We start from the raw sequence: 56,245 nt of genomic DNA, 5'->3' as shown, positions 1-56,245 counted from the left end.
TTAAAATTGGGCTTATGATGACCTATATTAAGACCTAAACTTAGTATGTGCTATTAAAATAAATTTAAAAAATTCAAGCAGTACATGTTTGCTGCTGAAGTTTTAAAGGAAGTCAGATCATTGAACTGGTGGAATTCACTGACAAAGCACCAGGAATCAGTTTGTTGAAGTGCTAAACCAGCTTTTGAAAGCAATAGCCTCTTCTGCAGATGCAGAAAATATTTTCTTCATTTCAGTTTATTCAACTAGTTCAGTTCAATGACTAGTGCATTAAATGTTAAGATGATTAGGAGTTGAAAAACAAAACAGAAGCTTGTTTTCTCTTCCAATCTGACAAGTATGAATGGGTGGTGTCCGTATTTGTACAGCACTTGGCCCGAGGGGGCCCTGATTGTGGTTGGTGCCAAGGACCCATAATGTGGTGATTACTAGCAGGCCAGCCTGCATAGCAGGGCCATGGCTATGGTGGGGCTAGGGTGACCAAATGTCCAGTTTTGGACCAGAACACCTGGTCAAAAAGGAATCCTGATGGCTCTGGTCAGCACCACTGAATGTTCGGTTTGCATCACCGCGGTGGGGCTGGCAAGCTCCCTCCTAGCACTGTGGCCTGCTGGGCTCCCAGGTCTGGAAGCAGCTGGCATGTCCAGCTCCTAGCTTTAAGGCCTGTCAGGTGAGTCTGCGTGTTGCCCCGCCCACAGGCGCAGCTCCCATTGGCTGGGTCAGGGCAGGGGAGGAACTAGCGCCACTTGCAAGCGCTCAGCAGGTGGCTGTTGAGGGGTCACGTGGTGCGTGATTCTCCTGCTGCTGCATGGCCCTCTTCTCATGTGGCTCAGCTTGAGCTGTGGTGCGTGCCCTGCTGCGAACCACGGTCTGTCGCCCCATCACCAGCACCCAGGAGTTCAAGGTATGTGTATCAGTATCTCCCAGTGCTGGGAATGGGGCTGCGTCCCTATCATGCATTCCTCCCCATCCCAACCCCCACCCCCCATCATTGCATCCCTCCCCTGTCCTATCCTATCCTGTCCCCCACACCTACCCATCCCAGCCCTGTACCCCTTACAGCACTCTCCCACCCATCCTCTCTACCTCCCAGAGCCGCTACCCCCATGTCCCTCACCCCTGCACTCCATTCACCACCATACACTGCTGCACTCCCATTATGGACCAATACATCCTTGTGCCCCCCACATCCTCATTCACCTGTAGCCTTCTGCCTCCCCACATACCCCTCCCACACCCTCCTCTCTCCTTCACTGCCCCCCCTCACCTCCACCCTGCTCTTCTCCTTGGCCTCTTTCCTTCCTCATCCTCTCTCCTCCACACATGCCCACATCTTTTGCCCTACAGCCCCACCCCCTTTTCGGCTGGCTGATTTAGGCAGCCCCTGGAAAAGCGTATGAAAAAGTGTGTCTGTAGGCAAGTGTGTGTGTGCATACATGCATGGCAAGTGTGTCTTTGTGTAGAGAGGTGTGTGTTTTGCTGCATCACCTGCATGTGTATATACCTGTGTGAATACAATTTGTAGCCTAACTCTTGGACTTTTGTTCCTCTTGCTGGCTTGCACACAAGAAAATAGATGTTATGAAATGAATAGACATTTTATGCCAAGTTTTTAAAAGAGAAGGGAACACTGAAAGAAACGTATTATTTCTTAAACAGTGGATGTTGACTAGGTAATTGCAGAAAAGCCAATGTATCATACATTTCTCCCCACCTTTGTCTACCTACATTATAAACTTTGTTGCAGGCTCTCTTTTTATGTGGATGTCCAGCACCTACCACCCTGGAAACCTGATCTTATTTGGGGTCTCTAGGTACTAAACAATAATTGTAATAATAAATAATGTGGAAGTATGTGTTAGTGCATGCTAGATATGTACACATGAATACACATGTATCTGCAGGTAGGTGTGAGAGTCTGTAGAAACTGCTTTATTTTTATAGGTATCTGGACAGGTGTACATTTCTGTGGCTGTGCTCTATGCATTTGTATCAGGCTGCAGGAGTGAGCCTTTAATGGACCCACTGTAGCTGTGATAATGTGTGGTCCTACTTCTACATGTACAATTACAATAACTTTAGTGAACAAAAACCATGGAGCTGGTTACGAAAAATGGGAAGAGGGAATGGTGAAAACCTTAGTGAAATTTCATTGACTGTTTTGCTGCCCCTTCTAGCATCATGTAACAAATAAAACCTGAACTTAGCAGGATCCATCTGTCAAAACAATAGCCATGCCTGTTTGGGCCTTGCAGTGAAAACCAGCACGTGCTTGAGGGTGGGGAAGAGCAAGCGCCGGCGGGGGGATGGAGGGAGCGGAGGGCGGGGGTCAGGAAGCAGGGCGTGGGCGGGTTTCTGCGATTAGAAAGCTGGTAGCCCTTGCTGGGGCAAGGGGCTTAGCTCAGGCGCCCCAGTCTGTCTGACCCAGCTCGCCGTGAGGAGAGCTCGTGGGGCTCGGGCCCAGGGGAACGCGGCGGGTTAGCAATGGGGGCACGGGCGAGCCCGGCTGCACTACAACAACCAGCAGCCCCTGGAGCCCGCCCCGCCCCTCCATTCGGGCCCCGCCGCACGGCGCTCCTGGGAGTTGCAGTCCAGGCCTTGAGCGGGCTGGGGCGGGGGAGCGAGAGGTGCGGGGGGCCGGAGCCATGCGGAGGTGAGAGGGGAGGGTTCCGGGTGGTGCGGGGGCAGGGGGTGTCTCGGATCTCGCAGCTGGGCGCTCGTGACTCCCCCGGGGGCGGCCAGGGCCTGGGCTGCTGCTGGGTTCGGCAGCTGGAGGGCTCCTGTGCCCTCCAATGGGGAGTGGGGGCAGAAAAGGGGTTGCTCTGTGGGAGGAAGTGGGAGTGGGGTGCTCTGGAGTGGGGCTTGGGGGGTGCTCTGGGGGAGGGAGGGGGAAGTCTGGGTGGGGCTGAGGGCTACAGAGTTGTGGGTGCTCTGGAAGGGAGGGAATGGGGAAAGGATGATGACTGGGGGTTGGGGATGCTCAGGTCGGGGGAAGATGAAAACTGGGGCGTTGAGGGTGCTCTGAAGGAGGGGTGGGGGAAGGATGGAGGGAGGAAAGAGGGTCGGGGGTGCTCTGGGAGTGGAAGGGAGGGGAGATGAGAGGGAGCACGGGGGAAGGATGGGGGCTAGTAGGGGGTGCTGGTAGTTGTAGAGTTGGGGTGTTCTGGTGGAAGGATGAGGGATAGGGGGTGCTGGGGGCTACAGAGTTGGGGTGCTCTGGGGAGGAAGGGAGGGGATGGGAAAGGATGATAATGGGGGTTGGGGATGCTCAGGTGGGGGGAAGATGAGAGTTGGGGTGCTCTGGAGGAAGAAGGGGGAGCTTGGGGGGGAAAGGAAGGATGGGGATTTGAGGTGCTTTGGGGGAGGAAAAGTGGGGGTTGAAGGCGCTCTGGGGGAATGATTTCCTTGTATGCAAGTTCCTGTGAGATTCCTTTAATGGAGACAGCCTGTACCTGAATTCCAGCATTGCTCGCTCTCGTGATTTTATTGTGAGTGCTACAATACTTAGTGTTTTTCTTAAAGTCCCAGTTCCTGGAATCAAGAGAGGGCAACAATATCTCAGCTTCCATTTAAAAAAAAAAAAAAAAGGTACTAGCTTTTGTGACTGCAGAGAAAAGCTTGAAAACACCAAGTGAGTTTGCCCTAAAGGATCTTAAACCTCAACAGAAATAAAAAGCCCAGTATTTATTATTTTAAAATAAAACTAATTATTTCAGTGCGTGGCCCAACTTATGATTTTTGAGGCTTTGGGTTGGCCACCTTGCAATCTTTCATGTTCCCATCACCTCCTGAAGTGAGTGAGGACAGCCTGTCCGCTCTGCAGTGAGAGGTCTGAGCAGTTTCCATTTGCTACCAAAGTTCAGTATCACTGATGCAATACCCGGCCTAAAAGCTTCTGTGTTAATTTCTACTCCAGTTAAACACAGGAAAGGATGGTGAAATGCGGGGAGTCTTTGGCAAAGGCAAAACCAAGTAGCGATTTTAAAAAAGAAAGTTCCAATTTAACACAGAGAGGGGTCAGACTAAGTTGGCACATCACACCAATAATTGATAATAAAACAAAATATCATAATGCAACCATTTAAATCCATGGTTTGCCCACGCTTTGAATGCTGCATGTAGTTCTGGTCGCCTCATCTCAAAAAAGGTCTATTAGAATTGGGAAAAGTCCAGAGAAGGGCAATACAAATGATTAGGGGTCTGGAACAGCTTTTCTATGAGGAGAAATTAAAAACGCTGGGGCTGTTCAGCTTAGAAAAGAGGCGACTAAGGGTAGATACGATGGAGGTCTATAAAATCATGACGGGTGTGGAGAAAGTGAACAGGGAAGTATTATTTACCCTTTCACATAACAAGAACTGTGTGGGTCACCCGATGAAATTAGTAGGCAGCAAGTTTAAAACAAACGTGAAGATGTACTTTCTTACCCAATGCACAGTCCATCTGTGGAATTCATTGCCAGGGGATGTTGTGAAGGCCAAAAGTATAACAGGGTTCAAAAAAGAATTAGATAAGTTCATGGAGGATAGGGCCATCAATGGCTATTAGCCAAGATGGTCAGGGATACAATCCCATGCTCTGGATGTCCCTAAACCTTTGACTGCCAGAAGCTGGGACTGGACAATGGGATAGATCAGTAGTTCTCAAACTGTGGGTCAGAACCCCATTTTAATGGGGTTGCCAGGGCCAGCATTAGACTTGCTGGCACCCAGAGCTGAATCCGAGCTCCACTCCCACCCAAGGTGGTGGGGCTTGGGCTGTGGCCCCCTCTCCCCCACCCAAGGTGGCAGGGCACGGGCTCGGGCTCCGGCACCCTCCTGGGGTCATGTAGTAATTTTGTTGTCAGAAGGGGGTCGCGGTGCAATGAAGTTTGAGAACCCTTGAGATAGATCAATTGAAATTGCCCTGTCCTGTTCATTCCCTCTGAAGCATCTAGCACCTGCCACTGTCAGAGACAGTATATTGGGCTTGATGGATCATTGTTCTGATCCAGTATGGCTGTTCTTATGTTATACCAGCACTTTCTAAGTTTTCATTTAAAAACAAAGTGAAGTTTCTAGCTGTGATTGTTGTGAAGAAACCTTCACCCAACACTGGGCTGTTTGCCCAAATGTTGCCCAGTGCATGGCTGTCTGCCTGAGTTTAGAGGCAGCCTGAAACAATTGCTCTAGGAGAGGTGTGGGCAGCTCCATTCATAACAATAAAATATTAAAGCCTGAGTCTTAATACGTGTTTAGACCTTTGTTAATCATTTCACTGTTCATAACTTTTGCAGAAACATCCTGTGTCTCTAAGATTGGAGGTTGGGCTTGAGAAGTGTATCAACTATTTCTTCCCTCCCCCTATTCTGACCTTGGTGTAGGCGCTGAGAGAAGGAAACAAAAAGCCACAGAACAGTAGATGCCAATGTCCTTTAAAGTTCTGTACGAAATAACAAGTGCAAGGCAATGTGCCATGGGTGGAGCAAGTTCTCCCTTAGAAAGGCAGATTGATAATCAAGTTTATAACTATATTCTAGAATGCTGCCAACTTTCTGCTTTCTTTGACGGTCTCTGATGGCTTTGTTTTTGATTTTGGGTTTTTTTTTTATTGCACTGAGTCATTTGAAGCTAGGCAGAATTAATTTTTTTAAATAGATCTTCCGTAAATAAAAATTACAGGATTGAATGTGAATAAAAAAAGTGTTCCTGGGATATTTTAAATTTTCCAAAAATCATCTGTGTGCCTTTCTAATTGACATCAGTGAGAATTCTGCCATGAAGTTTATTTTTAGTTCCATCTTGTGCTTTATAGCCCATCTGGACTGTCACATTGTCTTCCTAGTGTTCTTATAAAGGACTGAAAGACAGAATATCTGTAGAATTATAAATATGGTAGATTTGGGTGTGTGGCGGGAGTAAAGCACTCTCTGTAATTTACTGACTCCCTCTGTTGTGTTTCCATGCCCAGGGTCAACAGCAGCCTGTCTAGCGATGAGCTCCTCCTAGAGGATTTGGAGACAGAGGGAGAGAGGCAGCTGAAGAGCCTCCTTCACCATCAGCTTGATACTGCTGTCTCTATTGAACAGTAAGTATTGAACTAGCCAGCATTGTCCGGCAAAGCACAAGGCTAAAGGCTGCCCCTGCTGGCACTTTGGTGCCAGCGGACAGAGCTCATTCAGATTCTTGAGGGCAGCAGCACGGCAGCATTAATGCTGTAGCATGCAGGTGATGAGAAGATATTGGTGTAGGTGAATCATTGACAAATACATGGAGGCAGGTTGCATAAGCAGAGCTTCCTGTGCTGTGTCTCACTCAAGCTGTGAGCGCTGCAGCATGACTCTCAGTGAGCACTGGAGCACGGTTCTTTCTCCCAACAGTGTCATCGTGCAAACACACAGTGCAGTTAGATTTTTCAGCCACTAGGTGACACTGCACATAATAGAAATATACACTGCTTGATGCTCCCTTGCTTTATAAGCTTATAGTATCAGGTAAAAGAATGTGGAGTATGTCCAGGCTTCAGAAGCACAGCATCTCTGGTGCTCGTGCTAGGCTGGTGGTGGTGAGAGCATATCCAGGTTTATATAAAGGCCAGGATCTTACCCCCCACTTAACTTCTGAGCCCTAAGGACATCTCGCTGTGCTGTTGATTTGGGTTACAGGTGCGTGTCCAAGCGGCGATGCTTCGCCCCAGCCGCTCTTTACAAGCCCTTTGGAGAGGAGGCAGCAGGGACTCTGACCTTATCGCAGTTCCAGGCACTGCAGGAGAGTGAGCAAGAAACAGCCTCTCTTCGGGAACTGGGGCTCTCAGACTCAGAGATCCTGCTCTGGAAGAACCATGGTTCAGCAGATAAGGTGGGGAAGGAGCTTTACTAGCAACCGCAGGAACCTGGAATCCAGCATAGAGAGCCCTCTAGAACAAAATGGAGTCTGGAGTCCAAAGCTCTGCAGAGCGTATTAATACTAGCCAATAATAAATTGCAGATTTTAGGGCACCTCAAGCATTCTCCAAGGAATGGCTAACAGTACGTCTATCTTCCATAGAGCTGCATTCACAAATAGGTAGAGCCCTGTGCGGATACACAGTTTATATCCGCAGATATAAATCGGTAACTGCAGAGCTCTATTGGGAAGTGCAGTGACAAAAGCACAGCCTGGCAGGCTGCCGCTCCCAGGAGCCGGTGTCCTGTGCTGGCAGCTCCTCCAGCGTGGTTGTACCACTCCCAGCCCTGCCCACTGGAGCGGGCACCACACTCACCGGCAGCTGTCCCTGGTTGCACTAGTGCAGTGGGCGGTGCTAGGAGCGGTACAGCCAACCTGGAGGAGCTGCTGGCGCAGGGCACTGGCTCCTGGAAGCGATGGACCGCCAGGCTGCTGCTTTCACCACTTTGGTTCCGATTTATATCTGTGGATATAAATTGTGTATCTGTGCAGGGCTCTACAAATAGATCGGCAAACTGGAGCAGATGTTAGCCATTGCTCAGTTAAAGAGAGCCAGAAACAGTGGGGTATGTGGATACAAATAAATAAGGAGCAAAGTAAATGAAATCAGAACTATCAGTAAGATCAGATGAGAATGAGCTCTGTGTGCTTTTAACCCCTCTGGGTGGTGGGTTCCTAGCTTTGAAAATAATGATGTTTCTGCCCTTGTCTGGTGATAACAGTAGCTCTTGTTGCTAATCAGCGCCCCTCTAGTCTGAATTGGGTGGCTTTTCTCCTAAGCGATGCTGCTACTGTGTTTCAGGGCTCTGGGCTAGGGGCAGCCCCTGAAGCCATGCGGGAACGGCTGCGAGCCATCCAGGAGAAGATAACAGAGCGCCAGCGCATTTTGTCCCTGCCGCAGAGGTTTGCTGGCAGCAAACAGCTGAGCCGGCGGGAGATGGAGATTGAGAATGCGCTCTTCCAGGGGACGGACCGTCACTCCTTCCTGCGGGCACTCTACCACCAAGGTACACGGGCTCCCCAATGCCATCAGTGGCCCTGGCAGGGTGGGAGTAACTCACTGAGCACCTGGGTGTGCAGGAGCAAGTGTTCTGTGAACGTAGATCTGGGGTGCTTCTTTCTTGCCCTTTCTCCCTAAAGAAATCTTCTGGACTGTGCGATGGGCGGGGAGGAGCTATTTGCATTTTGTCCAGAGAATTTTGCATGAACAGGCCGTTTAAAGAAAGGACTCTCTAACATATGAGTCTGCACAGAGCCACTGTCAGAATGAACACGCCCGCACTGGCAGGCTGAATTCAGCGCTCTCTGACAGCTGTGCAACCCTGTTGGTTCACTGGGATGGCATGGGTGTAGCTGGAGACAGAGTTCAGCCTGTATGTATAATAGCAGCATGTAACCTGGTTCTCTTATTCATTATTTGTACTGCTGTAGTGCCTAGAGGGCCAACCAAAATCAGTGCCTATCGTGCTAGACAGAATGAATACACAAAGTAAGACTCTCCCTATCCTGAATTGCTATCAGGCTAAATATACAAGACAGACACAGGGTTGGACGGAAACTGAGCGGGGAAGTGACTTGGCCAAGGTCACCCAGCAGGGTCAGTGGCAGAGTCCGAACTAGAACCCAGGTGTCCTGATTCCCAGCCCAGGACCCTCTCCACTTCACTACACTGCCTCTCACCTGAGCATCAGTTTTCTCCTGCCCCTTTGTTGTATTCTTTCTTACAGTCTGAGCCTTAGGCAGTGATATCTAGCACTGCCCTAGGCGACTGCAGAAACGCATCATACACCAGATCATAGCGAGGGTCACATTTAAAGGGGTATTGCAAGCCTAACAATTAGGTTTTGTTTGTTAGAAAAACTGTTTAATGGAGGTGCTTTTCACGACTTATTTTTAAAAATGCCTTTTTGATTATTCAAGTAAGACATGCATCCGACGAAGCGGGTATTCACCCATGAAAGCTTATGCTCCAATACGTCTGTTAGTCTATAAGGTGCCACAGGACTCTTTGCCGCTTTTTTTGGTTGTTATTATTATTATTGTTGTTTGTTTGTTTGTATTATTGGAGTGATTAGGAGCCCTGGTCATTGACTAGGTCCCCATTGCACTAGGCGCTGTACAAACACAGTACAGAAAGATGGTCCTTGCTCCAAAGAGCTGACAATCTAATGACATTGATCCCCATTCCCACCTACAGCTGCAGCGTCCAGGAAGTGCAGCTGCCCAGGGACTAACCACTCTGGTGTTACACTGCACTCTGCTGGGACCCTAACACAGTAAAAAAAAGCACCCTATTTAATGCTACATGGATGAGGGGAAAGTTTCTTTTTTGCCCTTGCTTCCATTAAATAAACTAAGGCAGGTGTTATTGGTAACCCAGGCAAAGAAGCACCTTTAAATCCCTGATTTTTAACCTGACAGTGTCCCTGAAAGCTCAACAAAATGTGTTTGTTCAAAATAACATTTTTAAAAAGATGCATGGCAGGAAATAAGCTTCACTAGCTATAAGCACGGACCAGGTGGAGAAAGGTCTCTGTTAGCTGGAGCACAGGGGAACCAGTCAGTGTGCTGATCTCTGGAACATATTGAAATCAAGTGGCAGATTATCAAGTCCACAGGATAATTGAGTTGGGAATGAGAGCCATAGAAAACATTCTGGTAGAGTTGCTGTTCTTCCCGGAAACCTGTTCTAATCTGGAATACCATCAGTTACTGCTGGCAGCCTACATTTTGCCTTTCTGTAACCCCCAGTCTCCTGCCAGAGGCTGGACTGAGCTGCCCTATAGCAGAACTTTCTGTCTTTGGGGCCCAGGCTTTAGCCCTCCCCAGTAATCTATTCATTTACTTGTGGTGGTAGTCGGTTTTGTCATGTCACCATATTTCTTTACTGTGGATTAGATGAAGCTCAGAAGAGGATGGTGAATGAAAAGGACCCAATGGGTCATTTGGAGACCGTCTGTCAAGAGATGCTAAAAAAGCAATTGACCGGGGAATCCCAGTCTACAAAAAGTGATCCATGCTTGCCTTGCTTCCCCTCCCCAAGTGGACCTGTGGTTAAGGGTACCACGCAGCTTCTGGATCAGGGAGAGCAGACAGAAGAGTATGGAGGTCCCAGCCTCCCCGCGATTAAGGCAGCGGGAACTGTGGCCCAGCGACCCACCCTGGGGCCTGCAACTGTAAAGGAGCCCGTGGAGTTCATCCCAGAAGAGGAGATCCGCAAGAATCGTCTCTCGGAGGAGGAGATCAGGAGCATCTCCCGGTTTTCCTCCTACAAGCCGGGAGAGCCAAGCAAGGTATGGTAAACGTCAAGCTGAAGGTAATAAACTGGGTATGTTCCCACTTCCCAGTTATAATTGTACCATATAAGCTGGGTGCAAAACTGGTTGGAAAACCATTCCCAGAGCGTAATTATCAGTGGTTCACAGTCATGATGGAAGGGTGTATCGAGTGCAGTCCCGCAGGGATCAGTTCTGGGTCCAGTTCTGTTAAGTATCTTCATCAGTGATTTAGATAATGGCATAGAGAGTACACTTATAAAGTTTGCGGACGATACCAAGCCGGGAGGGGTTGCAAGTGCTTTGAAAGATAGGATTAAAATTCAAAATGATCTGGACAAACTGGAGAAATGGTCTGAAGTAAATAGGATGAAATTAAATAAGAACAAATGCAAAGTCCTCCACTTAAGAAGGAACAATCGGTTGCACATGTACAAAATGGGAAATGACTGCGTAGGAAGGAGTACTGCGGAAAGGGATCTCGGGGTCATAGTGGACCACAAGCTAAATATGAGTCAACAGTGTAACACTGTTGCAGAATAAGCGAATATTATTCTGGGATATATTAGCAAGAATGCTGTAAGCAAGACATGAGAAATAACTCTTCCACTCTACTCCGCACGGATTAGGCCTCAACTGGAGTATTGTGTCCAATTCTGGGTGCCACATTTCAGGAAAGATGTGGACAAATTGGAGAAAGTCCAGAGAAGAGCAACAAAAATGATGAAAGGTCTAGAAAACATGACCTATGAGGGAAGATTGAAAAAATTGGGTATGTTTAGTCTGGAAAAGAAAAGACTGAGAGGAGACATGTTAACCGTTTTCAAGTACATAAAAGGTTGTTACAAGGAGAAGAATTGTTCTTCTTAACCTCTGAGGATAGGACAAGAATCAGTGGGCTTAAATTGAGGCAAGGGAGCTTTAGGTTGTACATTAGGAAAATTGTCCTAACTGTAAGAGTGGTTAAGCACTGGAATAATTTGCCCAGGGAGGTTGTGGAATCTCCATCATTGGAGATTTTGAAGAGCAGGTTAGACAAACACCTGTCAGGAATGGTCTAGATAATACTTAGTCATGCCATGAGTGCAGGGGATTGGACTAGATGACTTCTCGAGGTTCCTTCCAGTCCTTTGATTCTATGCCCTAATGTGGAGTTCTGGGGATGCTGTTCTGGCATCTGTATTAGATTCATGGATTCCAAGGCCAGAAGGGGCTAGTGGGCAGAATCCTAATGGATAAAGATTCCTGCTTGCTAATGATAGAGCATCACCAAACGAGTGTGTGCAGTCACCTCCCAGCCAAAGGAGAAATAACCTCCTCTGCTGGGGGAATAAAGGGGGATCTTTGGAGTCAACAAAAGAGATTCCCTTGCTTAAATACTCATAGGATACCTAGCTGCGAGCCATGCTTCAAACCCAGCCCCAGATGGACTAAAGTGGGAGGAAGATCTCTGGCTCTGAGACCTAGACTAACACAGTGCTGCCTCCATAACTAGTCATGAGCAATCTGACTGCCTTCCCGCAATGCTATGTTTAAACCTTGTTTAACATGCAGCAAGAGCTCATGATATAAATAACTGGAGCCAACAGGAACCGGTGTAGATATAGCGTGATACAGCCTTAAAGAAGCCATAAGATGCCCTCCCATATATGGCTGTCTCTGTGCTCTAAACATACAACCACCAGTGTGGGGCAGGGGGAGGGCTGTAGGGGGATGAGAGGGGCAGGGCCAGGCATTTCCCATGTGGGGCAGGGGGAGGGCTGTAGGGGGATGAGAGGGACAAGGCCAGGCACTTCCCATGTGGAGCAGAAGGGGCTGTAGGGGGAATGAAAGGGGTGGGGCTAGCCCCTTGCTGTGTGGGGCAAGCAGGCTGTAGAGGGGTGAGAGTGGCAGGGCCAGCCTCCCACTGTGTGGGGTGGGGGAGCTGTAGGGGGAGTGCAAGGGTCAGGGCTAGCCCCTTCCGGTGTGTGGCAGAGGGGCTGTGGGAGTGAGATGGGAGTTAGCTGTATAGAGATGGCCCTTCTCACACAAGGCTGTGGTGACTCTTTCTCTCCCTCCTCCCCACATTGTTCTGGGGGCTGATTAGGTGCTGTATTTGAAGAACCTGAGCACTCGGGTGACAGTGAGGGAGCTGGTCTCTTTGTTTGCTCGGTTCCAGGAGAAGGATGGCACACCGATCCAGTTCCGTCTGCTGAGTGGCCGCATGAGGGGCCAGGCCTTCATCACCTTTCCCAGTGAGTTGCTCAGCTGCATCTCGCAGGCCTTTCCTGATGAGTGAAGGTGCAGTGTCAGCTCCACAGTGCACTGTGCTGGAAGGGCCACGCTCCCTGGGGTAAAAGGGGAATTTGGCCTCCGTGCTTATCTGACCTCAGCATCCCCACACTGCCCCAGTGACGAATTCCAGCCCTCCCATAGAATAAGAGGGGGATTCAGTGTCATATGTTCACTGAGTGCTGGCATTCCCCACACACTGCTCTACTGATGAGCTTATAACAGTGCACAAGAGCTAGAAATAGTCAGGAGAAGACCACATGGTCCTGAGGTCTGTGCTTGAACCCAGTGGGCTTGAGAGCAGAGCTGGTTGTAAGAGCAGTTATATGTGCCCTGTAACCTGAGCTCACTTTACTCTCCTGTTCCAGGTGTCGAGGTTGCACGGGAAGCAATGCTGCTGGTGAACGGCTATAGCCTGCTGGGGAAGACACTGGTGATAGAGTTTGGGAAAAGTAAGGTGCAGTCATCAAGTGTTGACTCTGCCTCCTACAGCTCATGTGCCACAGACCGTGCAGAGAAACCCACTACTAACTAGTGGACAAGTAATCTGTGGGGCATGTGTGGATCCTCATGGGTTGTGGTTACTCAGCTGTTGGAACCATCCTTTAATGCTCTGATTCTGAGCTCAACATTCAGGTATATAAGTCCCAGCTTGGGACAGGGGAGTCCTGGGAGCTAAGTTCCTTCAAGTGAGACGCAGAGGAAAGCTAGAGGCAGCCCCACTCAGCATGGGACAGAGGTGACTCTTGGGAAGACAGGAACAGAGGCAACCTCGCCCGGTGTAAGGCAGAAGGGATGCTGAGGTCAGTGGCTTGATAACAGACACTGGTTTGAAGGAGCCTGAGGATCTTAAATTGCTGTGTGTTTGAACACTCATACCATGCAGCATGTTCTAAGGGATGAGTCCTGTGCTGTATTCCATTGTGTATATAGTTTAAACAAATAGCTTTATGCTGTTTGTACAGGATGCCTGCTTTGTCACCACCTCCAGGGTAAGTGATAGCTGTTCCCTCCTGTTTATATCTGTATTTTGGTGTTGCCGTCTGAATGGCCTTTAAGGGAGGTGAATATGTAAATAAATGTGTTCAAGTTGTATTTTCCTAGTGCATGTCTCTGTTCCCCAGATGCTCTTGAGCCTTTTGCCCTCTCAGTATTGCAGGAAAGCTGCATCCATCCTCTCCTTTGCCCAGAGGAAATCTTTTTGGAGACTAGGAGCCTTCTGTGTAGGGCCTTTCCTTTAGGACCAGGTATATTGTGCTTTGCAGACTAACAGCAGATCTCACACCTTCCTCACAAGTTACTGTACTGGAGCAGACCAGCAATGGTCTGTCTGGTCTGGGAGCCTGTCTCTGACAGTGGATAGTGCTGGAGGGTTCAGAAGACAGACATAAATGCCCCTCCCCTTACTCCATAGCCACACTGTTACATCAATGTATTTGATTATACTGTGCTACATGACTGGGAAAACTTCTTGACCCCTCACTCTTGATCCACTAAAGCCCTGAAGCACAACGATTGGTAGCCTTTGTAATTTTTCCCAGCTAGTCTCACTGTAGATGCTGTTCTTGATATAAATGTTCAATTGCTTTCTGAGAATTATGCGGTTTTCTTCAGGAACAGCCTCCTCTGTCAGTAAATATGGCAGGTTATTGTAATGCTTCTTCCCCACCAACCCGACTGTCTCTGGAGAGAAGCATTTGAGAACCCCTTGCCCTCTGATTGATGGAACCAGATTTCATGGCTTTAACAGAGATGAGCTGTGCAACACCTGCCACACACCCAGAAGGGATGCAAATTCCCTATAACAGCTGGTTCCTTCCCCAAACGTCCAGCTATTAGCCCTGCTGTCTGTTGCTTTTTTCTCCCCTTGTCTAGTCTCCCCCTAGCCTGTCAGTTTGATTTTTTTCTGGCTATTGTCTCTTGTCAGCTCTCGGTGGCCTTTCATCGTGTGCCATGCGCAAAATCCAGGCTTGAGTTCAAATGTCAAATGGAGTGATGTGTAGTGTCCTACTTGTAATGCTGGGGGGGATGGCTTTAGAGCAAAACAAGCAGAATGCAGAAGTGTTACTACGTCCAGCCTTGAAGAATGCTCTACACACTACAACAGAGCTCTCTGGCTTTGGTTCTGACCACCTTTGCCCTTACAAACTCTGGAGGCCTAATTCTTCAAAACAGCAGCATGATAGGCACAACGTCTGAGAAGCTTTCTTGGACTCTTCGAACACCAGAGTTCCTTTGAGGCCCTGTCTGGTGACCTCAGCCTGCTTAGTTCACATTGCCACGGAATGTTTGTGCATCACAATGGGGATGGTTCCAAGCTCAACACTGGCTGGCATTTAAATTGAATTTCATAGGAAATGGAGAAGGTGGAATTTTCTTCCACTTTAAAAGAGAGTAGAAAACAGAGGGACATGCCAGAGGTAGGTCTAGATTATCCATTTTGTTTCCTTTCATGGGCGAGTCTTTTAATTCAGTTTACACCTTTCATGCCCACGCTTCCCTGAATATGTGCACACTTTAATGATCATACAGAACTGATAGTGGGACTGGGGGATAGGGTGAGAGCTCTAGCAACAGGGGCCAAAATCACCTTACCTAATACATTTGGACAAGTGGGCGGCAATAATTGTTACATGTATGCACTGAGTTTGGGTAGGGTAAGTTCAAAAATCAAGACAGACCAAAACCCACAATATAGTCCTTTTAAAAAAAAGCCCTAAACTCATGATTTTTTGGGTCTGACTCATGATTTTTGATCTCTTGAGAGTGGTAGTACAGGAGTAGGGTTAGGGGGTTACTGTATTTCAAATTCCCAAATAGAGAACACTGCTGAGGGGAAGGGGAGCTGGGGTAGGGCAGAGGCACTGCCTTCAGAGCTGGGTGCCCAACTAGCAGCTGCCACTTTCGGGGCAGTGCGTAAGTACCGCTGGCAAAATCACAGACCTTTACTCCTATTTCAGAAACCTTCTCTGATAGAGATTGGTTTCCTGACCTGAACATATGGGAATCCTAAAAAGAAAAGGAGTACTTGTGGCACCTTAGAGACTAACCAATTTATTTGAGCATACGCTTTCGTGAGCTAGAGCTCACTTCATCGGATGCATACTGTGGAAAGTGTAGCAGATCTTTTTATACGCACAAAGCATGAAAAAATACCTCCCCCCACCCCACTCTCCTGCTGGTAATATCTTATCTAAAGTGATCACTCTCCTTACAATGTGTATGATAATCAAGGTGGGCCATTTCCAGCACAAATCCAGGGTTTAACAAGAACGTTGGGGGGGGGGGGGGGGGGTTAGGAAAAAACAAGGGGAAATAGGTTACCTTGCATAATGACTTAGCTACTCCCAGTCTCTATTCAAGCCTATTTCCCCTTGTTTTTTCCTACCCCCGCCCCCCAGATGTTCTTGTTAAACCCTGGATTTGTGCTGGAAATGGTCCACCTTGATTATCATACACATTGTAAGGAGAGTGATCACTTTAGATAAGATATTACCAGCAGGAGAGTGGGGTGGGGGGAGGTATTTTTTCATGCTTTGTGCGTATAAAAAGATCTGCTACACTTCCCACAGTATGCATCCGATAAAGTGAGCTGTAGCTCACGAAAGCTTCTGCTCAAATAAATGGGTTAGTCTCTAAGGTGCCATAAGTACTCCTTTTCTTTTTGCGAATACAGACTAACACGGCTGTTACTCTGAAACATATGGGAATCCTAGTTACAGGAGAGCCAAAGTGGGGGCAGCTCTCGGAGACAGAAGGGCTGCTGCCCCAGACGGTGGGTATGCAAATAGGCCCAGGCCTTTAGGGAGCACCATGGGGGGGATCTCTCATTAGGCTAGGTGAGAAGGCCGCCATGTTGCCTTACGGACGTGGAAATGTCCATTCGAGGTCGCCATCTTTCTGTACGGAAGAGTGAAGGGGGAATCTGTATTGCTGTAGCGCAGGACGTGAAAACCTCCATGTTGCTGTACGGCTGCGGACACCTAGCAGGGGCCGCCATGTTGCTGTACGGCGCGGGACGGGATCTCCTGGCCGGGGGCCGCCATATTGCTGCGGTTGAGGGTGAAGGGGGCTCTCGGCTTTGCTGCAGTCCGAGCTGTCACTGCGCGGCTCCTCGCCTCCCGCTGGAGCCCGCGGCGCGGAGCGCTGGGCCGCCATGGCCCGGAGGCTGAACACGGAGCAGGGCATCCGCCTCAGCGCGGTAGGTGGGGGGTCCGGGTGCGGGGCGGCGGGGCCCGGCCTGCGGGAGTCCGGCCATGACCACCCCTCTCTGTCACTCTCCCCGCAGATGAGCCCGCGCTACCTGCAGAGCAACAGCACCAGCCACACGCGGCCCTTCAGCGCCATGGCCGAGCTGCTGGGTGAGGCCGGCTGCGCGGTGGAGATGCGCGGGGGAGGGGAGGTAGAGCACTGGGGAGGGTGTTCAGGGCACCGGTAGCTGTGCTGTGGGGGGCAGGGGGGTTGGAGGGCGCTGGGGAGGGTGTTCAGGGCGCCGGTAGCTGTGCTGTGGGGGGCAGGGGGGTTGGAGGGCGCTGGGGAGGGTGTTCAGGGCACCGGTAGCTGTGCTGTGGGGGGCAGGGGGGTTGGAGGGCGCTGGGGAGGGTGTTCAGGGCACCGGTAGCTGTGCTGTGGGGGGCAGGGGGGTTGGAGGGCGCTGGGGAGGGTGTTCAGGGCGCCGGTAGCTGTGCTGTGGGGGGCAGGGCAGGGGGGTGGGAGGGCGCTGGGGAGGGTGTTCAGGGCACCGGTAGCTGTGCTGTGGGGGGCAGGGGGGTTGGAGGGCGCTGGGGAGGGTGTTCAGGGCGCCGGTAGCTGTGCTGTGGGGGGCAGGACAGGGGGGTGGGAGGGCGCTGGGGAGGGTGTTCAGGGCGCCGGTAGCTGTGCTGTGGGGGGCAGGGCAGGGGGGTTGGAGGGCGCTGGGGAGGGTGTTCAGGGCACCGGTAGCTGTGCTGTGGTAGGGGCAGGGCGGGGGGGTTGGAGGGCGCTGGGGAGGGTGTTCAGGGCACCGGTAGCTGTGCTGTGGGGGGCAGGGGGGTTGGAGGGCGCTGGGGAGGGTGTTCAGGGCGCCGGTAGCTGTGCTGTGGGGGGCAGGGCAGGGCAGGGGGGTGGGAGGGCGCTGGGGAGGGTGTTCAGGGCGCCGGTAGCTGTGCTGTGGGGGGCAGGGCAGGGCAGGGGGGTGGGAGGGCGCTGGGGAGGGTGTTCAGGGCGCCGGTAGCTGTGCTGTGGGGGGCAGGGCAGGGGGGTGGGAGGGCGCTGGGGAGGGTGTTCAGGGCGCCGGTAGCTGTGCTGTGGGGGGCAGGGCAGGGGGGTTGGAGGGCGCTGGGGAGGGTGTTCAGGGCGCCGGTAGCTGTGCTGTGGGGGGCAGGGCAGGGGGGTTGGAGGGCGCTGGGGAGGGTGTTCAGGGCACCGGTTGCTGTGGGAGGGGCAGGGCAGGGGGGTGGGAGGGCGCTGGGGAGGGTGTTCAGGGCGCCGGTAGCTGTGCTGTGAGAGGCAGGGCAGGGGGGTGGGAGGGCGCTGGGGAGGGTGTTCAGGGCACCGGTAGCTGTGCTGTGGGGGGCAGGGCAGGGGGGTTGGAGGGCGCTGGGGAGGGTGTTCAGGGCACCGGTAGCTGTGCTGTGGGTGGGGCAGGGCGGGGGGGTTGGAGGGCTCTGGGGAGGGTGTTCAGGGCACTGGTAGCTGTGCTGTGGGAGAGGCAGGGCAGGGGGCTTGGAGGGTGCTGGGGAGGGTGTTAAGGGCACCGGTAGCTGCGCTGTGGTCGGGGTGGGGGGGGGCGTTGGAGGACTCTGTGGAGAATGTTCATGGCACTTGTACCAGTTCTATATACTATATTAGTGGTTCTCAAACTGGTTGAGCCCATTTTAATGGGTTCGCCAGGGCCAGTGTTAGACTCACTGTGGCCCAGGGCAGAAACACGAAGCCCGAGTTTTTAAGTGAGGAGAAACTTGGGGTATGGAGGACAAATCATATGTCTGAAAGTAGTATAGTAGTCTGGAACGGTTGAGAATCACTGTGCTAAGTCACTGTGCATGTGCTGGGTAGGGGCAGCTCTGCCAGTGAGTGGTGAAGCAGCCATCTGAGTTTCAGCTCTCTCCTCATTTAACAATGACTCAGTTCTTGACCCATATGTTTGAAGCTCTTATTGACCTGAATGTGACTGGTGCAGTGATGCCTGCCTGAGTCTGCAGACAGATGGCTTCTGTGTCTTGTCCAAGAACAGGAATGTAAAATTAAGAACACTGCTATATTTTGCTGTTGCTATTCGGAACCCTATGGACAGCAGTAAAGCTGCAGTTCCATGCTGCTTGAGAAAATTCTGAGCAAGCACTGAGGACAAGGAGTCACAAGCAGGCTAGCATAGGGTAGTGGAAACCGCTCTTGCGGCATCTGGGGATTGAACTTTACATGTCCTGGGCCTCAGGCAGGCATGATTCGATGGAAAGTTCCACAATTGGATGCAGAAGGATGAAATATTCAAGGACAGGCAACTTAAAAAAACCAAAATGTTGGCTGTATGAACCTGCTCAGAAATTTGGAATGTTAGAATAAATCCCAGGTGAGATGGAATAATGGCAGTCAAAGGGGCATGATCACTACTTATCCCATGATACGGTAAATATTGTCATCACTTTTGTGGTGTGTGTCTACTTATAGAATATAACACACATTACCATGGTTTTGCAATTATCATACATTCTTTGATTGCCTCCTCTGACCATCAGTCCATGTTCCTTCAGCACAATTTCCAACTGTACAAACTTCGGAGCAGCTACAAATAGCCAGTCATCTTAATTTTTTTTTAAGCAACCTGCTCGAGTGATTCTTGCTTTCACCTCACATGCAGCATTCCCGCCACCAGTTCTCTCAAATTCTACATGCCTGTTGCTCAAGATTGGCTGTGACCAGTCCTGCTTGGGCTTAAGGTCTGATATTTTTTGACCCTTCAGGATTACAAGAGAGCTTCCTCTTGGGACGCTTCCTTCTAGCCCTGGAAGGTCTCAAGGTACAATCTTAAAATCATGATCTTTTTATGTATAGAAAACACTTTTTAAAGAAATTCATATTGACTTCCTCTAAGCCCTATATAAGTGAACTGAAGGTAACCACGGTACCTGGGTTTACAATGCAAGGGTTCCAATAACATTTTTATTTCTAAATCATTTTCAGAACAGTTGTTCTGTAACGCATATAGCACATACAGAATACACAAGGATGGCATGTGGAGTTATAATTTTATTGACAATTGTTTGAGATGACTCGCATAATTTATTTGTGGTTTCAGAGTAACAGCCGTGTTAGTCTGTATTCGTAAAAAGAAAAGGAGTACTTGTGGCACCTTAGAGACTAACCAGTTTATTTGAGCATGAGCTTTCGTGAGCTACAGCTCACTTCATCATTATTTGTGGCTTCTTCATGTATAAAAAATACCCCACCCCCAACTCATTCTGTTTAAATCTTTTGTGTTATATGATAGTATTCCTGTATTTTCTGTATAATTTATATTTACACACCCTTCTGCAGATAAGAAGCTCTTTTCTTGTGATAAGCAGTTTTGGGGAATATGGGAGAGATTAATAAAACGGACTTTTCAGCTTGGAAAAGAGATGACTAAGTGGGGGATATTATAGAGGTCTAGAAAATCATGACTGGTGTGGAGAAAGTAAATAAGGAAGTGTTGTTTAGTCCTCATAACACAAGAACTAGGGGTCACCAAATGAAATTAATAGGCAGCAGGTTTAAAACAAATAAAAGGAAGTATTTCTTCACACAACACACAGTCAACCTGTGGAACTCCTTGCCAGAGGATGTTGTGAAGGCCAAGACTTTAACAGGGTTCAAAAAAGAACTAGATAAGTTCATGGAGGATAGGTCCATCTATGGCTATTAGCCTGTGTTTGCCAGAAGCTGGGAATGGGTGACGGGATGGATCACTTGATGATTCCCTGTGAAGTACCTGGCATTGGACGCTGTCGGAAGACAGGATACTGGGCTAGATGGAGCTTTGATCTGACCCAGTATGGCCTTTCTTGTGTTCTTATGGTACATCCTTTATCAGACATTTCCCTGTATTTGGGAGAAGGAAGGTTCAAGAATGCTTTCATTTCTGAGATCTAAGGAGATGATCTGTGTGTCAGGAATAGTTGAGGACAATGAGAATGCCTAACTGTGCAGGCTTTTTGCTTCCACAGACAATGCCTCAGATCCCGGTGTGACGGCTAAGCTTCTTTGCATTGATGTTGTGGAGATCAAGGGGGAGCTTTGTTTGACTTTCACAGATAATGGTGCTGGAATGACACCTCACAAACTTCACCGTATGCTCAGGTAACAAGCTAGGAATTCACCCCAGATATGGTTCTGCTACTATAGATTCAGATCTTGCAAGCAAGTGTTGTTGTTGACCCAGGGTTCAGGATTTCAGGGATCCTGGTTCAGAAGTACACAGGGCTCTCCCTGTGGTTTCTCTTCTCTGCCTCTCCCTCACACTGTGCAAAATCCTAAAATAACTGCTTTTAGATTTACCCTCCCACAAGCTGTTTTTTAACATACAGTGCATGGTCCAGAGACTCGTGACTTTTTACATTCAGGGCTGTTCCATACGCAGGGTTCCTCATGTAACAACCTGTCCCTGGCCTAGCTGAAGTAATTTGGCATGAATTAGAAGCAGTAAGCAAGAGCACATGCTTCAGTACAGTACATGGGGTAAGGAGTATTTGCTTAAAATAGACAAATGTCGCCTTGAGTTAGTAAATAAATCAGGAGTCCATGATCTCGTTTCTAAAGACTTGTGGTAATGATAAGTTTCCCATCTTGCCTCCCTTCCCTTCAGAATGTTAAAATGGCTTGTGGTTTTAGAGAACGTGACTTTTCTTTAATCTTTCATTCTGTGATGTAAGAAGATAGGCTTTCCTCATTGCTGGTTTCATGCCTTCTCATTAACAATGGCAGAGGGAGACACAGTCTGACTCTGTACAGTGAGGAATTTCAATTCAATTTTTATTATGTAACTAACTTTTTAAAAAATTAAAATTTAACTTGTTACTTTTTATTCTAAACCACAGAATATCAAATTTGCCTAACTGTAATATCATCTAAAATACTTTTTATCCCTAACAGTAGCATTCTCTAAGAGATGACCTCTCATCCTGTCACCTGCCAAAGGCGTAAAGTTCAGCTGGATGCTCTTGCAGTTGGTTCCTAGGGTAAAATTCTCAAGAGTTGGCTCTGAGGGCTAGTCTACACTGGCAATGCTAAAGCGCTGCCGCGGCAGTGCTTTAACATGCCTTTTGTGGTCATGGCTCAGAGATCGCTCTCCTAGCGCTCTAAAAAAACGCATCTCAGTGAGGGGCATTGCTCCCAGCGCTGGGGCACTATTTACACTGGTACTTTACAGCGCTGCAACTTGCTGCGCTCAGGGGGGTGTTTTTTCACACCGCTGAGCGAGAAAGTTGCAGTGCTGTTAATTGCCAGCTTAGACAAGCCCTTAGTAGAGTCTCCACCCCTCACTCAAGTCTGCCACAGCCTGAGTTCAACAAACTTTAGGGTGTGATACAAGGCCTGCTGATCTTATTTGCTCTTGTTTAGGTTAGTTTATTCCGCTTGTGCTTTAATCGTATCTGCTAGTAGTAGTCATACTAGATGCCGTGTGATCATCCTTTGAGTGTAGAGAAGGGCCTGGAATCTGTATCTTAAACACCGAAAAGATGTGCTTGAGTGGCTATAGCAGTAGGTGCTCTATACATTGAAGAAGTATGTTAGAACTGGCAGTTAATTTTCCAGGAGTTTATCATAGACTAGAAAACAGTAAAAGCTTGCTTCTGCATCTTCCTGTGCATGCCTCTTCCGTTACACCTCCGTGCCTGGCAGATGCCCAGGGAACATCAGATGTCTGCTCCCTTGGGGCCACACCAGTCCCACATTTCCATCTTCCTGCTTAGTGTTGGTGCTCATTTTTGTCTTTCCTAGGAGCATCACCAAGGCCTCCCTCCTTTCTCTCCCTAGGCTGCATTTCCAGTCCATCTGCGGATATTTCTCCTCACTTGGATGCTGCTGCACTATCCATTATCCTGTTCTGCTACTTCTCCTCTCAGAACAAATGTCATGTAACCTCTAGGTTTCCATTAGACCTAATAATAATTTTTCTGTTTCCAGCAGGCCGTCTGCAAAGCAGATAGTCACTCATGGTAGGGCATGGTTTGGTTGTTCCTCTGCAACAATTTGTTGATAGATAAGAAAAGGTGGGGGACAGAGGCAGAGAATCTAACATTTTTTCAAATGCTGTGAACGCAAAACCACAGGTCTTCCGAAAAGCCAGGGGGGTTCAGGAAGTGAAAACCAGAAGCCTTAGCCCCTTCCTGCTCTGTGTGGTGAGGGAGGAAAGCAATGGCTTGGTCTCTTATTTCAGGTTCTCTTGAGTTAATATGAAGTGGCTGTGAAATTGAAGTGGGGGAGGTACAGCAGGCCTCTCTAGCTGTTAAAATTCTAAGACTGAGGTAATTTCACATGGGAAGCTCATTTCAAATTCCTTCCCCAGAACTAGAGAGAGACGCTTTCCACATCTTCTGTAGGACTAATCTATGGTGAGCTAGAATGAGGTGTGACAAAGCCACAAAGTGACCCTCTTTCCTTACCACATCACTTCTTCACCCTTCTTGTCATGGTGTATGGGGGAGGGGAAGGACTGTCTGTCTCATGCATGCACACCAAGAGGAAAGAATGAAAAGAGAATTGGATGGTGTGGCCCAGAGTTGCTGGCACATAGACACCTATATGGAGGACAGATAATGAGGGAAGGGAATTTTCTGGTTATTTTTCCTTATTCTCCCCTCCCTCCCCAAAGGCAGCCTCAATATCAAAGAGCCACAGTTATTAGCTCTCCTGACTGCAGACACGTAAGTGTCGAATTATAAAAATGGGTGAATTGGACATGCAGAGCTTTAGAGGAGTGATGGAATAGTGCTGTGCCAAGACTGAACCTTTAACAAGTACAAGGCTGGTTTTAGTAGTTTGGGTCACAGCGGCTGAGTCTTGGAGATGCACTTCTTGTCTAAACTGCATCATTGCAACACCTTGAAGTTTTTCTTCACATATCATACTCTGCTGGTGCGTTAGGCTGATCACACTGAGGTAGCGTATAATGTAATTGCAGTATCAGTGAGGTGTGGTGGTGTCAGTTTGTTGTGACCCATGAAGTAAAACGCGGGCAGTGGTGACAAACGCTTCCTTGAAAATCTGGGCAGCAGGCATTGTAGATGCCTGAACCAACCTCGATTATGTATGTGATGGGAGGGGAAGCTGGCCTCTCTTCAGTCTTGCCAACCACTACTGAGGATTTTATTCCACTTGAGGATACAGATTGGGATAGCTCAGTGGTTTGAGCATTGGCCTGCTAAATGGGAAATGCTGTATTAAGGCAAAGTATTATTCATTTGCCTGACACTTTTTGAGTCAGGTGACCACCATGGAGTTCCACATTTAAAATCACTTTCCACTCCATCTATTCTCTTCCTGTTTACCTCTGTCTATCAGACAGCTCTCCACTTGACTGACTGACTGTGTGTGATTTGCAGCTTTGGCTTCACGGACAAGGCAGTGAAGAAGAACCACCCATCCATTGGAGTGTATGGTAATGGTTTCAAGTCAGGCTCCATGCGTCTGGGAAAGGATGCCATTGTTTTCACCAAGAATGGAGGTGCACTCAGCGTGGGGCTCCTTTCGCAGACCTATTTGGAACGTGTCCATGCTCAGGCTGTTGTTGTTCCAGTGATACCATTCAACCAGCAAAACAATATCCTTCCCTGTAAGGCAAGAGTGGCTGTGGAATCTGAACCATCTGGTTGGGGCTGCAGGGGTAGGAGAAGTGTGGTACTGAGGAAGCCCATGGCTCAATGTTTCATGAGGCGCCATTGTTGCAACAGTGTCTTCACACAAGAGTTCTGATGGTGAAGGTTGTTTGGGGATATATCTGGGTAGCCTCCCACAGTGTCACCTGCATGTGTTGCTGCCTCCAGGTAACATCTGTGGAGGGCATCAGCCATATGGAGTACTAGAGCAGGGGTGGGCAAACTTCTTGGCCCGAGGGCCACATCTGGGTGGGGAAATTGAATGTAGGGCTGGGGCAGGGGGGTTGGGGTGCGGGAGGGAGTGCATGCGGTGTGCAGGAAGGGGCTCAGGGCAGGGGATTGGGGTGCAGGGAGGGGTGTGCAGTGTGGGAGGGGACTCAGGATAGGGGGTTGGGGTGCGGGCTCCGGCCTGGTGCAGCTTACCTTGAGCGTCTCTGGGATTGCAGCGGGGCTAAGGCAGGCTCCCTGCCTGCCCTGGCCCTGCGCTGCTCCCAGAAGCGGCCGGCACCACGTCCCTGCAGCCCCCTTGGGGAGCGGGGGGCAGAGGGCTCTGTGTGCTGCCCTCGCTGGTGAGTACCTCCCCCAAAGCTCCCATTGACCGCGGTTCCCCGTTCCCGGCGAATGGGAGCTGCGGGAGGTGGTGTCTGCAGGCGAGGGCAGTGTGCGGCACCCCACTCCCCCCCCCGGGGCCACAGAGACATGGTGCCGGCCACTTCCGGGAGTGGCGTGGGGCCAGGGCAGGCAGGGAGTCTGCCTTAGCCCCGCAGTGCCAAGGGTGGGTGGCGGGGGGGCAATCCCACAGGCTGGATCTGGCCCGCGGGCCGTAGTTTGCCTACCACTGTACTAGGGTAATGGCAAATTTCAGCACTGCACTTGGAGAGCCCCTATAATAGCAACTGTGCTTGGTGTTGCATCTGTCATATTATTCCCCTGCACTGATGTCAGAAATTGTTATGAATCTGATGGGCACTTCTGCTAATTTCCATGTCCAGCATAACTTCTGGATAATCTCTGCAGTAACTGCATCTCCACCTCCCCCTGTGGAGTGCCCCCTCTTTTCTAATGGTTGTCTGGTCTGTTCCCCCACATAGTCTTATCCCTTGGCAGCAGTAACATGCTTTTTGGTGTTGTGATACGATACGTGCGTACGGTGCTGCCTTCACACTGATGGGAGCCTTAAATACACAGCTGCCTCCTCAAGTTAACAGCTGTGCATAGCTTTACATACTCCCTTCCTTCCCTGTAAAGTTGGTGCCTGGTGGTATTTTTTCACCAAGTTCCCTTGGTTACTACTTAGCATGGTTCAACTCCCCTTTGGACACACCTGCTGTTGGCACTGCGCCTAGTCATGCTTCTGATGGGTGCTATGTCCACGTACATCCCCTGCCTATGCAGAAATGTCTGAATTCTTAATGTCTCATTGGTAGTGGGGATAGGGGAAACCAGGGGCAGTCGTGTTCTTTCTTTGACTCTGTGGCTTCTAAAGAAAATGATTGTTACGGAAGACTCTGCGCCCAGCCTCGAGGCCATCCTGAAACATACGCTCTTCAGTACTGAGGAGGAGTTGCTGGCCCAGTTTGATGCCATTCCAGGCAAAAAGGGCACACGGATCCTCATCTGGAACATCCGCAGGTACTGGGAGCCAGGGCACACAAGGAGGGAGGAGTGGAAAATGATAGGTTCAGCCCTTTGTAAGGCTGAGGGGAGAAAGAGGTAATAACTCAGTAGCCTAAGGATTGAGTACAGTAATTCCTCACTTAACATTGTAGTTATGTTCCTGAAAAATGCGACTTTATGCAAAACGATGTTAAGCGAATCCAATTTCCCCATAAAAATTAATGTAAAGGGGAGGGGGTAGGGTTAGGTTCCAGGGAAATGTTTTTTGCCAGACAAAGACATTATATACTTGTGGAGTAGGCAGTATACATATACAGTATAAGTTTTTAAAACAATTTTAAACAGTTTAGTATTGTACACAGCAATGAATGATTGTAAAAGGGTGGAATATTTCCCAGGGAATGCCTTGCTGCTAAATGATGATGAACTAGCACTCGCCTGAGCCCTCAAGGGTTAATATGCTCTTGTTAATGTAGCCTCACACTCTACAGGGCAGCATGGACTGAGGCAAGAGGGAGGAAACACAATAGATGCAGGGCAGTAGCTGCAAACACTTCCGTGCAAAAACTGAACATGCTGATGAGCCCACGCTATCCAGCTGGAGTGCACCACTCCCTCCTCCTGACAGCACATGCACGGCTGCACAGGTGCTGACTTTCCAAAGTGCTGGGGGTGAGTGCATGAGTGAGAGCGAGAGATGTGCATTGCCCCTTTAAGTATGCTGACCGCACTTCAAGTACGTTGCCCATTTAAGCAGTTCAGACAGGAAACAACAGCTTCCAGCAAGTTCCCTCCTTTCTGTCCCTGAGCCCTGTCCCCCATCTCCGCTTTGTGGAGAGCAGGTATGGGGGGTAAAGGCGGGCAGGAGAAGGGGAACATCCTGATATCAGCACCCCCCCACCCCCAGCAAGTAGGAAGCTCCTGGGAGCAGCTCCAAGGCAGAGGGCAGGGCAGGAGCAGCCCGGCAGTGCAGGGAGGGCCACCTGAACTGCTGCTGGGCAGCTGCCGAGCCACATACCTTACAGGGAATTTAGGGGAGCTGATTGGGGCGGCTTCTGGCCCCCCTGGTTCTAATCCCCACAAGGAGGGCCTGTTCTTCCAGAGAATCCTGCAAGCAGTGGACAAAGTAGGCAGCTGCCAAACGAGGTTATAAGGGAGCATCGCACAACTTTAAACGAGCTTGTTCCCTAATAGGTCAGCACCATAAGGAAACAACAATGTTAAGTGAGGAGTTACTGTACTTAGACAGGCCCAATTTGCATCAGGGTCAAATACCCAGTTTTATGCAACTTGCTATGTTTGGTTCTTTCAAGTGTAACAATGGCACCGCCTACTCCACGTGCTTCTTGGGTGGATCCCAGTCAGCTCTTCCAGCATTTGTAACTAAATATGTTCTGCTGCTGCTCTTCCCTCCTGTTAGCCCTGCAGAGCCACCACAGCTAAGTGCTTGTCTACCCAGGCAATTTACAGCACTGCAACTTCCTTGCTCATGGATGTGAAAAAACACCCCCCTGAGCACAGCAAGTTTCACCGCTGTAAAGTGCCAGTGTAGACAGGGCTCCCAGCAGAGGTGGTTTCTTTAGAGCGCTGGGAGACCTCTCTCCCAGCGCTGTGCTGTGACCACACAAGGCACGTTAAAGCGCTGCCAGTGTAGACTAGCCCTAATAATAAAGAATCATCTGGAGTGTATTCTCTTCTGTGCAGCACGAGAATGATTTAAGTTCCAGTGGCTTACACCTGTGCTGAAGGTAGTGGGTTAGCATGGGTGTCACCAAGGGCCTGCAGATCTTTTATTAGAGCTTGTGGCACATGAGAAGTGAAGAAGCCAGCTTGAATCTCAGAATTTTCAGTGTTGGCCCTCAGAAATACTTCATTTTATTTGTAGACTGAGCATATTTGATACAGAAGTCATGGAAATTCCAGTAACCGAACTGCATTAGTCACTTTTCGCAATAGAATTGCACTTTGATTACCAAGATCCTGCTTTTGGTGGTTGGAGATATAAAGATCCTGTGTGTTGCTCATTAGAGTAGGGTGCTGCCTAAGTCTCTTTACTAAATTTCCCCTTTATCTATTATTGTGTTGTGTTCTGTGTCAGTTGGCTGCCACATGCCACCCTAAAAGTAGAAGCATTTCAGAGGTGTTCCATGCATGTTGTTTAGGAAGTGCTTGGGAAGAAAGATGCTATAAAATGTAAAATATTTATAGATAGGACTTCTGGTTTTAGTTTTTAACCAATAAAATTATCCTGAAGTTATTGTTCACATCCAGTTACTTTGAGGAAGCACTGAGAAAATTTTGTTTAGTTCTGAAGTTTCAATTTATCCCTCAGTTTTTTAATTGGGTTATGCTCTTAAATTTGTTGCTGAGAAAGTAAACGATACATTTGGTGATGGGGGAAGCTGAATAGTGCAGCTTAAAGTTTTTCCTGTTTTTTAAATGAGAACATTTTCTAAACTGAGAATTTGGGCTAAGATGCTTTGGAATTTAACTTTTTAGCACATAAAAACTAGACAGTCTTGAAAATATACCAAAAATGGTCTCCAAAAACTAGAAACCCTATTTATAGATAATTTGGTACTATGTTCACGCTGCTACTGTGAAATGTTTCTTCTTTTTAGTGCAACTTTTATTTTATCAATAGAAAATTCTTCTCCTACTGTCCCCTTCAATCCCAGCCCCACATGGACTGCAGAATATGTTGGGGTTTTTATCATTATGACATAATGAAGCACTGCTAGAGAGCTTCCTTTTAACTTCATAGCATGTGTCCATCTCCATCTGTGGTTTAGGAGATAGTGTTGTATACATTGTGGCACAGGCACTGACAGAATTGTGTAAGGTTATGCAGACTGATGAAACTTTTAATTTATTCTTCAGCACTTAGCACTTGCTTTGGAGTGTTATTGCGGCCTTCCTCTCCTATCTCGTGGCATAATAGTAATTGCTGATAGTCCTGTGGGCAGGTTCTGTTATCAAACTCCTATCCTCAGGTATTTATAGCCCCTCTGGAAAATTTCACTCCAAGATTAGGGTGAGACGGTGGGTTGGGGGGAAGAGCTGTTGGTATTGGCTACTAGTGCTCAGAAACAGACGTTGGATCGCACTCATTTGTACCTGGCATTGTAGTGCTGCAGTTTTCACATTTAGCCTGTCGTATGGATGACTGAAGGCTCTGTCTGTCACTGCAGAAATCTTAGGGTTTCTATATGATTTCCTCCAACCTAGGCTTCTGTTTAATCAGATGCTTTTTTAATAAGCCAATGGGATATAGTCGTAGGATAATTCAGCTTAGAGTACGTCATCAAAAATGCAGATTTTAGCCTTACACGTCTCTTCTCTTGTACAAGCACTAGCTGATTCTCCTTCCTTCCTTTTCCCTTCGGCAAGTAGAAGGGACTTCTGTAGAACACTTGCAGAGACAGTTATGGACAAAGAGCTTGTTACGTCATACATCTAGATATCCCCTCGTTCCCATTGGGAAACCTTAGATAAATCTGAATATTCCGTCTCCTTCCTGTGTATAATCTTGTTTTTGGCACACAGGGCGTGGGAGATCTGTGTTTATCTTCCTGTTTCTGCCACAGACTTGCTATATGTTCTTAGGCAAATCACTTAACCCCTCTGTGCCACAGTTTCCCCATATAAAATGAGGATGTTTCTCTACTTTCATAGGGCAGTTATGAGGTACTCTTTTACTGTGGAATTTGGCATAGAAAAGCAATATAAATAAAATGACTGCCTGTGGGGTAACATGAAAGAAGATGTAACACTTTGAACTGCTTGCCAGATATATCATGGATGATCTTGTAAGTGGAAAATAGCATGTTAGTCCCTTATCCTGCCACTAGGAATCAGGAATAGAGGAGCAACTTTAGTTTTTACTTTTCATATAGCAGAGCCTCATCGGTTACTATGTTCTTATTTGTGGGATACTGTGTAGCAGAGGTCCCCAAACTGTGGGGCGCGCCCCCTTATGCGGGCACAGAGGATCAGTGCAGTTTTTCGAAGAGACATTTTTAAGGGCACAAGAGCAAACTATCCCACTGCGTAGAAAAGATAGGAAATATGGCAAGAGATCGCTCTAGCTTAACCAGGAGATGTTCACTGATCTAAAACTCAAAAAAGAGTCCTACAAAAAGTGGAAACTCGGTCAAATTACAAAGGATGAATATAAACAAATAACACAAGTATGTAGGGACAAAATTAGAAAAGCTAAGGCACAAAATGAGATCAAACTAACTAGGGACATAAAAGGAAACAAGAAAACATTCTACAAATACATTAGAAGCAAGAGGAAGACCAAGGGCAAAGTAGGCCCATTACTCAATGGAGGGGGGAGACAATAACACGAAATGTGGAAATGGCAAAGGTGCTTAATAAATTCTTTGTTTCGGTTTTCACCAAGAAGGTTGGTGGCAATTGGACGTCTTAACATAGTGAATGCCAGTGAAAATGAGGTGGAATCAGAGTCTAAAATAGGGAAAGAACAAGTCAAAAATTACTTAGACAAGTTAGATGTCTTCAAATCACCAGGGCCTGATGAAATGCATCCTAGAATACTCAAGGAGCTGACTGAGGAGATATCTGAGCCATTAGCAATTATCTTTGAAAAGTCATGGAAGCCGGAAGACATTCCAGAAAACTGGAAAAGGGCAAATATAGTGCCCATCTGTAAAAAGGGAAATAAGGACAACCCAGGAAATTACAGATTAGTCTGCTTAACTTCTGTACCCAGAAAGATAATGGAGCAAATAATTAAGCAATCAATTTGCAAACATCCAGACAATAATAAGGTGATAAGTAACAGTCAACATGCATCCGATGAAGTGAGCTGTAGCTCACGAAAGCTTATGCTCAGATAAATTTGTTAGTCTCTAAAGTGCCACAAGTACTCCTTTTCTTTTTGCTAACACAGACTAACACGGCTGCTACTCTGAAACCAGTCAACATGGATTTGTCAAGAACAAATCGTGTCAAACCAACCTGACAGCTTTCTTTGACAGGGTAACAAGTCTTGTGGATAGGGGGGAAGTGGTAGACGTGATATATTTTGACTTTAATAAGGCTTTTGATACTGTCTCGAATGACCTTCTCATAAACTAACTAGGGAAATACAACCTAGATGGAGTTACTATAAGGTGGGTGCATAACTGGTTGGAAAATCATTCCCAGAAGTAATCAGTGGTTCACAGTCATGCTGGAAAGGCATAACGAGTGGGGTCCCACAAGGATCGGTTCGGGGTCTGGTTCTGTTAAGTATCTTCATCAATGATTTAGATAATGGCGTAGAGAGTACGCTTATAAAATTTGTGGACGATACGAAGCTGGGAGGGGTTGCAAGTGCTTTGGAAGATAGGATTAAAATTCAAAATGATCTGGAAAAACTGGAGAAATGGTCTGAAGTAAATAGGATGAAATTAAATAAGAACAAATGCAAAGTCCTCCACTTAGGAAGGAACAATCAGTTGCACATGTACAAAATGGGAAATGACTGCGTAGGAAGGAGTACTGCGGAAAGGGATCTGGGGGTCATAGTGGATCACAAGCTAAATATGAGTCAACAGTGTAACACTGTTGCAGAATAAGCGAACGTTATTCTGGGATATATTAGCAAGAATGCTGTAAGCAAGACATGAGAAATAACTCTTCCACTCTACTCCGCACGGATTAGGCCTCAACTGGAGTATTGTGTCCAATTCTGGGTGCCACATTTCAGGAAAGATGTGGACAAATTGGAGAAAGTCCAGAGAAGAGCAGCAAAAATGATGAAAGGTCTAGAACACATGACCTGTGAGGGAAGATTGAAAAAAAAATTGGGTTTGTTTAGTCTGGAGAAGAGAAGACTGAGAAGGGACATGATAACAGTTTTCAAGTACATAAAAGGTTGTTACAAGGAGGAGGGAGAAAAATTGTTGTTCTTAACCTCTGAAGATAGGACAAGAATCAATAAGCTTAAATTGCAGCAAGGGCAGTTTAGATTTTACATTAGGAAAAGCCTCCTAACTGTCAGAATGGTTAAGCACTGGAATAAGTTGCCTGGGGAGGTTGTGGAATCTCCGTCATTGGGGATTTTTAAGAGCAGGTTGGACAAACGCCTGTCAGGGATGGTCTAGATAATACTTAGTCCTTCCTTGAATTGCGGGGGACTGGACTAGATGACCTCTCGAGGTCCCTTCCAGTTCTGTGATTCAGGGAGGGGGTATGGTGGGGCCAGGCCAGCGCCATGGGCCGGTGCGGAGGGAGCACCACACAGCCCTGCTCCACCCCCAGCTCTGTTCTGGCCCGGCCACCAACCCCTGACCACTCCCAGCCCCGCCGCTAGCTTCATCCCCCCGGCAGGGGCTCTGCTCTCAGCCCTGCCCCTGGCTCCGTTCCTGGCCCACCCTGCCCCCCAGTTGTGGCTCCCTTACCCCTGTCCATGTTCTCCCCTTTCCCTGGAAGCTGCAGCCCCAGTCCCAGCCCTGGCTAGCAGGGAAGGGGGCGCGGACATGGTTGGGGGAGGGGCGCAACCCTGAAAAGTTTGGGGACCACTGCTGTATAGCTTCACTGCTGTAAAGTTGTTCTATTGCTGATACAGAATGAGTGGCTGGATAGGATGTTCTGATTTTTGTTTATCATGTTTTTCAGAAATAAAGATGGGAAGCCTGAATTGGACTTTGTTACAGACCAGTATGACATTCGGATATCAGACTTCAGCATGGAGGAATCAGAAAATGCCGGGAGGAAGGTTCCTCCTCGCCTTGAGAAGGTTCAAGAGTCCTCCGCACCAGAAACGGAGTACTCCTTACGGGTGAGTTAGGGATGCTGGAGTTACACCAAAGAAGTAGATTGGTCCTTGCCCTATGTCTGTCCTAGGAAAACAGTGTGAGCTAAGAGTCTGTGCTGATGTCAGACACACCAGGGCCCCTCAATATAGCATTTCCCATGAAATTAAAAGGTGTGGAATCCAAGCTGTGTTTGCCTGGAAAGGACTCAGCTACTTGGCTAGACGGGACTGATTGTGTTGTCAACTGACTTCACTTTTTTCTCTAAAGGTCTCCAGTGAAGTCTGTGTCCATAATACCTCTTCTTTCCCTGTCCCCTCCTCTCAGGCATACTGCAGTATCTTGTACCTAAAGCCCCGCATGCAGATTATTCTGCGACAGAAGAAAGTGAAGACTCAGCTGATCTCCAAGAGCTTGGCCAATATTGAATATGATGTATACAGACCTACCTCCACAGTATCCTTATAGCTGCCTCTGACCTTTCCTGCCTCCTGGTGACTTCTTTGCATCCAGGGTAGCACACAACGAGGATCACTTGTTTCCCAGTTGAAATTAACTCCTCATCTGTACTCAGATGGGTGGATTGGATTGGGTGGCCTGGGGCAGCAGGGTAGAGAAGCCGAGGTTTGAAATGAACTTGGAGACTGACTTTTCTTCTCTGGCCCTCCCTTTACCCCCCCCAGAGGCTAGATCTTGACCTGAATAGTTCAAGAAGGAGCCTTGAAAACTCTTGGATGGAGAAGGCAAGGGTGTGTCAACTTACTGGATGGAAGCCCTTTCATGTTTCAAGTGTGAGTGAGGTCCAGATGAGTGGAAGGAGTCTTCATGCTTCAATAGTCCTGGCAACTGAATTCCAATACCAGGCTTATCTGATGTTTTCGGCACAAACCTATTTAAACCTGTTTAAAACTATAAACATCTTTAAAAATGTATAGGAAGAACCCTCAGTACAAGCCAAGGCCTGATTTCTGTGTACAAGACCAGAACTTGTGTATGATAAAAGGGAAACCTTGCTCCGTGCTCCCCCTTTAACCCATTTATCAGCATTCAATTGCTAGCTTTATTTTTTCTGACTGAATGGAAAGCTTGAGATCTGTGTTCATTTCATTCATTTTTTTTGCCTGTTAGCTATATGAACACACAATTTTTCTTTACGCTTTGTGTGCGTTTTGAGAACGCACTGACCGAAGAAGAGAGCCATGATTCCAAGTCAAGGCAAACTTCCAGCCCTGCATACTCAGCCAGGGATCAGAGACTCGGCATGGGTCCTTTCTTGTTTGTGCATCCTACTCACTATTAAATATTTTACAGATTTAGATCCTGCCTTCAGTGATACTTGAGCATAAGTGTACCTAAGTGGAGTTTAGTAAGCGATGACAATGCACAACAAGGAATGGACTTTGGCTTGTTCTCTCACAACTGTATTAGTTCTGCAGAACCAGCATGAGTAAAATGTAATATATCCCTGATGCTGAAGAATAAAAATTGTTAGAATGCACTTAAGGTAACCCCATAAGGTGACACCCAATGAAAATATACTTCTTTGCATATGTTCTGTAAATGTGGGAACCCCCTTAAAAGGATAGGCCAACCAGAAGGATACTTCTGGGGTAACAAGATTGTTCTTTATAAATAGCTTCTATTTTTTTAAACCTGGTAGCAGAATTTCTTGCCCAGAACTGAAACCAAGTGAAGTGGGTGTCTGCTGAATTTCCTCTACTTCTGTGGGCCTTGATGTCTTCATTACATTATTTCTTGAGGTTTCTTCGGTTTACAAAGCCAAAACAACCAAATTTAATCACATTTTTAGTCATTTGCTGGCCCGTCTGGGTTATAACTCAGTTTGATGATGATTCTTTGGTCAGAACTTGATTGCTTTATAACCAGCTTAAAATTAATATTGTAGCCTTTTTAGAGACCTTGGGTAAAGCATGTTATTTTAACCTATCTGTAACAGTCTTGTTCTGTCCAGACTGGCTGTGTTAAACTGTTGGAACTCAGATGGGCTGCAGTTATGCTTATCGACCATTTTTGGCTGTGTATGCCAGGCCTTCCTCACTCTACAAAGGCCAATGCTCAGCTCTGCCCTCCTGCTAAAGAGGCAAAGGTGTTACTCTAGTCTAAACAGCACAATGTTTGCATGACACAACCTACATCATGAGGCTGAGACATTGAAAACTTGTGGGCTTTACCTCTTTTTGGAGACATTTGACCTTCTGCTGTTCTCCATTAGCGGCCCCTTTCCCCGCGCCCCCAACCACACGCACAACGGCCTTCCCACAAAATGGCATTCACTTCTTTCTTCCTCCTTGGAGCTTGCTGTTTTTCTCCTTTGACGAGCTTTATCTCAGAACAAGAGGGTGAAGATCACCTTTGGGTTTAATTGCAAGAACAATAGCCACTTCGGGATTATGATGTATCACAACAACCGACTCATCAAGTCCTACGAGAAGGTGGGCTGCCAAATGAAGGTGAGTGATCAGTGCTTCCCCTCTGCTCTCAGGAATGGGGGAGGAGAGAGGAACATGGCTTCATCAAAGATAGGCCCTGTCCATAGATCCTTACTCTCAGGTCCCATGGTCCTCCAGGATCTCACCAGCTTAGCGCAGGAGTTCTTGAACCTGGTAACTGGGCTGTCAGTCTCCGTGAGCCGTTTACTAAACCTATATCCATATTGTACACTTGTCTAGAAGCTGAGATCCAAGTGCATCCCCTGAGATTATTTATAGCTGCTATAAGGAGCAGATGCTGATGGGGAACTCAAGTTGTGAAAGCCATCCTTTTTGCTCAGCCAGACTATCCTCTTCTCTGAGTGGTGTACTCATTACAGAATTGCGTGTGCAGTGGTGGGGCAGCATAGCTGTGCCAGCAAGCTGGCTGTCATTGCTTTGCTTCTAGGGGTCATCTTAGATACAGATAAATTGGTGGCTTTCAGAGTAAGGAAGCTAGATGATATTCGAGGTTTATGCCTTATGGATTTGTGCTTACGCCTTTCCTTGTCTGCACTGTCTCAAGGGGATCTGCCAGCTGGGGACTGAGATCAGGCCCTTGGAGATTGCCAAGTGTTCATATCTGATACATGTTGTTGCTGTACATGGCACATTCAGAGGTGTTACCATCAACTCCTGCATCAGGGAGGGGATGTATGGTAACTTGAATCTTGTTGCTGGGATTCCAGGGGAATAGGAATTGTTCTCCTGAAGGTGCTACCTCCTTTTCTGTTGTAATCAGTATGGCTGAAATGTTTGGTTCTCTTCCTTCTTTTTTGACCATTGGTGTAGGGGGATGGCATGGGCGTGATTGGGGTGATCGAATGCAACTTCTTGAAACCAGCACACAACAAACAGGACTTTGAAGAAAGCAAGGAATACCGGTAAGGGAGGGCTGCAGCTGGGGTTACTGTTATGCATGGGCTTTATGTATGAAGTAGCTCCATGTTGGCCTATCTTCCTTTTGACGCCCTTACCAGAAAATATCTGACCATGTTTCTGAGCAGTCTGGAGAGACCTTGCTGTCCTGGGTTGAGAGAGGGAGTAGTCTCTATGTTCATCTAGTGCTGGTTTTCATGCATGTCTCCACCCATGAACCCTAAACCATGCCCCAGAGATTTATCTGAAATAGAACAGTGTGTTTTCATTCACTAAAGCAGTGTTTCCCAGGCTTTCAGAAACTGAACCCCACAGCTGGAAAATTAAACCAGTCATGTCCCCACCTTGAACCGTGTCATGTTAGCAGGGCAGCATGAGAGAAACTGACATTGACACTGTTCCATACCTCCCCTCCCCCCAGCTACTCATTTGGACATACCCCTAACTTTGGGGAAATGCTGTGCTATAGAGATGAACATTTACAAATGAATGTAAGCATCGAATTTAGAATGGGAAGTGGGGGAGTGAAGGGAGGGGGTCAGAGCAGACCCTGCCGTTTGTCTTTGCTTTGCAGATAGCCAGCTGCTCTTAAGTTAGTGCAAATAGCTACCAGAGCTCTGGGCTGCTGTGCTGAGGTTAGGGGCCCCCTTGTCTCAGCAGGAAGTGAGAGGTGAGATGTTTGTGAATGTCTCTCTGGTCTGTCATCTTCATGACCCCCTCCCCCGCCAATAATCAAGCTGCTAGATTATTGACTTGACCAGAATTTACATCCTTCTGAGGTGCATAGGTTTCATGCTGCTGCTCGATGGGGGCTTTTGGTGTGAGTCTGACACCAGGAAGCCTGTTTTATCAGTGGAAAGGGTATATTATGGATGCAATTAATCCTTGAATGCAGGGGATGCCTAAAGTTAAGGGAGACGAGGCATCCCCAAATCTTGGTCCCTATAGCAAGCTGGCCTGTAGAGCAAGAGAGACAGTAATTTGGGGTGAGACTTGGCTAGGCCTGTGCTTTGTGTTCCAGTCTGAACGCGGCTATCTAGAATTTGAATTTTCTCTTTTCATAACTGTGTCAGGTATCTCTACATTCTAAGGTATCCTCTGGTCAGTGTGTTGAGACATTTTCTGTTAGGATGTGTAGGAGATGGCGAGACTGTCCCAAAAAGCACTTAAAGACCTTATTCTGATATACCAGCCATATCCAAATGCAAAGGGTAAAAATGCAGTTTTCCTTGGGAGAAGAAAACCCTATGTCTGCTCCACCCTCTCTACCTGTGCACAATACCCATGCTTGGGCTTGTATCTAATTTGTTTTAAGTTAATGGATGCTGGCCTTAGTCCCAGTGATTACTTGAATCATATATAGCAGCCAGTAGCTGGATGAGACATTTCATTAGGCTACCTGGAAATGTTAGAGGGCCTGATGGCTTCTCTTTGGAGGGTGTGGGGGAATTGCCCAAAGGTTTCAGGCAAGGCTAGCCAGGACTAGTTAGCTGCTTGGATTTGGTCTTAGCCTGTGACACCTCAGTCTTCCTTGGTAAAAATTATGTGTTTATGCTGTAGCCGAATTTTCGGGCCAAAGATGAGAGACCTTAGTTTCTGTGCACAGCCTGACCTTGAGCCCTAAAGGATGCAGAAATTATAGGATGAGGTTTTCTAGCCTGTGTTGTACAGGAGGTCAGACTACATGATCTTAATGGTCCCTTCTGGCTTTAAACTCTGTGAAAACTGGGGTGCTCGTAACTCTGGTTTGGAAAGGAAATGACCCTGGCTCTGAACAAAAAGGCAATCCGGCTCTAATGAGAGGCTCTAAGACCATTTTGGGTGGCAGAGAGTAAGACCCCAGAGATCATGAGTATCAGGAACCCTGTGTACAGGTAACATAGGATGGTATTGGCAGACTTCTGAAGCTGTGGGATGGGTGATACATCAAGGTTATTCTTGGTACAAATCTAGATGAATGTTCCAAAACCCAAGTTGTTCCTGCAATGGCACGTCTGAGTACCTTCTCCATCCCCACCACTGTCATATCTGAGCACCTGTGGTTAGTGAAGTGAAAGGCAGAGACAGGCAGTAAAGAAGGTTTGCTTCTCCACCTGGGTTGTGTTACTTGTGCTATCTGTTGTGACTTTCAGTGGAATTTGCCTGATTTTCACTGCTGTCTCCCCTTCCCTCTAGACGGACAATTACTGCACTGGGACAGAAACTCAACACTTACTGGAAGGCGAAGGTGGCACAGATGAACTTGGGTAGTTCCAGTACCACCAACATGATAGCGTGAGTTCGAACATGATGACAGTCTAATTTTAGTGCAGCATTAAAAGCACTGGGCCTTTCATCTGCAGAGAACGTGGGGAGTTGAGGAAGGGCAGAGAGTATGGCGGGTTGATTAGTATCCCTTCACATTGGGAGATCTAGCTGCAAAGGCTGCTAGTGTAATACGTTTTTAGTGATCTCAGCCTAGTCCACTGGCTAATGTTGTGACCAGGACATGTAACGATAGGGTGTTCCAGGTGAGAATGGAGGGGCATTGGCAGGCGTATGGAGGGCACTGTGACTAGGATAATGTGGTGTTCCAGGCTGGGATGTGCAGTGCCTTGGCTGAGCTACCTGTCCAGATTAGGTGCTAATACGATCGAGCCTTCATTTTCATAGCTCTGATGTGAACAGCACAATAGTGAGGTGAGCAATCTATTCTGAGGGAGCTATGTGCAGCTGACAGAGCATGGTGAGGTGTGGGGTTGAGGTGATGGGGAATGGGTATGGTGCTGATGGCTATCTGTCCTCTGCAAGGCCAAGCACTTTATGTCCACAGGGAATCTGTTGCTGGCGATGGGGAAGGAGCTTCACTTGGGGCTGCTCATATTATACAGGCACTACTTGCAGAGTGGATCAGAATGTCTGAGAATGGACAGTTATTAAAAACAAAACTAAACAGGGACACGTGCTGCCAGAAATTGTAGACCAGGCTAGCCAGTCACGCAGTTGCAGCTCTGGACGCAGCGTTCTCAGTACTCGAGGGATGAAATATAGGGCAGGGGTAGTTCTTTGCTTTGTATCCTAGACATTTAGTCCATGTATCTCTCTTTCCAGAGGGAGACCAGACCAGACTTGGGTGCAGTGTGAGGAGTGTCTGAAATGGAGGAAGCTCCCTGACAAGGTTGATCCTGCATCATTACCTGAGAAGTGGTTCTGTCATCTCCATCCCCACCCCAAGTACAAGTAAGGAGCTCACCTATTTCAGTCCTTGTCTGAACTTTCTCCCTGCTGCCTCCCACTCTTAATACAAATGCTCACTGTCCCAATTTTTGCTGGCCCCTGCTTCCTTTCCCATGTACATGTGTATCTGCATAGACCTTGAAATATAGAAGCGTACTTGGCCAGCCCTTATGATCGCCACTCAGAAAACATAGGTATGGAACAAAAATCCCACTTGAAATACAGGTCCTCACATGGGAGAAGGTTAATAGGTTTCCTCAAGATTCTGAACTAGAATAGTGGCTGTTTAATGTATTAATTAGTGATCTGGAAAAGGAGGTGTCGGATTACAGATGTTGCAATTTTCAGTCAAGATGAGTGGATTGTCAGCAACTTCAACTGAATCTACTTAAACTGAGTAGTCAGGGAGCAAGATAAACAAGTGCAAAGCAATTCAGGTTAGAAGGAACAATTAAGGTTACTCATACGTACAGATGGTTTCTAAATTAACTGTAACCTCTCAGGCGAAAGACCTATGATATTATGAACAGTTGAGTGAAAACATCTGCTCAATGTGCCATAGTTGTGGTTTTAAAAAAAAACACCAAAACAAAACCCATCAAGGTGTTACTAGGAGGTACTTTAAAAAGGGATAGAGAATATTACTGAGACTATTATTACACTTTTATATAAATCACTGGTAAACCCAAACCTGGAATTCTGTGCCTACTCATGGTCACCCTGTCTCACAAAGAAGGTCAATGGAAAATATTAGAGTCATGGAAAGTCTTCCATAGGAGGAGAAATCAAAAGGATTAGGATCGACTCGTTTAGAGGTAGGATGTACTGGATGTATACACAATAATGAATAGTGTAAAGGTGGTCAGTCGGGAACTCCTCTTTGCCCTTTCTCATAGTATAAGGACTAGGGAATATTCAGTCAAATTTAAAAGTGACAAAGGAACTCAGTGTTTACGTGGCACATAATTACTCTGGGGAATTCATTGCCACAGGGTAAAATGGAGGTAAGGAATTTAGTAGAATTAGATATTTTTATACAATTCATGTCCACAGTTGCATTTTTTTTAAACTAGTGTATAAGGGATGTAGACCCTCCTGCTTCAGGTTATAAGCAACCACTAACTGTCTGGGATCAGGAGTTACTTTTCCCTATAAGCATATTACAGTCTAATTGTTCATTATGGGGGTCTTATGCTTTCCCCTGAGGCATCTGGTATTGGCCACTATGGGAGACAGGGATTGCCACACTGTTCTCCATAGTAACTCATAATTTGAGAGGAAATGACACACATGCAATGATACTTGATGCCGTAAACTCAGATCTTAAAAGCTTCACTTTCTGCCTCCTCATCTGTGTAATTTTAGGAGGTAAGTTGCTTGTTTTCCTCTAAATATTTTAAATTTTGTTGTTTCCAGGCTGCTCCCACAGCTCTCTTTGTGTGAAATAGATGCAAAGGTTATAAGGAAAGATAAAGTACTGAAGAGTCTGAGAGAGCAGCTGGAGACGTATACAAAGATCCTAAAGACTTGGGGAATTCGTAGGCGACAATCAAACTGTACTCTCTCATGCTCAAGCATGATGGACTGATCTCATTGCAGAAGCTGCTCAGCACCTGAGGAGCAGGAGCCCAGTGATGAGGAGATGAGCCCCAGCTATGACCGAAAATCCAGGAAACAGTTAAGTATATGCTGACTCCATCCTGCAGATGGGCTAGCAACAGCAAGGGAGTCAGCAAACCAATTTTGTTTTCCCTCCCCAGTCCTGCTTCTGTCCACTCAACCCAACCAGGGAGGGGGAGAAGGAAACAGCAGTACCTCTCTGCATAGCAGCTCAAGGTGCAGGTGACATGTCCCAGTTTTCTCATAGGAGGCGCACATGTCAGTGGTTCCTGGGTGAACATCAATGATGTCCCCTTGGTTTCTCTCACCCACTTTCTAGGATCTGTATCTCTGAAACTAGACTTCTCTAGTTAATCCAAACTGCCTGCTTGCTCACTGGAGTCACAGAGGTGATGCCATGACAATGTTCTTGCACTGTAGTAGTAAACTCTACTCATGCTGAGGTATCTTAAAGTCCTAAGTCTTGCACATGCCACCTCCCAACTGTTTCTCCTAGTAGAGATAAACTTCAGATCCTGGTTGAGCCTTACAGAGAGCGGAAACTGAATGCCTTCTTCCTTCCCATCACTTAGAGAGCAGACTGCAGATAGAAAGAGGAGGAGGTCGTCATCATCTTTGGAGAACCTGGAACACCAGGTGAGAGGAAGGAAATGACTGGAGAAGGCTTTGCGACGGTCTGGAGAGTGGGGAACCCTGCTCTTTGCTGTTGAGGATGGCAAAATCTCTGCCCTGCCCCGGTCTTTCTTATTTCTGTCTTCTGCTGAGAGAGGCGCTGACACGAGGATCACAGTGTATTGGCTGGAACAAGAAAACCCTGTGTATGCACAGCTTGGACATGAAAACACCAGAGCAGTATTAACACCATACTTATTAACAGTGTGACAGTGCTTAGGAGCTCCAGCTCACATGCCATTCTTTCTCCCAAGCCCTGTCTTAATCAAGGGGCTTGATCTTGCCCCCTTTCAACACAGAAGAGGGGTCGGTGAGGTCCCTCTTCCTGTCCTGCGGTCGCAGGGCTGGTTCTTTCAGGCCCTTTCCCACTTTCAGGTTATCTGGTTATATAAAGACTGATGTTTTGAATTTTCAGGAGCACTGTCTTTCGGACACGGCTGCCCAGGATGGGTTCTCCGGGCAGCTCTGGACACTGCAGCGTGCGATCAGGTTGGCCGTCCTTTAGGGACAATTCCCTCCCAACAATCATCATGGTATTAAAACATCTTCCCGCTCCCATTCCAACCCCAGCCTAGTCTTGTTGCATGCCCTCTTCCCAAAGATACCCTCATGTCGCATGCTAGACTAGTCTTTCCCTGATCCATTGGGAAGGACAAACCTGGTGAGGACAGGAGGACTTCTCACTCCCACCTTCTCTCCTCTCCATAAGCCACCTCCCAATAAGCCATGCATACCGTGAAGCACGTAAGTAGATGAGGCTTTGATCACTGTTGCAGAGCATTTGATCTGGTTTGAGACTAGGAGGCTCTCTGAGGTGTTACTCTGTCCTCACTCATGTTTGTCGTCTCTTCCCACAGTAGTGGCATCAATTCCTCCTCTCTTCCCTTAATCATTCATGTTTCTTTCATGACATGGTCATCCCACAATTTCCCCAGGTGCATGCCCTTGTATGTGTAGAAAGAAAGTCAGTTTGTCTCTTGCATGCATCCCTCTGTGCATGGACATTCTCACAGAAGCACCAGGAAACCCCTCGCATCCTGGTATGGAGAAGCTAAAGCACCATTGCCTGAATTGGGAAGGAGATGAACTCTTATAGCCCTAAACACTAACCGTGCCACTTGTGGTAGTGACTGGGGATGTGGAGGAGAGAGGAATTCCCCTTCGGGACAGTGACTGTGCAGTAATTTGGTTCGGTCCTCAGCTGGTAAAGTCTGCTGAGGTGGTTATTGCAAGGGGGACCAGTTCAACATCCAGCTGGCAGAGTCCCCTGAAGTGATAGCCACTAAGGGAATGGGTCAGTCCTGGACTTGTAGAGACTTGTCTGATGGTGTTGTGGGTGCAGTTCATGACCATTAGGTGATTGAGAGGGTGTGGGGGAGGAGAGTGGGTGTTGGTCTTAGCTGGCAGAGCCCCAGTGATGGTACCCACTAGGAAAAATTTCTTTTAATTCCCAGTTGGTGGATCTGCTCAGTTTGGTTAAGTAACTTTTTCCAAAGCTGCAGCTGGCATGTGAGAGGGGCTATTCGTTTTATTGTTTCAATGCTCCCTTCCTTGCCAGGTATTATCCACTACTCCAGAGCCCTGTCCTGCTCACAATAACAGTGTAACCGGTGTGGCAAAGCGAGAGCCCGCAGAAGAGGGGCCTGTTGGGATTGCTGGCTCTCTCACTCCTCCCCCTGCTCTTGACAAGATCAGTGCTGTCTATCTGACCACTGGGCCTTTGGAGCAAAATATACCACAGACAGCAAGGTAGGTGCGATGGTGCAAACAACTGCCTCCTTATCAATAACAACCCTCTTCCTGTTGTGGGACACCCACCCTGTGAGTGAGATTCTGTGTGGGGGGAGGGGTATGCTTGCTCTTGGAGTGTAGGGACATGAGGCAGGGAGTGAGAGAGGATTATCTGAGAATCTGATTAAAGCAGGTGTTGGCTGGAGCCAGAAGATCTGTCCTCATTCCTCTTACATTTTCCTTTTTTAACTTCAGATTCTCTGAACACAATTCAGCTTTCTTTTTGGTGTTTTGCTGGCCTTGAAATGGGAACACGGAGAGCTTTGCTAAATGGATTGCAAGGCGATCTGGTTTAATTATGGCTACAGCTAGTGTCTGTGTATCCTCGGCTGAACCTTCAGTGCTGAGATTATAGCAGCACTCGGTGAATCACGATACACTGGGGGAAGGGATGGTGTGGTTCATTTAATTCTCTAACAAGTACCTAGGGCATGCATGACTGGGCTTCTCCAGTCCTTGGCATTGGTACCTATGATGCCCTCCCTTAAATGCTGAAAGAACGAAGTTTGGAATATTGCTAACTAATCAGGATCACGTTTGCAGAGTTGTTTTTCCTTTTGTCTTTCTCTTTGAGGTGAGTCTCTTGCAGTTTGTGACACAAATTTGATTTTTCACCTTAACCTAGGACAAGGAAAGTGGGAGCAGGGTGGGCATAGAGGAAGGAACAGAAATCCTTGCTATGTCCTAATTTTTTAATTTTTTCCTCCTTTCACTTTGACCAGTGTCCTTTTTCTATCTCATTGGTGCCACCACCTTCACAGCTGTACATACGTAGAGTCTCAACCTAAATTCACCTCAGCAGTTCTTTGCACTGGTTCTAGGGTTGCCAGGTGTCCGGTTTTCGACCAGAATGCCCAGTCAAAAAGGGACCCCGGGCAGTTAAAAGTCTGGTTTGCAGCACAGTGGAGCTAAGGCAGGCTCCTTGTGGCTTCCGGCAGCAGCAGCATGTTCCCCCTCCGCTCCTACGTGTAGGGGCAGACAGGGGGCTCCGCACTGTGACCCCGCCCCAAGCACTAGCTCTGCAGCTCCCATTGGCGGCGAACTGCGGCCAAAGGGAGCTGATGGGGCAGCGCCTGCAGACAGGTCAGTGTGCGGAGCCACCTGGCCACCCTTCCGCATAGGAGCCAGGGTGGGACATGCCGCTGCTTCTAGGAGCTGCTTGAGGTAAGTGCCGCCTGGAGCCTGACCACCTCTCGATCCCAACCCCGCGCCCCAGCCCTGATCCCCCCTCCGACTCTCCAAACCCCTCAGCCCCAGCCTGGAGCCCACTCCTGCACCCCCTGGCCCCACCCCAGAGCCCTCACCCTCACTCACATCCCAACCCACTGCCCTAGCCCAGAGCCCCCCTCCCACATCCTGAACTCATCATTTCTGGCGACACCCTGGAGCTCCCACCTCCATCCAGAGCCCTCACCCCCTCCCGCACCCCAACCCCCTGAGCCAGCCTGGTGAAAATGAGTGAGTGAGGGTGAGGAGAGCGAGTGACAGAGGGAGGGGGAATGGAGTGAGCAGGGGGCGTGGCCTTGGAGAAGGGATAGAATAGGGGGTGTGGCCTCGGAGGAGCGGCGGGAGCCGGGCAAGGGTGTTCGGTTTTGTGCAAGTGGAAAGTTGGCAACCCTAACTGGTGCAATTCTGATTCTCCCACAGCCCCTAGGGTCAGTCTGGATAATGGGCAATGTGACTTCCTGTCATCAGATGGAGACAGGAAATTCAGCTAAATTTGTGAAGTCAGCCCTTAAGAGCTCTAGCTGAAAATCCAGTTGATTTTTGGCCTTGTGCCGGTGGAACAGCTACTTTGGTTAAGAGAAGCTTCTTAGTTAAATTTTGAACCTCACTTGGGTTTTAGGTTCATTTTCTGCTCTCCTGTCGCTTGCCCTAGCATTGTCTCCAGGTCTGTATTTACTATGTGAGAAGTTGTTGATCAGTTTTTTAAAGTGCTGCAGAACACCTTCTGTGCACTTGGTGGCACAATTTGTCCACCTTCCCTTTTAGAGCCCCACTTGGAAGAGGAGCTGCTCAGATGGTGAAGCCTGTTCTGTATGCACAAGGGTAGTGACATGCAGCATTAGTGAATTTAAAATGCTTTGGAAATAATGCAATGGCATGAGCAGAGGTTCTCAAATTCTTAAAAGGTTGTCAGTGGAACTCTTTGGTAATGCTGCTTACCTGGTGCTTTTATTTCCAGCTTCTAATTCATGCCAAGAAGAAGAAAATACATTCAGCACCTTCCTAACACTGCTTTTTCCCCTCAGCAGTCGCTGTAGTTGACATTGCAAATGGTAGACCAAATCTTCATATTTAAATGTTCCGTGGTGTTGAAGAGTTGGAAAACTCTTGTTGTAGAGGATCAAATCTTCCAGTCATAAAAGATCCCTGAGTAGACGATACATGGAGAGGAACCACTTAGCCTGCCACTAAAACACAGCCACCTCTGGGTAAATGATGGCAGCCATTCTGAATCAGCCAGACTGCATACCAGATTTTAAGATTTTCCAGGCACAGAAGTGAAAATTAAATTCTGGCTGACTGTTGAACTAGGAAGTTTAAGAAGGTAGAATGGAATTGGCCAAAGTGGGATTTGGCCGGGGTAATGGCCAACTCCTGCTCTTTCCTAGTGGAAAGAATCAAGTGCAAAGCAACCTGGAGAAATGTAAAGCAGTGTGGGATGGAGGCAACAAGAGGAGATTTGAATAAACCTGAAGCCTTACAATCAGGGAGCAGAACTAAACAACCTAAATGTGAATTAAGGGGGACATAAGAAGGAAGCCACTTTGTGCTAAAGCAAATGTATGTTCATCTAGTTAATACTTCCCTGATTATTTTTTCTGACATAAGCAAGCACTGTAGTCACTGCAGAGACAGTGTGAGATTGAGAGGAATGTGTCTGCCCGCTGGGGAAGATCTGTTTTAAGAAGTGATCTGGAATGAGCGAGTCTGAGAGCTTAGCTTCTCCAGATCCGTGCATGGTTTTTATGGGTGTAGTGCACTGTGCACTTACAAATGAGCTGGCTTCTTCCTGGCTGAAGTTCTGTTTTGTTTTTAATTATGTGAATAAGTCCATCAGCCATCTGACAGTTTGAGTGGCGCAGATTTTGCTTGGGAATGTGGACAATATATGCTTGACAATGTATTGTAAACTTTATTTAACTGGGTCATTTTCCTGATACTTAAAAAAGCCCAATATTTTAAACATACCCTGTGTTGTGTTTAATTAAATGTATCAACCAAACATTTTTCATGAGAGATTTTGCAAGCTGCAGCTGGTTTCCATTCAGGGGCACAGGATTCACAGGCTTTGCTATACTGGAATAGAGGGGCAGTGGGTTCTTCTGGATTGAATTTGGGGAGGAGTGAGGAGCCAGGAACTCCAGAGATCTAATCCCAGCTCTGCCACTGACGTGGCAAGTTCCCCATCTGTAAAATGAGGATAACAATTAATTATCTGTTTCTCTCAGGGGTTGGGGAGGGAGTTGTGAGGATTATTAGTTAGTTTCTGTATAGCACTTTAGATTTTCAAAGTGCTGTGTTAGTGCTGAGTGTATTCAGACCAGTAGGCCCGCAGAACTGGTCTCCTGCCTCCAGCACTGGCCTCGTCTTAATGTTTCTGTGGAGCCTGCCCCCTGCCCCAAAGAGCACCCCTGACTAATGGGGGAGGGGGAGAGGGAAAGTGACTCTGACTACTCTTGGAGATCAACATTACTCCCTAAACACTGAGGTTAGTTTTCTCAGTGGGATGGGGTGGCACTGCTTGGCTGCTGTACAGAGTGGGTTCAGGCTCGCTGACCCAGTCCTCTCTTTTGCAGCAAGCACAAGCTATCTACGGAAGAAGAGCCACTGGAAAAGTGGAAGCGATATCAGGAGCGGATAGACCCATCCCCCCCAGATCTGACCAGTCCCAGCCCCCGCACTTCTTTTGAAAGGGACAGCTCCGCTGAAGCAGACCAGGACCAGGAATGCAGCGAGTCTGACAAGGATGATGAGAGTGTAGAGGACAGCATAGACTCCCACCTAGTCAGAGAACCTCTGGATGCACTCAGTGGCATCAACCAAGCTGGGGATGCTTCACACAATGGGGGTCTCTGTCCTACCAAAGAGACTCGAGCAAGTCTCAGTCACTTAGAAGGAGAGCAAAAGGAGACTGCAGTGGTTCAGGTGGAACTGGAAGAGGAAATGCCGGCCTTAATATCAGAAAGCCAGGCAGCAGATAAGAATGTCTGTGTAAATACATGTGGGAACGTGGAGGAGATGGACAAGAGGCCCTTCGTGGCTGTTGTTGGTATTTCAAAGGCTGCTGCGGATGGTGAAGCTCCCATTCAGCTAATCCCTTTTGGGTGGGAGGAGAGACTTGATAAAGCAAAGGTTGAGAAGGCCCAGAGCCACAACGATCCTCCCCCTGATGGGGACAAAGGAGGAGGAGACTTGCAGGTACCAAAGACCACAAATCAGAGGGATATGGTGGAGCAGGAGGAGCTGAGACAAATTGCAGAGAATTTCTCGGTGGAGCTGAAGAGGGTCTCAGCGGAACGAGATTTTCTCCAGGGCAAGGTAATATTAGCACCTGGCTGTGAATTCCGGTGTGGCAGGAGGGGTAAAGTTCTGCGGCAATAGGGAATTGGATGGGGAAGATCAAGGCTGACTTAACAAGGAGAGAGAATCCCCTTGCCTTGTGTCTCACGTAAGGCAAGTAGGGGTTAGGATTTCTTCTTTACCCTACTAGCCATTACCCTGTTCCTTAGCACTGGAAAGTTTGGTGTTTTTTTTTTTATTTTATTTTTATTTTCCCCCTTAATGTGCAATCTCACTTCCTGTGCATGCTCCTGCATATGTTGTTTCTTTAACTCAGGTGGAAGAACTAGAGCAGGAGAAGTGCCACCTGGAGACAGATTTCTTGAAAAGCCAACAGGAGTTGGCAACGCTCAGGGCTCAGGAAACCGAAGGCTTGTACTGGAGCAAGAAACACATGGGTTACCGCCAGGCTGAACTGCAAGAGCTGAAGGCTCAGCTGGAGAGGACCATAGAGGAAAAGACCGAGCTGAAGGAGAGGCTCAAGGAGACAGAGATGCACCTGGAGGTGCTTAGGGAGGCGCATGTCTCCTGCAGGAGCCCAGAGAGGGGAGACTTGAAAAGGTGAGAACTGTGGGTTAAACCATAGATATCAGTCAGTCCCAAGGTGGTGGGATAGAACATGGGTTACCTTGCGGGGGGACATCCACGTAGGAAACTGACTTCTGGGAGAACACTTTGGTGCCCATGAATTGAAGATGCTGCATGAGTAACAGTGGGTTATTACTAAGGATTGTTAGTTGTGAAGAGAAGGGCGGCTACGGAAGAGATTTACAGGTGAAGTCAAATAACTACAGGTTTGAAGGATACCCCACGCAGAGTTCCTTTGTCAGGGCTGGGTTCTCTCCTGCAGTACATTGTTCACTTTATGGAGTATTCCCGTTGAATCATTCAGACAATATTGGCTTCCTTAAGGATAAGAGAATGCGTAAGGGGAAAGAAATACTCAGTAGGTACTGAGCTGTCTTTCCCACAAGCATGGGACTTTCCATATCCAGGATGTGTTTTTAGCCCTGCTTCTGACCTGACAACACTTATGGAATCATAAGGAACAAGTGCGAATGCTGAGCTATGCAACCCTAAGTTAGATTTACAAATACAACCCCTCTGTGTGGTAAGTATTGTTGCCCCCCTGTTACAGAGAAGTGAACTCATTTGCACAGTGTCACATGAGAAACTTACAACAGAGTTGAGAACTGAGTTACATTCCCCTATTTCCGATCCTGTGCGTTGGCCCCAAGATCTTCCCATCCTACCATCTGCAGGCTGCACTGCTTTTAGAATGGAGCAAAGAACCTCAGCTTCCCACGGCACTGGTGATAGGAAGGAAGACAGCAAGTTAAGGGAAGGGATGTATTGGAACTAACATTTGCATTTCTGACTTGACTCTTCTCCTCTTGTCCGCAGCACTATGGAGAAGCTGAAGAACCTGCGTAGGAATGTCAGCCAGCTCCTCTCGCTGGTTCTCCCTCACCTTGAGCTGCAGGATGTTAACTATGAGTCAGACCAGATTGATGAGATCTTGCAGACGGTGTTGGAGACTAACAGGATGTCAGAGTAGCCCTTGTCCCATGCTGCCATTGTGCCTTTTTGTATAGTTTCTTTAATAAACTCGTAAGTTCTTCATCCTAACTCTGGGCCTTCCTTCATTTCATTAGGAGTGGGGCTTCCATTCCCTCCTCCTTTCTTGTGGCTCTGTAAACTTGTCGTCAGAGTCCTGTGGAGACCAACATGGATAGCTCATCCCTCTGTGTCCTGGCCAGTCTCCTTTGTTTAAAGCTGCTTTTGGGGTGTGCTGGCTGGCTTCTAGGTAGTTGGGTCCTCAGATGTTTTTGTCTCTTAAATGCTTTTTCATTTTTTTTGTTAAATAATGGAGTGAGACGATTCTTTGAACTAATTTTAACATTCTAAGTTGCTATGGGAACCCGTTGGTGACTCACTGACACTATCCTGATGTCAGTTTAATTGCAAAGCTCTAGAATGATATTGATGAGGTTCTTTGGCATCTTTCAGCAGATGGGTGCTTTGTGTAAAACTCTCTTCTTTGCCCAAACTTCCCTGTAAGAATGCACTCATTCTCAGACCCATAAGAAACAAAGCCAGTATCGAAGCTTGCCTTTTGGGGGCAGGGACTAAAGAGATCACTGAGTACCTCTTGTAAGTAAAACAAACAAAACCAGAAACTATGATGATGAGGGCCATAGAAGTACCTGGATAGATCACACATAGATTGCCGGGGAGGGGCCAGTGGTTCCAGAGACTACTTGGAATTTCTAAAGGATCTAAAACCCTTAAAATTCTTCATTCATCTTCCTGTTTTGAAACAAACTCTCCTTCTCATCTGATTAAAAGTGGAAGGAACACCCCCATGTGTCAGTGTTGCACAATTGGCCGGGCTGCTTTGATTTAACTTGGAATCATGTCTGTCTTGTAGAAGGATTAGTCCTGACTTAAGAAACAAATGGCCTAATAGGTTATAGAAAATGTATATTATTTATATGTAAATGTATATCAAAGAGGAGCCTGGCTGACTTTGCTATGCCTTTAGGCAGTGCTGCTGTGTGACCACCAACTCAATCCATTTCAAAGCCTCCTGCCTTAGGGGATCCAGAACAGTCAGGCAGACCAGTTGAGCAGGTCTTTCACCAGCCACCATGAGTGGGGTCTCCGCCCAGATGTAGCCAGGTTCATTTTTCAGCTGTGGAGATACCCCATATAGACCTGTTTGCAACCAAAATCAACAGGAAATGTTATCAGTTTTGTTCATGAGCAGGTCACAGTCCTGGAGCTCTCGGATGCTTTTCTGTTGCCCTGGATGAATGAGCTCCTATAAGCTCTGTCCTATTCCACTCCTACCCAGAATGTTGTTAAAAATCAAGCAGGACCACACCCAAGTGATACTCGTAGCACCTGTGTAGCGTCACCAATACTGGTTTTCCACTCTGCTGAACCTGTCAGACTAGGCTCCTTTGACGCTACCATGGGATCCAGACCTGATCTCACAGGACCAGAGTCACCTCTTCCATCCCAACCTAGAGGCCTTTCAGCTGACAGCCTGCATACTCTGTGGTTGACATCTCAAAAGGAGATCTATTCAAAGGGGTGCAAGATGTGCTCTTGAATAGTAAAAAAAACCTTTTTACCGGGTATACTTACTTGTGAATGGAAGAAATTCTCCATCTGGTCCCAATAGAAAGGAGTTTCCCTGGTCTGGGCTCCAGTATATGTGCTGGGCTATTTGGTATGCTTGAAACAGCAAGGTCTGGTCATTAGTTCCATCAGGGTCCACGTGGCAGCTATCTCAGCTTTCCATCCTCCAATTGGTAATAGCTCTCTTTTTTGCATTCCCATGTACATCAGGTTTTTGAAAGGTGTGGACCAGTCCTATCCCCAAGTAAAGGATCCTATTTCCCCTTGGGACTTAAACCTGGTATTGACAAAGCTAATGCCTCCTTTTGAATCATTAGCCACTTGTTCATTACTCCATCTCTTGAGGAAGGTAGCCTTCATGATGGCAATCACCTCAGCCAGGAGAGTGGGTGAATTATGAGCTCTAGTGTCGACCTCCGAGTCCTATCTTCTACAGGACAAGGGACACCTGCACTTTTATCCGAAGTTTCTCACCAAAGTGGTTCTGACGTCCACATCCATCAGGAAATATATTTGTCAACTTTCTTCCCGAACCTTCATGCTCATAAGGAATGAGGTGAGACTCCACACGTGAGATGTGTTTTACTTGGACAGGACTAACCCAATTGTTTGTGGCAGTTGCAGACAGGATTAAAAGCCTTCTTATCTCTTACATTTGTGCTACAACATGGCCAACATAACTCCTCCGAAGAGCATGCTGGTGCATTCAACCAGATCTCATGCAGCCTCTGAAGGCCTTTTAGCCCTGGTGCCTATTCTGGACATTTGTAGAGCTGCAGCTTGGTTTTCACTGTATGCCTTGGCTTCACATTATGCCATCTCAGCAATCTAGAGATGATGCTAGATTTGAATAGGTAGTCCTTCAGTCATTATCCAGGTAGATTCTAGTCCCACCTCTAGACCAAACTGCTTATGAGTCATCTGAAGTGGAGTGGACATGTGCAATCACTTGAAGAAGAAACTGTTATTAACCTGTTCCGTAACTACTGTTCGAGATGTGTTGCACGTGTCCATCCCATGATCCACCTTCCTTTCCGTCTGTAGCAGTCTGTCCTATCAAAAGGAGCTGAGGTGGGGATTGGGATGGCACTGCCCTTTATACCGTCACACAGTAGCACGAGGCAGCAGAGGGCATATGCACCATCTCTGAAAACACTGTGCACATGTGAAGTGAAATGGACGTATGCAACATGTATTGAAGAACAACAATTACAGAACAGGTTAGTAACAGTTTCTTATCCCCAGATCTATTCACTGACTTCTATTTTCTTGCATTCTTGTTTACCTCCAGAGATCTGGCCTCTTACTCTGTATCTGCCTGGACTTTAGCCATGCTTCCAGCACACTTGCCATTTACCAGTAGAAAAAATAACGAAGGTTACCATGGTTAAATAAAGGTTACTGAGGTTAAATAAAATCCAGGAACAAATTTAGCTGACTTGTCTTAATTTTATGTTTTGGAAACTGAAAACAGCTTTCCAGATATCAAGCCAGTTCTGCTGCCCCTGGGGAAATGTCAAAGTCTGTCTTCAGTTTCTTTTTATTTTGCAGGTAATTAATTCCTTTCCTAAGTATACTGATACATCAGAGAAGTTAAACTCCCCTTCACTACTTTCTTCTGCAATAAATTGTCTTTGCCATCATTCCAGTGAATATTTGTAGACCTGTTAACCACAACTAGATGTTAGCTCTAATTTAGAAATAATCTGCAAAGGGATTTTATATTTCTCCCTGATCTTCCCAGAAGACAAGACCACCCTTACCTACTAGCTATGCTGCCTTTTAAAAATTCCACTGTTTCTATTACATTATTTTTCAGCTACAGTGCAGTGAGTACTTCCATAGAATGAGCCCTGAGGAAATTAGATCCCCTGACCTTTCTCTTTCTCAGCTTCTTGGCTACCTTGACACTTGGTTATCTATTTTTTGAAACTACGCACTTCCCTGTTATAACCTTGCAAAGCTAATTTACCAGCTTAGATACCAAAATACCTCAGTTATAATCAAAAATTAATATTTAACTTTCCTATCAAAAGTTATCCATCTCAGGTGAGCGGGAAGAAGAATATTGTGATACGATCTTTTGATCAAGTCCTTCAGCTCTTCTGATTTGCATACAGTGTGTTGCTGTTTTTCAGGCATTTCGAAATCTGTTCTGGATCGATAGCTGCTTTTAAAAGTTTTCATAATTGTCCAACTTTCTTTTGTTTTTATTGTTAATCGTTTTTATTGTTAAAAATCATTTTTAAAAGGGCAGTGTCTGATGTGCTTGAGACATCAGTTTCATCCATTAATGAATCTACTTTCTAATATGCCTCTCTCAAGATGTCCTGAATGGCTCAAGAGCGTGAGTACCAATCTCAGGGCCGACTGTTGAGAGCCGTGGCACAAACCCCAAATTAGTTGTGAGTTCTATATTTAGATTTCACCAACCAATTATCAAGTGTAAACTCCTCAGGTGCCTTAACAGCCTTAACATGAAATCACAGACCCTGGGTACTCCAGTTTGTCTTGCCATCCCAATGAGTCTGCCTCTGTGATAGATGGTCCCTTACACCACAAATCACAGCAATATTCAGGTTACTTCAGTCCCAGAGAACCAGTCACTTACCTCAGGTCAATTGCACCTTAGATCTCTGGCCAAAGACAATGCTTGTTGCCAATCCTTTAATAAACTATGTATAGATTTAGTAATAGGAAAAAGAAATGAGAGCTATTTACAAAATTAAAGCAGGTAAACATACATACACAAATTAGTTACAATCTTAAGTTTCAACATGTAATAGAAGCTTCTATAATAAGCAAGCTCTATACAGTATGTCCTTTAGGGCTAACCCAGGCTAAGTAGCTGGGGATCCCTGGCTTATATCTAGAAACCTGGCCCCAAGAGTCCAAGCAGCATAGAGATCCAGTTCCTTCTTGTTAGGGATTTTTTTTCCTTCCCCCTTCTGTTTTGAGCTGCACACTCAGCTGATGGGAGGAATCTACTTGCAAGACTCCTCTTCATGGGCAGGGGAGAGTAAACAACGAAGTCTTTTGTTCTCTTCCACTCTATTCAGTTTGTGCTGAAGGGTCTTCAGTGTTGTGTAGGACATAACACCTTCTTTCTACTTTCTACTCTTCTTTCTGAGACCAGCACTTCACACTCCCCTATCTGATGATTTACACAGTTACAGAGGCTTACAATGTGAATTGTCAAATATTTCCTTACAGCATGGGATACAGATGTTTTAAGTGAGATTAATGCTTGTAGCAACTTGCGAACGTTCAATAAAGTCTAAACACATTCTTATAATTCTAGTACCTATTTGAACAACACTAACACAGGGGAGCCCGACTGATTGCAGCTATGTGTTTGTCAGTGTTCCACTGAGGCCTGGGGATCTTCAGTGTCCCAGCCTCACATGGTAAATTTGTGAAAGTCCTTATTTCCCTTAACTCTACTATGTAGCTGTGATTTATATGCCCTTTTCCTCTTCTCATCTTTTACCCTAAATGTCTTAATTGGCTGTGTTCCTGTTTGTCTTCCCTCTTCTGTTTCCCATGCAGCTTTTCTAAACTGCCTTGAACAGTCTCTTTTATGAAGGTGGACTGGCCATTTCTTTCTCCCTCGTTTGCTTGCTTTAATAGAGGAATTGTTCTCTGTGCCTTGATATGGTGTCTCTTAGGATTCCCAGCATTGCCTTGCGCACAGATAGATTTTCACCCTTCCACCCTTTGCCCCTTACTCACTAAATTTCATATTTCCCCAGAGCTTGCCTTCCTGAAATGTCATACTCTTAAACTGCTGTGTTCTGTACAGTGCTGCCTTCAAATAGCATGAGGTTGCTGGTGTGAAGCTGTCCTGTCAAAGGTTCTCTTTCCACTTCCTACTGCTGTATCCAGTTTTAGTCTAAATTAAAACCGTCCCTGTTTTGAACCCAGGGGCTTGCTCTCACTTCTGCTGAAGTGAAGTTTGTGTGATGAGAACAATCCCTTCCTGTGGCATTCAAGTGCTCTGTGAATTCCAACTCCCCTCCTGCCCCTTTACCATTGCTGCTCTTCAGTATTGGTCTTCTCCTTATTTTCTTACATGCACTTGGCACAAGATTCCTGGCTTGGCAGAGAGAAGTGCTGAAAGAACTTGGGTGCCTTTCATTCCCTTTTGTAGCATTCCTGGTTCTTAATGTGTGACTCTAGTGCAGGGGTGGCCAACCTGAGCCTGAGAAGGAGCCAGAATTTACCAATGTGCATTGCCAAAGAGCCACAGTAACAAGTCAGCAGCCCCCCCGTCAGCTCCCCCTGTGCCCCAGTGTCTCCCACATGCCAGCAGCACCGCTGATCAGCACGTAACCCTCCATCCCTGTGCCTCCCGCCGGCTGCGATCAGCTGTTTTGTGGTGTGCAGGAGGTGGAGGGGGCGGGAGGAAGAGGAGCAAAGGCACAGCAGACTCGGGAAGGGGCCTTGGCGGAAGGAGTGGAATGGGACCGGGCCGTGGGGCAGAGCCAGGGGTTGAGCAGTGAGCACCCTGTAGCACATTGGAAAGTTGGCGCCTGTAGCTCCAGCCCCAGAGTTGGCGCCTACGCAAGGAGTTGCATATTAACCTCTGAGGAGGCGCATGTGGCTCTGGTTGGCCACCCCTAGCGGCCTTTATCTTTTTTCCTAGGCGGTGTTCAACAAGGCATGGAAGCTGTTTTCTAAAGACACAGTAGTTTCTCATTGTACCCTGACCTTGGGCACCTCCTGCACTCCAGAGCAGTCCACATCTCCCCATCTCACCTTGTCATTTCAATATAATATCGGCACTGGAATTGGGACAGCAGATGATCCTCAGGATTTTCTGGGGCAGTGTGGGAAGGATGGAAAAGGGGAAGAGGCTGAGGGAGTGAAGGGTTAATGTAAATTGTTGGCCAATCAATAAGCAGCCTTCGCTGCTGCCCCTGTGATATTTCCATCAGGTTTTGTGGCCCAGGGAACATGGCAGTAACATAAGAATGGCCATACGGGTCAGACCAAAGGTCCACCCAGCCCAGTATTCTGTCTACCGACAGTGACCAATGCCAGGTGCCCCAGAGGGAGTGAACCTAACAGATAATAATCAAGTGATCTCTCGTCTGCCATCCATCTCCACCCTCTGACAAACAGAGGCTAGGGACACTGTTCCTTACCCATCCTGGCTACTAGCCATTAATGGACTTA

General features: G+C 47.3%; 2 protein-coding genes across 3 annotated transcripts; both read left to right on the top strand.

Moving 5' to 3' along the window:
• Nucleotides 1-2,363: 2,363 nt before the first annotated feature.
• On the top strand, nt 2,364-13,564 carry RBM41 (RNA binding motif protein 41). Its single transcript, XM_037909237.2, has 7 exons — nt 2,364-2,653; nt 5,950-6,066; nt 6,644-6,836; nt 7,726-7,930; nt 9,822-10,216; nt 12,285-12,432; nt 12,838-13,564. The coding sequence occupies exons 1-7, from the start codon at nt 2,646-2,648 to the stop codon at nt 13,002-13,004; spliced, it is 1,233 nt and encodes a 410-aa protein (XP_037765165.1). The 5' UTR covers nt 2,364-2,645; the 3' UTR covers nt 13,005-13,564.
• A 2,907-nt stretch (nt 13,565-16,471) lies between these two features.
• On the top strand, nt 16,472-49,549 carry MORC4 (MORC family CW-type zinc finger 4). 2 transcript variants are annotated; one of them, XM_037908584.2, is made up of 17 exons: nt 16,472-16,670; nt 16,758-16,830; nt 20,653-20,785; nt 24,031-24,248; nt 25,788-25,935; nt 32,551-32,713; nt 33,015-33,143; nt 35,039-35,158; nt 35,969-36,060; nt 38,231-38,329; nt 39,146-39,274; nt 40,871-40,948; nt 41,464-41,527; nt 43,122-43,312; nt 47,158-47,899; nt 48,198-48,481; nt 49,325-49,549. In XM_037908584.2, exons 1-17 carry the CDS (start codon nt 16,626-16,628, stop codon nt 49,476-49,478), a joined length of 2,862 nt encoding a protein of 953 aa, XP_037764512.1. In that variant the 5' UTR covers nt 16,472-16,625; the 3' UTR covers nt 49,479-49,549. The 2 variants fall into 2 exon arrangements, with proteins under 2 accessions (XP_037764512.1, XP_027682166.1); XM_027826365.2 differs by lacking the exons at nt 16,472-16,670; nt 16,758-16,830; nt 20,653-20,785 and having other exon boundaries at nt 24,121-24,248; nt 25,789-25,935.
• The last annotated feature ends 6,696 nt before the right edge of the window (nt 49,550-56,245 follow it).

This window comes from Chelonia mydas, chromosome 9 (genome assembly GCF_015237465.2).
Source record: "Chelonia mydas isolate rCheMyd1 chromosome 9, rCheMyd1.pri.v2, whole genome shotgun sequence".
Lineage (NCBI taxonomy): Eukaryota > Metazoa > Chordata > Testudines > Cheloniidae > Chelonia > Chelonia mydas.
This window is presented reverse-complemented; position numbering and strand designations above follow the sequence as displayed.

What these genes read in the sequence shown, in the direction of transcription:
- RBM41 (XM_037909237.2), top strand. An exon ending in ACCATGGTTCAGCAGATAAG is followed by an intron (nt 6,837 to 7,725) that starts GTGGGGAAGGAG and finishes ACTGTGTTTCAG; the next exon opens with GGCTCTGGGCTAGGGGCAGC. An exon ending in AGCCGGGAGAGCCAAGCAAG is followed by an intron (nt 10,217 to 12,284) that starts GTATGGTAAACG and finishes GGGGCTGATTAG; the next exon opens with GTGCTGTATTTGAAGAACCT.
- MORC4 (XM_037908584.2), top strand. Translation starts at nt 16,626, where the DNA reads ATGGCCCGGAGGCTGAACACGGAGCAGGGCATCCGCCTCAGCGCG. An exon ending in TATACAGACCTACCTCCACA is followed by an intron (nt 33,144 to 35,038) that starts GTATCCTTATAG and finishes GCTTTATCTCAG; the next exon opens with AACAAGAGGGTGAAGATCAC. An exon ending in GAGAGGGGAGACTTGAAAAG is followed by an intron (nt 48,482 to 49,324) that starts GTGAGAACTGTG and finishes TCTTGTCCGCAG; the next exon opens with CACTATGGAGAAGCTGAAGA.